This window comes from Benincasa hispida, chromosome 7 (genome assembly GCF_027475165.1).
Source record: "Benincasa hispida cultivar pf3 chromosome 7, pf3_genome.v1.1, whole genome shotgun sequence".
Taxonomy (NCBI): Eukaryota; Viridiplantae; Streptophyta; class Magnoliopsida; order Cucurbitales; family Cucurbitaceae; genus Benincasa; species Benincasa hispida.
Window position 1 is genome coordinate 32,885,779 of NC_143484.1, and position 72,089 is coordinate 32,957,867.

The following is a 72,089-nucleotide window of genomic DNA, read 5'->3' on the forward strand; positions in this document are numbered from 1 at the left end:
TATCTAGGCAAGGGTATTTAAGTTGACGAAAACGTAACACCCCTACCTAGGAACTTATCTAAAAAGGTGAATTAGATAGATTTGATGTATGCATGCAATTTAAGGACAGTCCATTAAAGTGTTTAAATGTGACTACTTGAACTTGTTTATATTTCATAGACAAACGTTGTTTATAAGCAGAGTTTAAAAAGATGACTTAGACTAAAATCAGTAGCCGGATTGTCTAGGTTAATGAATCCCTAGGTAGAACATTCAGTGGGAGGTACTTGGGGCATAAAATGCTTCACTTAAACCTTTCACTTTTCTCCTAAAGTAGTCGTGAGATCTATCCTCGGCCTCACGGCGCCTTTGGCGTGTCCCCCCAACGGATGGTGTTTGGGTAGGTCAATATCAAGGTGGATGGAGAGAATGTTCATAGTAAGTGGGAGCACGAAGTGCAACAGCATATCCCTCGGTCTCCCTCGTTAGGTTCAATAAAATTACTGCGCATCACCTCGAGGCACCTTAGGAGTGTCCCCCTAAAAGATGGCAGTTTTGCACGTTTCTTTATTTGATCTCCTGTAAGAGGATAAGGTAACTTAGTCTCTTGTCCTAATCTGTCTTTTTCCTACGGTAAGCACATTAGGGCGGGACTTTGGCACCGAAAATGAGGGGTTACAATTACACGAAATAGTTAAAAGTTAACGATTCTGGACCAAAAAAATGGTGGTTGTTAGGTTCAGTTCCAAGAGTTGGTTCTGCCTAATGGTTGAGAATGTCTCATCCCAACAAAGGGACAACTAATCACCCCACCGATGGCGTTTTTCCTGACTCACTGGGGCATCATTGCAAAATAGAAGTCTATAACTTAGGGTACTTGAAACTGTTTTGCAAAACTAATTGGTTTAAAAGTGGTTTAGAAAAATCTAATAAAGTTTTGTTCATATTTTCAGCAACTTTTTCAAATGGCAACAACCACCTTATCGTCGTTAAGCACCGAAAAACTAACTGGCGATAATTTTTCAACATGGAAACACATGATCACGACAATCTTGATCATTGAGGTTCTCATATTCGCTCTCACGAAGGCTTGTCCTTCTATTCCAGCTCCAAATGTCGCTCGAAATGTTCGAGAGGCATATGAGTGATGGACAAGGGCGAATGAGAAGGCCCGAGACTACATCTTAACAAGTTTTTTTTTTACGCTTGGCCAAGAAACATGAGTCTATGGTCTCAGCACGTAAGATCATGGAGTCCCTGTAGGGAATGTTTGGACAACCGTCTGAACAACTTATGCATGAGGCTCTTAAATACATATTCAACTCCAAAATGCAAGAAGGCACCTCTGTTCGTGAACAGATGCTAAACATGATGGTCCACTTTAATGTGGCGGAGTTGAATGGGTCTACCATCGATGAGGGCAGCTAGGTTAGCATAATTCTGCATTCTTTGCCGGAGAGCTTCTTGCACTTTGTTAGCAATGTAATTCTTAACAAAGTGAAATATAACTTTACAACTCTCCTCAATGAGTTGCAGACATACCAATCTTTACTGAAAAGTAAGGAAAGGTAAAAGGGTGAGGAAAATGTTGCTTCATCCTCCAGGACATTTCATAAAGGTTCGACCTTAGGAACGAAGTCTGCACCTTCTGCTTCTAACTCTGCAAAGGGGAAAAAGAAGAAGAGTGGTAAGGGAAAAAGGAAGGCATTTGCTAACCCACCGCCTGTCGCCCTAAGGAGGCATCCACAAGTTGCTAAAGGAAAGTGTTTCTACTGAAACCAAGATGGACATTGGAAGAGAAACTTTCCTCGGTATCTAAAAGAGAAGAAAGCAGCCAAGGTTAAGGTCAAGGCCGATAAAGGTAAATGTGATTTACTTGTGCTTGAAACTTGTTTAATGAAGAATGATGATTCTGCCTGGATAATTGATTCAGGCAACACTAATCATGTTTGTTCTTCTTTCAGAGGATTAGATCTTGGCGACAACTGAGGGCTGGTGAGATGGCAATGCGAGTAGGCACCGGGCACGTCGTCTCAACTGTGGCAGTGGGAGGACTCCAGTTAGCTTTACATAATAGGTTTCTTGTTTTAAATGATGTATATATTGTTCCTAAACTAAAAAGGAACCTTATTTTTGTAAAGTATTTATTGCAATGTAAATATATTGTCTCTTTTGATATGAAAAAAGCGTTTATTCATAAAGATGGTGTTTTTATTTGCACAAAAAATCTGAAATCGAATTTATTGTGCTAAGGTCGTTAGCCATTAATTCTCTCCATAATACTGAAATATTCAGAACTGTCGTAACTCAATCAAAACGTCGACGAATTTCTCCAAAAGAAAATTTCCAACTTTTGCATCTACTTTAGGGCACATTAATCTCAATAGGATTGAGATATTAGTGAAGAATGGACTTCTAAGTGAGTTAGAAGAAAATTTTTTACCTGTGTGCGAATCTTGCCTTGAGGGTAAGATGACTAAACGACCTTTTACTGGAAAAGGTTCTAGAGCCAAGGAGTCTCTTGAGTTAGTACATTCTGACCTTTGTGGTCCTACGAATGTGTGAGGCCGAGGTGGTTATGAGTATTTTATCAGTTTTATGATGATTACTCTAGGTACGGGTATGTTTATCTCATGCAATGGAAGTCTGAATCCTTTGAAAAGTTCAAAGAGTTCAAGGCTGAAGTTGAAACATGCATTAGATAGACGAATTAAAACACTTCGATCGGATCGAGGTGGAGAGTTTTTGGACTTGATATTCCAAGACTATTTGATAGAACATGGAATCATTTTCCAACTCTCAGCGCCAGGTACACCTCAGCAAAATGGTGTTGCAGAAAGGAGAAATAGGACCTTGTTAGATATAGTTCACTCGATGATGAGTTACGCTTCCTTACTGGAATCGTTTTGGGATTTTGCAGTGGAGACTGCGGTGTACATACTCAACTGTGTTCCCTCTAAGAGTTTTGCAAGAACACCTTTGGAGTTATGGAACGGGCGTAAAGCTAGTTTACGTCACTTCCGCATTTGGGGTTGCCCTGCACATGTGCTTGAGGCTAATCCCAAGAAGTTGGAACCGCGGTCGAGATTGTGCCTTTTTGTAGGCTACCCCAAAGGTACACGAGGGGGTTATTTTTTTTATCCAACGGAAAATAGGGTGTTTGTTTCAAAAAATGCTAATTTCCTGGAGGAGGATCATATAAGGGAGCACAGTCCACGAAGCAAAGTCATATTGCGTGAGCTTTCCAATGAAACTACTGAAACTTCAATAAAAGTTGTTGAAAAGCCTGTTACATCAACAAGAGTTGTTGATGGGAGTTCATCCAGTAGGTCGGTTCCACCTTAGAGTTGAGGGAACCTCGATGTAGTGGGAGGGTTGCAAACCCACCCGTTCCCTATCTGGGTTTCATGGAAATCCTTGCTATGGTAGCAGATGGTGACGTTGAGAATTCGTTGTCTTATAAGAAGGCAATGTATGATGTTGACCGGGATGAATGGGTCAAGGCCATGGATCTCGAGATGGAGTCGATAAATGTTCAACTCAGTATGAGATCTTGTAAATCAACCTGATGGAGTTCGCCCTATAGGTTGTAAATGGATCTACAAGCACAAACGGGGTGCTGATGGGAAGGTATACACCTTTAAGGTTCGACTTGTGGCAAAGGGTTATACCCAGGTAGAGGGATTCGACTGTGAGGAGACTTTCTCGCCTGTTGCCATGTTAAAGTCGATCTGCATCCTCTTGTCCATTGCAGCTTATTATAATTATGAGATTTAGCAAATGGACGTCAAGAAGGTCTTTCTGAATGGCAATCTTGAGGAGACCATTTATATGGTGCAGCCCAAGGGATTCATAGCCCAAAGTCAAAAGCAAAAGGTTTGCAAACTGAATCGGTCCATTTATGGACTGAAATAGGCGTCGCGATTTTGGAACATACGGTTTGATGCTGCGATCAAATCGTATGGCTTTGACCAAAACGTTGATGAACTTTGTGTCTACAAGAAGATCATTAACACTTAGTAGTCTTCTTAGTGTTGTACATAGACGTTATTCTACTCATTGGGAATGATGTAGGTCTACTAACTGCAGTTAAGAACTGGCTAGCGACCCAATTCCAAATGAAAGATTTGGGAGAGGCTCAGTTTGTTCTAGGTATACATATCTTTCAGGATCGTAAGAAAAAAATGTTACACTGTCTCAGGCATCGTACATTGACAAGATGTTGCTCAAGTACTCGATGCAGGACTCCAGGAAGGGCCTACTGCCGTTCAGGCATGGAGTCACTTTGTCTAAGAAAGTGTGTCCTAAGACGCCTCAAGAGGTTGAGGAGATGAGATGGATCAGTCTAAGCCAGGCCATTTTAATGTTGTTGATCCGTTTACGAAGGCTCTCATGGCTACAGTGTTTGAGGGTCACCTACGGAGCATGAGTCTACAGGATCGCCTGCGGCTGGACTAGGGCAAGTGGGAGATTTTTTTGTACTGGGCTTTTATGCCCTAGTTTATTGTTTTGTACTAAGTTTATTTTTGTACACTCCACTTCGCTTTAGGAAAAGTGAGAGATTGTTGGGGTTGATGCCCTAAAGTCTCGTGTCCTGTAGTTTGTAAACAGTACGTACGAACACTTGTGTTGTTAATATATGATATTTACTTCACATCTTGTATTTTGCTTGGTTACTTGTTTTAATTTACTTTATCACAAACCAATAAACATAAAATCCCTAGTTATCTGTATGTGACTCAAGCATGTATGTGGTGACATATAAGTGATTATTCTTGAGTGATAACCAAAATGTTCTGTAGTATATGGGTATAGGAGGGAAACCTTATACTAGTAAAGCTATGGATGCGGCCCGCTTTGTGGAATGGTCACAAGTGTTGTGACTTGTCACAGATGGTCTGATCCTGATCATTCATATTGAGAACATGCGAGCGGGGGCGTCCTATACAAAGAGTTTGTATAAGACCTGACCACGAAGTGTTAACTTCTCGTTATATAACACCGTTCATGACAGAGACTTCACTTCACTAGGATGACCATAGGTAACATGACCTCAATCCTGAGTGACTTGGGAACTCCTGCCATTGAGGGCGATCCTTTGATTTGTATGGGTGCGAGTGGCCAGGTCGCCGATTCAAATCTACCATTTTAAGGATTCGTCTGATTTGGGAGCTGGGAACTCAACTACACGAGATTGAATTCACTCATTTCCCGAGGCAGATGTAAGTTGATAGATGGCTCCCTTAAGGGATGATTCTGGGGCTTGAAGGATATGGCGCTACACACCTTCTTCTGGCCCGAGAGGTGTTCACACATAGTTGGACTATGTTGTATTGTTCATTAGAGGAATCAGTGGTACTTAAGGAGTGAGATGTAACTACAGGGGCAAAACGGTAAATTAGCCCAGTTGTACTTACAAGGATCTGTGAAGGGTTATCATACTCATGATTGGTTATATCCAATGGACACAGAAATATATTTGTGGTAAGAAGAGTTCAGCTGTTGGTCTTTAGTGGAATCACTGACAGTTAACGGATGGTGGATCTCGTGGTTAAAGAGTTTAGTTAGCTATTCACGTACCATTGGAGCTTCGAGCCATAGTTCATTAGGTCCCCTGGGTAGCTTGGATAAAGTAAAAAACCAGTATTTGGGTTAATTTGAAATGTTCAAATTGACAAGAGGAAGTTCAATTATATATGATATAATTGGACTGGTTAATTATATATGATATAATTAGCAAATGTATGAGATACATTATTTTGGAGAAAATTAGATATAAATATGATTTATATCAAGTAGAGGAGAAAATACTATAGTATATATGTGATATCAAACTATACAATATAAATATAATATGATTATATTAATTAATTAATTAATTGATTAATTATATGATAATTAATCCTTTTTCCACATTCAGACGTGGGTTAGTGGGCAGCGTTTGTTATGGTAACCGATGGGTTAAAATGAAAAAATGTTTTCATTTTTTGCGTAGTTGTTCAATCGCCCAAAGAAAAAAAGTGAGAGCGCGCTAGTGTTGATCAAGACGATCGTCGAGAGCCTATACGATAGTCGCTCTTCATCTAGACGATCGTCTACCACGCGCTAAACGATCACACGCTATTTCCTACACGATCGGATAACTTCTCTAAACAATCGTATAGTTTTCCGGTTTTGCTAACCGATCGTATACATTTTCCTAAACGATCGTTCAGCAAATCCTACACGATCGTGTAGCTCCTCTATAGGATAAGCACTTCTGTTATACGATAGCACTGTTTTCTCTGCCACTTGTTTATCACCTACATGATTCGTGTTCCTCCATCCTCTACCAAATTCACCAAAGCCCACCCTTTGGGTTTTCACTCCGAGAATACCCAGGGCTCATTAGTGGTGGTGTCGTCCCCATTACGACGTTCGTGTTCGCGTTGATCGTGTTGTTGCAGTCGACGTTCCCGCCGGGCATTGGTAGATCTGTTGGAGGGTTTCCACTGTGTTGGAATTCTGGAGTGTGAAGATAATCTTCAACTGGTATGGAACTCTTTCCCTATTATTTATTTGTTGTTTATAACATGCCATTAATTAAGTTTTGATTGCATAACTGTATGTGTTGAATGTATATCATTTGTATTTCGGTCACTGTGAAATCAGAGCGATCTGAACATGCTCATGGAACTCTCGGTATGAGATCCTTCAAGATGGTGTTTAGATTATGGGGTAGGGGCGCTAGGGTGGGTTTTACGGGTTCATAAAGGGAGAATTAAAGGCATGGGGTGCAAGCATGTGCGTGGGGAGTGTGATTCTTTACTTGTGGAGGTATGGGCTATTGTTGACGAGTTAAAGATTGTTGCATCTTAGGACTTTATGTCACGGCCCACAAAAATCATTCTTCAAATCATGCCACTAAGGGGCATGAGACTCCAATAGCATGGCTAAGAGGGAGTCTAGACCCATCGGAAGGCATCCCAAGGGTAAGCAAGGCTGACACAGCTGCCTTGGTCAGGGCACCCACATACCCAAGAACAAGCATACAAGGGTGTGGCAAGGTAGCACGGCGAGACAGGAGCGCCTTAGTCAGGGTGCCCACATGCCCAGGTGCAGGCATTTGAGGGCGTGGCAAGGCAACTCAGCAAGAATGGTGCCAAGGACAGTGCCCATGTACGCCTAACGTGTGTGTGGCCAAGCGCGCGCATATGCTTAGGAGAGGCAAGGTCTCGTGCAAGGCTGAGGAAGCTCATGGATGCACGACCAAGCGTGCGTCCTTATCCGAAGTGTGCAAGTCTAGACGCACATGAGCAATAATACCTGTAGGGCTCATAGGCAATGCCTGTGTGACAGGCGCGCATGTCCCTGCGCGTGCCCCACAGACGCGGACACCCAAACGTGCACACGATGCTGCACATGCACCCATGATCCAGATGCTTTGAGAAGACACGAAAAGGTGTCTGACGGTTCTAGACAGTCCTAAAAGCTTCTAGAAGGCACGAGACAGCACCAACACCTACAGAAAGCACCCAAACATGTCTGGAAGCATCTGGACAACCCCACACAGTGCTGGAAGGGCCTAGACAGCCCCACACAGTACTAGCATGGGCTAGACAGCACCACATAGCCCTGGAAATCTCTAGAAGAGTCTAAACAGTGCCAGAACGTGCCAGATGACTCTAGAAGGCTCATGGACATGCTAGAACGTCCCAACACCTCTTCATCTCATTTGAAGCTAAGCACTTTTCATCTTTTGTAGGAAAATATCCTTATCGAGTCTTGGGAAATTGAAGTGACCCATCCACATAAGCACAATTTTTTTCCTGAGCAAATGATTCTTCATTGCATAAGCCCATGACAAGTCATTTTTAGATGCTTCTTTCGAAAGAGCACGAGAAACAGTACATACTCTAGATTTCTTTGTAATGATCTAGAATTGTCTAGAAGAGTCTAGAAGGGTCATGTATGTATTTAGAAGTGTATAGAAGGGCCTAGAATGGCCTAAGGACACATCAAGACACCTTAGAAGTATCTAGAAAGGACCATGGTCGACCTTAGGGGGCTTAGGTTGGTGGGAATCACTATAAATAGTCCAAAGGGGCCTCATTTGTAACCATCCCACAAATCACTCAACATCATACATCAATAAAGCCTCTCAATATTCTTTCAAACTCACCTACTTGCCCAACACCCTTCAAAACTCTAGGTTGCATACCTAAGTGTCTTGAATAGACATAAGCTCTTCTCGAAGGGCTTACTTGGTGCTCTTTGATAGCGAGATAGTACAAGTGCCGCACGGTTGGTCATCTCAAACACTGACCCTATGACATTTAGCTTGATTAGAGTGGAGCCTGATAGCTTAACAACAATATGTCTTTTGAAGACATAGAAGGTCAATTTTACAGTTGTGAGGTCCTTTGTGGAAGAGATTATGGAGTTGAATGCATGTCGGATGGGGAGTGATTTCAGCTTATCAACCATTCACAAAACCATGTGGCAGAAAAACTAATCTCTTGGGTATTTGATAGGATTTGTTCTCAGGTGTATTGGGAAGATTTCCTGATTGGATCCGCTAGCTTGCTGAGGCAGATTGTTGCCTTTTCACTTCCTTATTTGTCTTGATTATATGTTCTTCTCAAAAAGAAAAAAGAAAAAATCATCGCTACAAGATAGGTGCAAGATAAATTACATTATATTAAAGTGCAGGAAAATTACATTTATTTGTAAATAAAGTTGCTCCAAAACCTAGATCTTGTCCATACAAATGTGTCTCTTAACACATAAAGATTGTCATTTCAAGTATAAAATCGATTTTGAATTAGACATTTCAAGTTTAGAAGTTGCGAGATAGTTACGAAATAAAAAACAGTATCTAAATCAAAGCTAAAATATGTTTATATCTACCCAAAGTCACATAAAACAAGTCAAAAATGAGTTGTAGTTAGGTATTTTAGTTCGAGTAGGGCATTATGAAATCAAAGCTAAAAGACGTTCATAATTTTCTAAGGCATTTGCAATGTATGCACAAGATAAACGAAGTATACACATTATCATAAATTCTTCAAAAAGTACTACATAAAAACGAAGTATACAGATTATCGTAAATTCTTCAAAAAGTACTACATAAAAACATAAGATTGAGTTATGTTAACTTCCTTTTGCTTCATTAAAAACTCAAATGTAGATCACAATTGAATTATAACACAAGATCAGAACAAATTTCATACAAAAGCCTTGAAATATGAGAGTTTAGCAACTTCAACGAGTTAATTAACGAAAATAACAACAAAAGAAGGCAATAATCAGAATTTCAGACATTAATGGAGCATATTCAGTTTCACCAAAAAAGAGGTCTCAAATCCAAATCATAAAGTTCGCATTGCAACAGGACAATCTGGTGGAATAGTTAAATCAGATGAGGAGGTTGTTTGTTTGGTGGAAATCCAAGATTTCCATAGAGTAGGCATCGAAATTACCATATTTGTTTTGTAGTAATGTAAGATGTCCGGACATATTGAGATTTCCAAGCATCCTAGAAAGCCCTTACGGAGGACATCTCGAGAGTTTTGGATGCTTTCCTTAAACATGGGTTTCCAGTATTCTTGTGTTGAAGGCATTTCCTTTTTACTTTTTGAACCCTTCTAATTTTTTTATATATATATGAATATCACCCTTCTTTATTTTTATTTTATAATTAAAATAAATATTGGGAGCTATGCATTTCACTCTTTTTGGCTAAATTAGAGTTGTTTTTTATTTTTTATTTTTTCAGAAAGATATTAAAATTAATATTTATTTTATGAAAAACCTTAAATTAATATATTATTTTGTTTGAGAAAATGCCAAATAAAATGATAAAACTATACTAATTCTAAAGAAATTAAAAAATAGTGAAAACAAATATGTTATATAAGTTCCTACTATATTAAATCAATTATAAATTATTGAATAGTTGTAAGGGTATTCTTGGAACATTACGTAAAGTTAAAACATACACGAGTAGAAATCCTACCAAACAAACAAGTTATCCAAGTATTCCTAGATATTTTAAAATATATTACTGCAAAACAAATATGGTTATCCAAAGATGTCGGACATTTATAATTTCGAACATCTATAATTCCGAGCATGTAAAGATTCATGTTATCTACATTCACAGAAAAAGAACAACCCCTAAGTGAAATGTGCATGGACGAAATTTTGAAATTGTACAGCAAAATTTGATTTGAACGATGGCCAAATCCAATTTAGACAACAATAAATTGAGAGAAAAACTTTATTTCATTCGTTTACTGGGATGGACAAGGATAAAGAGAATAAAGATGTACTTGCTTTCAAAGACAGGAAATTTTCAAAAATAGGATAAATTTAAGGGTGTTAAAGATTTTTTAGATGGTTTTTCAAAATAAAGAGTTTTAGTACAAATGGGCGCATATGAAATGTCTATTATGTCCTTAGTGTAAAAACAACCTTTTTATTCTCTATAACACACATTTTGTGACTTTCATCCTTCCCTTCAATCTTTTCTCCAACTTCTCTCTAACTTCTCTTCTCTAAGACTCTCTTGCCATTCTCCAAGATTGTTAGAAAGTTCAACATTCTCATAATCTCATTCTATGTGGTAAGTTTTTGTGTTTTTCTTTTTTATTGTCAATAGATTTTTTTATCTCCTCCTTCCACTCATAGTTAATAGAGTTAGGTTAAGTTCTTTTTTTCCCTTTCTTTGTGCAAGGTAATTTTTTCTAGCAAAAAGTTTTTCAACTCTAGTGGGAACTACTAAACATAACATTTTTTATGTTGCGAGATAGATTTTTTTTTTTATCTCGCAACAACCTTCCAACTTCAATCATTGAAATGTCCAATTCCAAATAAATTTTATAAATACTTTAGATGATTTAGGCTAAATTTTGTACATATTTTAGATAGTTGTTTAGGTAATTTTTTTTATCTTGCAACAACTTTCAACTTTCGTACTTGAAATATCCAACCCAAAATCAATTTTATATGTGTTTTAGGTGATTTAAGATAGATTTATATGTGTTTTAGATAGTCTTTTAGATACTTTTTTTTTTTATCTCGCAACAATTTTCCAACTTCCAACCTTAAAATGTCCGACCCCAAATCATTTTTAAGTGCTTTAAATAGTTGTTTAGGTAATGTTTTTTATCTCGGTATATCTCGCTATATCTCGGAACAACTTTCTAACTTCCAAACTTAAAATGTCCAACCCCAAATCATTTTTATATGAGTTTTTGTGTTTTAGAATCGGTTTAGACATGTTTTAGATAGTTTTTTAGGCACTTTTTTTTATGTCACAACATCTCACGTTATCTCACAACAACTTTCCAACTGACAATTTTGAAATGCCTGAACCCATATCGTTTTTATATGTATTTTAGGTTATTTAGGATAGATTTAGACCTATTTTAGATATTTTTTTTATCTCGCAATATCTCATAGCAACTTTCCAACTTCCAAACTTAAAATGTCTAACCCCCTTGTCACACCCCTCCCCAGATTACCCTTTTAATCTGTGAAGAGATGTGAAGACAGCAGTTGTCAATCCTCCCATGACAATTACTACCAACATACTCCTATGAACATGTGTCCTTCATACCAATTAAACCTGATTAGTAGTTTATTTTCTAGGACTTAACATGTAATCTCAATAATAGCTCCAAGCACACAAGTTACTACTAATCAGAATATCAACTTTAACATACTTAGCAGTTTTAGAAAAAACAAACTTATTTTATGCTCTGACACAAACTCTGCCCTGTTCCCATGACATGAACATAAAAGCTAGATTAGCAAAACATGATGAGCCACCTAAGCTTCAAACTTTTTAAGGGTCTGAGAAGTGACTAACTGGCAGAACTGCTAGGCCTCAAGATGTCTACCGATATCTGGGAGGAAAACATTAAAAAGAATGAGTTGGAAACACAGTGAGTGACTTCTTTTATGAAAACATGCTTCGTAACTTATAGTATAAATAGTTTAATAATAAAACATTTTAATTAACATACCAGGGTTTAGAAATAACAATTAGGAAATAAAGAAAACATGACATGAAAACCCTAGTTTAAACTCATCAACATATCCAGTAGAATTTCTCTACTTGCTTGAACATGCAGGAGAGCCCTTTTGCTCAATCCTACTAACCTTAGTTGAGAGAGAGAGCCCTTTTGCTTGATCTTATCAACGTCAATAACATAAGCCTTACATGCATGTAGGACTAAATAGGATCTTGCTTACCTTACCATACCTTCGTTAGCAAGAATCGTCATATAACTAGGTACCTTACCATACCTTGCATACCAAAGCTTAGGAGTAGGTTTCATATTTTTATACATGTTAACATCATTAAATAACATGCGATTAAGTGTTATTATTGTAAAGAGTTTCATTATTTATTAAATCATGCATTTGATCCATCACTTTTGCCTCTGTTTACATACTATTGTGTGATAAATGCGTTTATGATTTGTTGCATGCTTAATTTCTAAAGCTTTAATCATTTTGATCATCTGGTTGAGGTTATAACTCAACTAAAACTATTTGAGAGAATAAGATAGCTAGAAACGCATTGAGTCAGAATATACTGTAGATTTAGAAATAAAAAAATACTTGTGTTTCACTCCTTTCTGTAACCAACACATCCACCCTAGAAATAGGAACATGTGTGTCATTCACATTGAGAAATGTTGAATAATAAGATCAGAGAAATAGAAACCTAACGCATCTAGAAATAAATGAATGAGTCACTCTTGAATCAAATAATACATATGTAGGTTTATCGTGAATAAAGACCGTACCATTAACAACCACTGGTGTACCCTCAGCCTTCTATTAGGTCATAGCTTAAACTTTGCCCTACTAACATGGTCGTCCCGCTGCACTTTTATAGTTGGCACTACCAGTACCCTCATCACCTATTGTGCCTAGCTTAGGCTGCATCACTTTCTGGGATGCTGCCTTCTGCTCAGTCTACGCCTTTGAAATCAATTGAGGACATTCCCTCCTGTAATGCCCAGGTTGTCCACACTGATAGCAAATATTCTATCCTTTATAGCATTGTACGGAATGAAATTTTCCACATCTAGTACACTGAAGCTTCCTACTATACTGGGCACTGACTCCCCTGAACGTCCTGATCTAGATCCCCCAACTATCTGGTTGGATCTCTGTCTGCCTCTCCTCTGTTGACTGCATGTTGTACTACCCTGAGAGGTCATTGGCCCACTAAAACGAAACTTAAAATATCTCCCGTCAGACTCTCTTAGAGTAAATTTCCTCTTCTCCCCTCAGAAGACTTCCTTGTTCTGACTGTCTTCTGTCAGGCTCCCCTTCACTTGCATCGTAGTCTCTACTAACTGGGAAAATTTGTCCAGTTAGCTATGGTTGTAACAGGAGTTCGTATCTCCTTTCTCAAACCACTCTCAAAATGTCTGTATCTATCTTTTTCTTCAGCTATAATCGTAAAAGCATATCTAGATAACTTCGTATACTTCTGCTCATACTCAGTAACTGTCATATTATCTTGAATGAGCTTCAGAAACTCGTTCCTCTTTACCTTACAGTATGAAGTAGGATAATACTTGTCTTCAAAAATCCTCTTGAACTCGTCCCATGTCGTCTCTTCTGATCTTTTCTTCTAGAATCTATCACACGCTGCCATTTTTTTGCCCATTTCTGTAACAAAAATATTGTTAACTTGATCTTACGATCATCAAGGCATTCGGTTACTTGAAAATATTTCTCTATCTAGATTAACCATGCCTTGACATCTGTAGGGTCAGTAGTACCTACAAATATCCAATTTTCCCGTGGGGACGGGGATTCCCCAATTAGGCGAGGAATGGGGGAGGGAGTGGGGGAAGAAAATTCCCTATGAGCTCAATAGGGGCGAGGACAGGGAATGCATTCCCCGTCCCTGCCCCGATTAGCTTTTACATATTTATTTAGTATAGTTATCTAATGTTATATTATTATTATTATATAAATATTACATTTAAATTTCAAATTTGATTATTTATTGGGAAAGATAATGAATTTGTTTAAATTGAATATTTAAATTTAGATTATATATATGAACACTTTGATTTATATTTTTTCTTTCTATTAAAAAAAATTAATTAGCTTTTTAAGTCAAAATTTGAGTAATTTATCTTTAAATTCAAATTATCATGTAAAACTAACCATAATAAACAATTTAGTGATCTTAATTATTTAATTAAAATTTTCTCATATTAATGATTTAAATTAATTGGCTTTTTATAAAAGGAAAAAAGAAAAAAAGGTAATGGGGAAAAATTCCTCGCAGGGAACCCGATCCCTTTGGGGAATTTCACAGGGATGGGGAATGAAATGGGAAGCGGGGACAGGGATGGGGAATGGCACCCCCGGCCCCACCCCACCCCGTGAACATCTCCAGTAGTACCCTAAAAAATAGTGGCACTCAATGCCTTCATTCTCTCAATGCCATACTTCTTCTCAGGATCCATCAATACAGATCCTACACTAGCTGACAGTCTCTCGGTGATTATATCAAAGACTTTGTCCTCCACCTGAGGATTTTCTCTGACCTGAGGGGTATTAGACTCTTCTTATGATGTAGCTTCATCTACTACTAGTCCTTTAACTAAATATGGTTTCTTTCGAGCTACGGGATCTCCAGTATGGTCACGATCCCTTTCAACCATCCGCCATGTCAGTCCATCACTTTCTTGAAGTTTGGTTCCTATAACGTATACATTATTAGGCTCATAACATTATTCACATGCTCCTAATCTAATGCATGATTATGTTCCCAAAATCTTATGCTCTGATACCAACTTGTCACACCCTTCCCCAGATTACCCTCTTAATCCGTGAAGAGATGTGAAGACAGTAGTTGCCAATCCTCACATGACAACTACTGCCGACATACTCCTATGAACTTGTGTCCTTTATACATGGTAAACCTTATTAGAGGTTTATAATTTTCTAGAACTTAACACATTATCTCAGCAACAGCTCCAAGCACACAAGTTACTACTAATCAGAATATCTACTTTAACATATTTAGTAGTTTCAGAAAAACCAAACTTATTTAATGCTCTGACACAAACTCTACGTTGTTCCCATGACATGAACATAAAAGCATGATTAACAAAACATGATGAGTCACCTAAGCTTTAAACTTTATGAGGGTCTGAGAATTGACTGACTGGCAAAACTGCTAGACTTCGAGACTGTTGGGATTGATGTCCTAAATCTCTCTTATATTCTAGTAGTTTGTAAATTATGTATAAACAAATTTTTATTATTAAAATAATTGTTATTTTATGAGCATGCATTCAATCCAATATACAAAGATCCTAGGTTATTTTAGGTAATTTAAACATGTAAGTAAAGACATATAGGTAGATCATGTTTACGGTCTGTAGTAGATGGATATGGTTGGGTACCTTATCTTGGTGACACTACGAATACGACCAGTTTTGTATATATTACAAGTGTTGTAAAGTGCTATAAATGATCTAATCCCGATCATTCATGTGGAGACATGTGAGCGAGGGTATCCTATACGAAGAGTTTGTATAAGACCGGACCACGAAATGACTAGTCTCATTATATAACGTCGTTAATAGTAGAGAGTACTTACATTTCACTAGGATGATCATAGGTAACATGACCTGAATCCTGAGTGAGTTATGAACTTTTGCCTATAAAGGCGATCCTTTGATTTGCATGGGTGACAGTGGCCAAATCGTCGACTCAATATGCCTACCAATTTAGGGATTCATCTGTTGGGGAGCTGGAAATACAGCTATACAAGACGAAATTCAATTTTTTCCTAATGTCGAGGTAAGTAGATAAATTGCTCCCTTAAAGGTTGATTCCAAAGCTTGAATAATATGGTCACACCCTCTCTTGACCCGAAGGTCATAGTTGGACTATGACTTATTGTTCATTAGAGGAATCAGTAGTACTTAAGGATTAGATGTAACTACAGGGGCAAAACAGTAATTTTGGTCCAATTGTACTTACGAGCAATTTATGAAGAGTCATCGCACTGTTGACTAGTTATATCCAATGGACATAGAAATATATCTATAGTCTAAACAGTGCAACTATCGGTCTTTAGTGAAGTGACTGATAATTAATAGATGTTGAATAATTAATTAAACAGTTTAATTAATTATTCAAGTACTATTGGAGCTTCAATCTACAGGTCCATAAGGTCCCCTCTGTAGCTCAATAAGGATTATTGAGAATTAATTTTGGATTAATTTGAATTGTTCAAATTAGTTAAGGGAACTAATCATATATGATATAATTAATATAATGTATTTGATACATTATAATATAAAGTTGTTTTTTAGAGGAATTAAATGTTTGAATGTGATTCAAATACTAATTGTGTGGATGAGATTCATATAATTGAATTTAGTATAAATGTGATTTAGACTAATGAATGACTGAGAGAAATTAAAACTATAGGTTATATGTTATATTTGATATAACATATAGTTATGTATACATAGAATAAGTTTGTTTTATATATATATATATATATACACACACATATATGTAACTATTATTTAAATTAAATTTATTTTTATTTTTAATTTAAATTTTCAAAATTAAAAGGAGGGAGTTACAATTCCCTCCCATTAATTCTCTCTCAATTAAATGTGTGTGGGGAGTTATAGGAGGTTGGCTGAAGATCTGTATCTTCTCCTCTCTTGCTTCTAACGTAGAAGTATGTACTGAAAAAAATCATTCTGGTTTTTTCTTCCAAGAAAACACAGAAGAAAAGTTGTTTTCTTCCTCCTCTCTAAAATCCTTTCCCTCTTCCTAAAATCTTAGCTGAGCCCAACATTCCTGCTTATTCTCATCCCTTAAGAAGAATACAGGAGGTTCTCTTGTGGTGATGGCCATCTGAGTTTTTGGAGATCGAAGTTTTTGTAATCGGATCGAGGGAATATGTGAAGACCTTGTGGCTTCAAGGGTAAGGTATTTTATTTCTTCCCTTCTTCCTCGATTAGCATGTTGTGAATTACTAGTTATGCATAAATTTGAATGTTCTTTAATTTTATTCTGTAAAAAATAAATTTTGGACGATCCTGCTTCCGTAGTGGACCTCATGGTTTCTTCAGGTACGTCGACCGCTACCTGGAGAGGAAAACATTAAAAAGAGTGAGCTGGAAGCCGAGTGAGTGACTTTTTTTTAAGAAAACAAGCTTTGTAACTCATAGTATAAACAACTTAATAATAAAGCATTCTTATTAACATACCGGGTTCAAAAATAACAATTAGGAAATAAAGAAAACATAACATGAAAACCCCAGTTTAAACTCATCAACATATCCTATAGAATTCCTTTACTTCTTTGCCCGAACATAGGGGAGAGCCCTTTTGCTCAATCCTTACTAACCTTAGTTGAGAGAGAGCCCCTTTGCTTGATCTCATCAACGTTGATAACATAAGTCTTACGTGCACGTAGAACTGAATAGGATCCTACGTACCTTATCATACCTTTGATAGCAAGGATAGTCATATAACTAGGTACCTTACAATACCTTCGATACCAAAGCTTAGGAGTAGGTTTTCATATTTTCGTACATGTTAACATCATTAACTAGCATGCTTGTCAAACTTACCGAAATTAGTAAATAATTCATTTAAATGCTAAGTCATGGCATGAAAACTCAAGTGGAACATATGGAAATTTCATATAAAAAATGTCTTTAAAAACATCAATCATGCATTAAACTCGATTCTCATTACTAAGAGCATCCGTTGAACATTAAAGTAAAAGTAACTATGCATAGAACATTCATAAGTAAAACATTTAGAAAATATTTTGAAAACTAGTCACTCATTGTCTTAAGCTACTTATCCAAGGGGTCTATAAGCCTGTCCTATTTCATTTACTCTGAAATATGGAAAGGTCCCTTGATCAGAGTAACTAGCTCCCTTTTGAGCTTGGTGCATAAAGTTAACTTCATTGCATACTAGTAATTCATCGCATCACAACTAGTTCAACGCATCATAACTCATCTTCACCGTATCAGTTATCCTTAGCCGTCTTACCTTATAACTTGGCTGAAAATTTGGATAGCTTTCCTCAGGATGCTCGGATAAGTACTGAAACACCTTCTTAGCCTATGTGATGAATGTTTACTATATGATGTACTTAAAGTGCCTTAATTGTGAACTTTTTGTCTACACATGAATGCATATCATCAATTGGTCAGCTGCTCGCTTGTTCTTCATATGCAGCTACCTGCTTATTCATCCACAACATCATTTCAAATTTCAAGTTTCTAGATTTCATAACTTTAATTCCAACGTTCAACTAGCTAAGCTTCATTTAATGAATTTGCTCATAAGCATCTTAACTTTTTTACCCTAGAACTTGAGCATTTCTCCCTTTGAGTTGATTGGAAATCTCCAACTTTCCTTCAAGCTTGTCGAGAACTCTTCACACTTTCTAAGTCTTTAGATGGCAGCAACATTCTTTTCCTCAAGTGTAAGAAAATTTTGGCAAACTATTTCCCTTCTTTTTAAGGTTAATTAATACTTAGGTTTGTATGAACATTCCAGCCTAATTAAACGCCACCTGATATACTTATCTTCCAATTATTATCTCTAAGACCGCCACTTGGCCTGCTTACAAATTAATTAAGTTGAACTCCTCAGCTTAACTGTGGCCTTGCGGCCACTTAAGCATTTTCCTGTCAGTGCATACTTTTATTTATCGTCATTTCCTCTGAGCAACACCTTCAACGCATGATCTTCTGTCGCCTAGCTTGTCAGCTTAACCTCAACATTGGCATACAAGGTTGGTCGCATACTTCCTCTATACCCCTTTGCTATGCTTAGCCATAAGATTCCCTTCTTGGACATCTAGCCGCATAGTTCAACAGGACTGGTCGCATGGCGCCTCATAGCTCCAATGCATGAAGTCCTCTACTTTCTCTAAGCGTTAACTTCCTCATACTTCACCCAAGAACTCAAATTCCATACTTAGCATAATTTATTGCCCTTTTTCCTAGCTTGCCATTGTTTAACCTTCTCAACTTTCTATATGTCAACTACTTAATAACCTGAGCGCATATACTCGTGATACTTAGAAAATTTTCCTTCTCTTAACATTTCAAACGCATCATTGATTAAGCATGGTTAGCTTATTTTTTTCATAATCTTAATACACATCTTTAACACATAATTAAGAGAACTTAAACTTAATTAACTAGTAAAACAAGTTTAGGGGTTTACACCCCCAAGCCCCAAATCATTTTTATATGTGTTTTATGTGATTTATGATAGGTTTATACATGTTTAGATAGTATTTTTTAATACTTTTCTTTTATTCGCAATATCTCGCAACAACTTTTCAACTTCCAAACTTAAAATATCTAACTCTAAATCATTTTTATATGTTTTTTTTAGGTATTTTAGAATCGGTTTAGACATGTTTTAGATAGTTTTCTTAGACATTTTTTTTGTTAATCTCGCAACAACTTTCCAACTTACAAACTTGAAATTTCTTACCTCAAATTATTTTTATATGCGCTTTAGGTGATTTAGGATAGATTTAGACATGTTTTAAATACTTTTTTTAGATATCTTTTTTTATCTTGCAACATCTCGCAATATCTTGTAACAACTTTTCAACTTCCAAACTCAAAATGTCAACACCAAATTACTTTTATATGTATTTTAGGTGTTTTTGTTTTATTTTTTCCTTTTGATTTTTGTAGGAATTAAAATATTTTTCGATAATTGAGGTAGTGGCGAGAGTTCGCCATCAAAAAGATAAAAGAGAATGTCGTTAGTTGTGAAGCTCCCATATTGCATAAATATGGCAGATGTAATCAAATTGCATACACTAAGAAGTCAATTGTACAAGATTAATATAAAAAATATTGTTGAACATTTTAGTTACTTTCATTATTGGTGGATATGTATGAAACTCACATAATGCTTGTTATATTGTTTCATTGTTGTAAGAGATATATGAAACACACCAATCCTAATAAATGTCACATTATTTGTTGTTGGATATATATGAAACACTTTAATTTCAAAGGTAAGATAAAAACTTGCTAAAACATGTTCTTACCCACCCTAAATTACCGAAAATAAGTATGAAACTGATTTGAAGTTAGGAGTTTCAAGTTTGGATGTTGCGAGATAAAAAAATAGTACCTAAAATTCCTAAAACATGTTCGTACCCACCCTAAATCAAAATGATTTGGAATTAGACGTTTTAGGTTTGGACATGCTTGTACCCACCCTACATCACCTAAAAAATATATAAAAGTGATTCGAATTTAAAGGTTTAACAAGTTTGAATGTTGCAAAATAATTACAAATGTTACGAGATAGTTGTAAGATAAAAAATAGTACCTAAAACTCTCTAAAAGATGTTTCTACCCACCCTAAATCACCGAAAATAAGTACAAAGGTAATTTGGAGTTAGAAGTTTCAAGTTTAGACGGTGGAAGATAGTTGCAATATAAAAAAGCAATAACTAAAAAGCGAGCCAAAACACATCCATACCCACCCTAATTAACTTGAAATACATATATAAATGTGTCACAATGAGTTAAGAGTAGAGGTTGGAAGTTTTTGTGTGTAAAGATAGTTGCGAGATATAAAAAATAACACCTAAAATGACATGAAATCCTCAAAATCACCCCAAAAAAAAAAAAAAAATAGCTAAAACATGTTTTGGCAACATAAACCCAACCAAAAAAATTCCAAGAAACAAACCAAAATAAACCCAACCAATAACAATATCCGCAAGTGATGTTAATAGAAAATAAATCCAACTAACAATTTTCGCAAGTCACATGTATATATGCACCCTAAATCACCTAATAATCCAACCCACAACAATTCTTTTTGCAAGAAGCAAAGTAAAATAAACCAACAAAAATTTTATGCTAAGAAAAATATGAAAAAAAGAAAGCTAAAAACCTCCAATTTTTTTTATAAAAAAAAATCAGGAAATCAATACAAAATTGACAAAAACCTCAAATATCTCAACTTTCTGTCCGTTCGAGTCAATGATGGTCCACAAAGATTAAGAAGTTGTCACTTCATAAGCTGTAGACTGAGGACACGTTGTAAAAGTTCTCAAATCCTATGTTTAATAATTGACGGGTGAATTAGGGAAATTGTCAAACATACCATGTTGAAATTTTTTTTTGAAAATTCATTGAAATAATTTTTTTTCGGTCTATCTCAAACTAGATCGCACTAAATTTAATTAAAAAATTAAATTTTTTGGTTACAATTATACTCATTTGTTCACATATTATGTAATATTCCAAATTTTATATCAAATTTTATATATTTTCAAATTTTTTCTAAATTTAGTTATCTTTACCAAATATTATATCAAAATCTTAAGTAATTTTTCAAATCTTTAGTTCAATTTCTAAGTTTCAAATAAATTTACCAATTACTCAAATATATATATATATATTATGGATCTCAAGTGATTGAATTTTGATTTTAAAATTTTGGGAAAGATTAAATTGTTAAAAAAATCAGGTAGAGATGGAAATATATAAAATCTTGTTATTAATCTCGATCAAATTAACACAGAGATCGATGAATTCTCGGGTAGATTAATACTAAGATTTTATATATTTTCTCTTTTTTTTTTTGCAAAATTTAATATTTCCCAAAATTTAAAAATCAAAATGCAATCATCCATACGAAACATCTAATTGGTAAATTTATTTAGAAATTTAGGATCCGTTTGGTAAAGAATCTGAAAATATAAATTCGAAAACAAAAGATTCAATGAAAAAGGAGTTCGGATATGTATTTGGTAGCAAATTAAGAAATTGGATTCTAATTTAAACAATTGTTTAAAATGTGTTTAATACTATATTTCTAAATCATAAAACTAGTTGCAGTTACTCATTAGTATTTAGTTGACATTAAACTATAAAACTATATTAATTTATTTATGAATATGATTTATGTTTACTTAGTATATATCCTTTTGTTAAAAAAAAATGAAATTAGTTTATAACATAACATATTGTATTTCTAAATGTTTTTATCTTTATTTAATATAATTTTGCATTTTAAAATTGAAAATTCAAAATCTAGATACAATGAAAATATAAAAAATGTTGTTTTCAGAATTTGCATTATTTGGATCATAGAATCTAAAAATAGTTCAGAAACAGAATCCAAGTTGTATGTTAAAGACATATCTCTTAAATTTAGTGAATCTGAAAAACATAAAACAGAATCTGAATTCTATACAAACGAACTGAAATTCATATAGCGGAAACTGAGGTTGGCCTAAAGTTTGGAAAAATTACGCAAGAATATGATACAATATTTGGTAAAAGTAATTGAATTTGGAAAAAGTTTGAAAACATAAGATTTGGTAGATTACATGATATTTGAAAATTTTGGTAGAATCTCGGTGTAGTTTACATGTACCGAGAAGGCAAAAAACAATCGATAAATTAAAAAAGTTAATTTTTTAACTAAATCTTAGTGGTCGAGACTTATTATAATTCACTAAAAAGGTACATTGCTATATATATATATATATATATATATATATATATATATATATATATATATATATAAATATATATATATATATATATATATATATATATATATTTGCAAAGGTATCGAATTGAATACAAAGTATATTTTTTTAGGGTTGCGAACGAGCGGCGATCAATCTCCCGAGGCGTCTGTTGTTGTCGTCGTCAATCTCCCGAGGGTTGTCGGTAGCCATTTCGGTGAGGTCGTCGTCGTCTTCGTCTATTCAGTCATCATCTGTTGCTGTCGCCATCTTCGTTCCAACGGTAAGAAGGTCATCGGCTTACGAGTAGCAGGTAGTAGGTAAGAAGGTCGCCGTCTTCTGTTCCGTGGCAGGTACATTCAATCGGGTACGGTAGCAAGTAGTAGGTAAGAAGGTAGGGCACAGAGTAGCAGACTTACAGTAGTTTCTCGTTGTTACAATCGTTAGCAGATGGTGAGTTTAAGCAACAGAGGACGGTGTGAGTTTAGATCTGTAGACGGTGAGGTTAGAAGGTGATGTTAGATGGTGCGTAAATGGTCCCCTTTAAGATTGAAGGAGAATAATGGAGGTCGAGTTGCTCGACATCCCTTTCGTCTGCTTAGATCGGAGATCGATTCGGGATTGGGTGCTCGTTCTTTGGAGGTAAAGGGTTTTGGGATGTTTGACGGTCGTTCTGAGGAGGGTGAAGGGTCTGGTATGAGGAGTATGGCCAAAGTAGGGCTGAGGGGGTTGACAGTGGGTGATTTGACAGTGGTCGAAGGGTTAATCATAAAGTCAGAAGAAATGAACCAGATGGGCTGGGGTTTGGGCTAGTGGTTGGGCAGAGAAGTTTGGGCTCGAGCGGAGTTGGGGTCCAGGATGTGAGAAGTGTGTCTGAGAGCCTTGAGGGTGTTAGGAACTCGAAAGAAAACCGGGTTGTGAGGGGTGTTGGGTTGGGCCTTGAGGGAGTTGAGGTAAGCGGACCTGTCAGGAGTGTGATGAGGCTGGGTGAAGGGAGTGAACTGGTGCAAGGGGAGCTGGGGACAGGGTCTAAAGGTGTAGGGGCTTTGAAGGGTGGGTCGCGTGGTGCTGGGTTGGAGTTGGGAGCCTTGGGGGGGCAGAAGTTAGGCCGTGAGAAGGTCACACGGGCTGGCCTTATTGGAAGCGAGGGTCGTTCGGTGCACGAGCGGGGTTCTCGTGAGAGAGAGGAGACAGTCCTCAAAACCGGGCAGTAGGGGGGTTTAGTCCAAAGTCAGACCGGTTGAAGGAGTGGGTGATTCAGTTGGTTTCGATTCCGGTGTGAAAGGAGAAATTTCGTGGACGACCCTTTTTGGGTCAAATTTGAGGGGAAATTTAGAGTTTATTCCCCCTTTGGATGAAAATGACAAAGTTATTTGTTGAACCTTGTGAGGAGATTATTGATATAGGTGTGTGTTTATGGGAGAAATCTTTGATCAGTCAGTTTGTGATTGACAAACTCCTGTATTCTATTATTTGTTGCCTTATTCAGAGAATTTGGGGACGCGTAGAGATGCCAACTATTACCTTGTTGGAAAACAGGTTGATTATTTTTAAATTTCAAAAGGCCGAGTCACGGGATTGGGTACTGGAGAATGGTCCATGGCACTTGGGTAGCAAACTCATCTTATTATGACAGTGGTCTCCAGGTATTGTTCCTGAAACTTTTGTTTTTTATTCTGTTCCTATCTGGATTAAACTGGAGCGTGTTCATCTGGAGTTGTGGACAAATAGGGGTTTAGCAGTGTTAGCTAGTGCATGGGTAAACCAATCTCTTTTGATGTTGCAATAAGAGATTGGCAACATTTATCATATGTGAGGGTTTGTGTTCAGGTGGATGGTGATTTGTTATTGCCCTCTTCAGTCACTGTTAGAATGCAGAGTCAGGAGTTTATTATTCCAGTAGTGTATGAGTGGAAACCTCGTAGGTGTGCTTGTTGTGGTTTCTTTAGGCATACTGGGGCTGTGTGTGATAAACAATGTGTGACAAAGGATCAGGAATTGTGTATTGTGGCAGTTAATGATGGGTATTTGGGGGAGAATGTGAGACATGAGAGTGTGAGGAAGGGGCAGGATTTGGGTATTGGTGGGAGAGAAGTTAGCCCAGTGGTTGGGAATAGAGGTGTGGAAAGTGATGACAATTTTACTATGGTTAGTTGTCGTCGGCGTGATAGATGAAGTGTAGGGCACAAGGGTGGCAGTGGGTCACCGGGTTCGACACCCTTGAGGAGCAGAGTAGTTTATGGGTCCCCTGGAATTTTAGGTTTTGTAAAGCATGTTGACGAACGTAATTAGTTTGAAGTTTTGTGTGATGAGGGGAGAGACTCATTGCCATTGGCTTTAGTGCAGGCAGATCTTGATTCGTTGTCTATTATGGAAGGGATGTTCAAAAGTTTGGGCAAAACCCCAGTGGGAGGTGGTAGGTGTGATTTCTTGTAAGATTCATGATTTGGTGTTCCTGGAATGTTAGGGGATTGAATGACTCTGTCAAGTGTAGGGTGGTGGCAGACTTCCTGGCTTCCTCCTTTGTTACTTTTTGTTGTTTGCTTGAGACGAGGGTTCGTCGCGAGAACTTTGATATAGTGGTGGGTATGTTTGGTGATGCTTGGAGGTGTGTGTGTAATTATAGTGGGAGGGGAGTTGGGAGGATCTGGGTGATGTGGCGGAAGAGTGTATATGATTTTTTTATAGATGTCAATGGGGATAAGTTCATTTTTAGAACCTTGGTGGATATTGTATCTAGTGTTAGGGTTCATATTGGTGTTATGTATGCCTCTAAACACGTGAGCAAAAAAAAACTTGTGGTCTCAATTGATTGATGTGTGTGCCTCGTGGCAGCTTCCTGGAGTTGTTTTGGGGGATTTTAATGTTATTCGTAGTACTTCAGAGGATTTTGAAGGTTGCTCTAGCTTGAGGGAGATGGAGGAGTTTGATGGGACGTTGTTGGAGGTAGATCTGGTTGGGTTGGGTGTGACAGGTAACTAGATTACTTGGACTAGTAAAATTCAAGGGAATGGTATCTTGCGCCGGTTGGATCGCTGCTTGTCTAATGAGGCGTGGAAGGTAGGTTTTACGTATTCGGAGGTTAAGATTGGTCAGTGGGGGATTTCTGATCATAGCCCTCATCTGGTTTCTACGGGGGAGACGAGGAGTAGGCCACCTCCTACGTTTCGCTATTTTTCTCATTGGGCAAAGGTTGATGGTTTTATTGATACTATCAGGTCAGTGTGGAGAAAGTCAGAGGATGTGTCTCCCATGGTTAGCTTTGTGCAAAATTTGAAGGCAGTGAAGTGGGTTTTACGTGCATCGTTTGGTAGACGTATCTCTGTGTTATCTGAGGAGGTGCGGGTGGCTAGGCCGATTATGGAGGCTGCTCAGGCTGAAGTGGAGAGGGATTCTCACTCATAGTCGGATTGTGCGGAGGCGGCTCGGGCCACTGAGGTGTTCTAGTTAGTAGCTAGATTGGAAGAGGCGTCGCTCCAGCAGAAGGCTAGGTGAGGTGGCTGGAGTTAGGGGATATGAACATGACTTTTTTCCATCGTTGTGTCGATCTCGTCATAGTTGCAATGGTTTATTTACGATTATGGATGCTGAAGAGGACGCGCCAGACGGTGCATGATAGAGTAGTAGGGGTGGTGGTTGAGTTCTTTCGGGATAGTTTGAGATCTCAGCCTGTGGGGTATAGGGATTTTACTACCTGGATTGAGGATATTGTGCAGTTCAGCTGGTCTGAGGAGGGGATGGAGGCGCTTGGTAGTCTAATGAGTCAGGATGAGATTTAGAAGGCTTTATTCTCGATGAAGTCTGGGAAGGCTCATGGGCTTGATGGGTTTTCGATGGATTTTTACAGAGCTGCTTGGAGTGTGGTTGGGGATGATTTCTATGATGCTGTGCTGAACTTTTTTTAGTCATGTTACCTGTCTGGTGGAGTTAATTCTACTGCTATTACTCTTATCCCAAAGAGGCGGGGAGCTAAACATATGGAAGAGTTTTACCCTATTTCTTGTGGCAATGTTGTGTATAGGTATATCTCGAGGACCTTAGCTGAGAGATTAAGGTTGTGGTTGCCTTCTTTCATCAGTGGTAACCAATCTACGTTTGTTCTTGGTAGGTCAATTTTAAATTAACATTTTATTGTGTCAGGAGCTTGTAGGGGGCTACAGGGAGGGCATGGGGAATCCACGTTGTGTGTTGAAGGTAGATCTTCAAAAGGCATATAATTCGTTAAATTGAGATTTTCTATTTGGTGTGTCTGGTTATAGGTACGCCCCTTCAGTTTGTCAGTTGGGTGAGGGCTTATGTTACGTCACATACGTTCTCTGTGATGATTAATGGTTCCCTTTAGGGGTTTTTTTCCTGGTAGGAAGGGGTTAAGGCAAGGGGATCTGTTGTCTCCTTTTTTGTTTGTGATGGTGATGGAGGTCTTGTCCAGATTGTTGAATAAACCTCCTGTGTGGTTTAGGTTACATGATCAGTGTGAGCGTGTCGGCTGACTCATTTGGTTTTTGCAGACGATTTGATGATTTTCTATGCAGCTAAAAGAGATTCTTTGGAGTTTGTGAGGCAGGTCCTGGTGGATTTTGCAGGGCTGTCTAGGTTAGTTACAAATGTTGGGAAGAGTTCCATGTTTATGTGGGTGTGGAGCCTGGTGAGGCGAAGAAACTAGCTGCGTTTATGGGATTCTCTCTTGGTTCGCTGCCTGTTAGGTATTTGGGGTTACCGTTATTGGTTGGTCGGTTGAGGGCTGTAGATTATGCGTCTTTAGTATAGAGGATTATAGCTCGTATTAGAAGCTGGGCGGTGTGAACCCTCTCTTTTGTTGGAAGGTTGCAGCTTGTTAGGTCTGTTTTACAGTCCTTTCAGGTGTTTTGGTGTAGCATCTTCAAGTTGCCTACGTGTGTAACTCCTGAGGTTGATCGTCTATTATGTAGTTATTTATAGAAGGAAAGTACGGTGGGTCGAGGTGGTGTGCAGGTGGCGTGGGTTGAGGTGTGCTTGCCGCTGTAAGGGGGGGTTGGGTGTGAAACATGTGGCTTCATGGAATCAGGCTGCTATTATGAAGCTGCTCTAGCTTCTCTTAATTGAATCAGGTTCATTATGGGTGGCGTGGGTGGAGGCGTATGTTTTGCGTGGACGGTCTTCGTGGGCTGTTCGGAATGAGGTTGGGAGGTCTTGGTGCTTGAAGGCTATCTTGCGTTGTAGAGATAGATTCAAGCATCTGGTTCGTTTGATGGTCGGCGATGGTCGATCTTATTTCGTTTGGTGGGATCCTTGGTTGCTGGGGGGTGCAATTTTGGATTCATATGGGTCTACAGTGGTTTATGATTCAGGGAGTAGTTTGGAGGCACGGTTGTCGAAGTTCTTAGATAGTGAGGGAGGTTGGAGGTGGCTTACAGTGACTTGGGAGTTGCTTAGGATTTGGGGCCTTATTCAGGCAGTGGGGCCTAGGGTGAGAGGGGAGGATTATTGGGTTTGAGAGCCAGGTGCTAGTGGGCGGTTTTCTATCGGTAGTGCATGAGAGAGTTTGCGTCCTTGTCGTTCTAGGGTGTCTTGGGCTAGTATTTTGTAGGCGAGGGGTGGTATTCCACACCACTCCTTCTGTGCGTGGTTAGCTGTGAAGGACAGGTTGGGTACGCAGGATTGGTTGAGAAGCTAGGGTGTGTTGTCAGAGGGGGGTTGTCTTCTGTGTGGGGAAGGTATAGAGTCTCGGGATCATTTATTTTTTGAGTGTGGGGTTTGGGAGAAAGGTGTGGTCTAGTGTGTTGCGTCAATTGGGTTCGTCACATCGGGTGGCGGGTTGGGATGTCTAGTTGAATTGGTTGTGCCGAGTGGGGTCGGGTAATGGGGTGCGTAGTAAGTTGTTCGTGTATTCTGGTGTGCTTCCATCTACTACATCTGACAGGAGCATAATCGGCGGCTACATATTGGTCGTATGAGGTCGATGTCTGCTTTGTTTCACCTTATGATCTCTACGGTTCATGCTCGAGCTGCTTCCTCGCGGGTTGATCTTCTTGGTCTTATCTATGTGTTTACGATTGTTTTTCTTCTTTTTGAACTTATTGTTGCTCTCTGTTTTGTTGTTGACCCTTGTTGTAGGGTTTTGGTTTCTCTTCTCTAGCTTTCTCCCCGGTGTTTTGGGGTTTTTTTTTACATTTATGTTTGGTTTGCTCAGGTTTTTTCTTATTGGCTTTGTTTGCATTTTATTGCCTTGTCTTTGCTTGTGCTTTGTTGCTTTGATGCCTTGATCTCGGGCTGTGGGATCCTCCTTGTTGTTGTATAATAATATCATCTATTCTAAAAATTAAAAAAAAAAATTGTATACAACTCAAATATATTCCATAATTGTTATAAAATATTCTAAAACTTGGATTATTATATTGGAATAACCATTTTTCTCAAATACCCCACGATACGAAGGTTTCAACCTTTCCATAATTCATAAGAAATTTTCTATGTTTTCATATATGAAATTCCATATATAATATAATTAACCTTCAACCATGGGGGGAGATATTCATATAATGGATCTTATCCCAATTTTGGAATCAATCATTTTATAGATCAAAAAATTCTGACTATAAATTTCATTGCTATTACATCTTCTATCTTATATAAATTACTTTTTCTCTAATGATTCCCATAGTTTTTTGCTATATCCACCACTATACACATTATATAGTGTTATATAGTCCACTCAAAATGTGGCTCTTGCATAAATATTTTGCATGTGTTTCCATGCCTCAAGTATAAACAACTTTTATTTGTAGGCTTCTCCTTTAACATTACAACAATGTGTTCTTTCAAAAAAACTTGACAAAATCAAATATTGCCATTATTTGGAATAGACATCATTAAATTTCTCCAAGATTTCCACCAACAATATGTGGTACAGTAATTTGATTTCGTTGATGAAATTTATGTGAAATCGATCACCAAATATTTGTGAAACAAAATAATAACTTTACCAAATAAGTTTTCACAAAATAAAATCAATAAGGCATCAAATAAACTTTGGACATTATTCATTAGGCTTGAAACGTAAAATACCATGAAAACATTATGCTTTATACCCATTATGCATAATAGTAACAATGTACATAAATAAGGCAATTAAAAAAGGGTTTCTACGTAGAAGGCCTAAAGAAAACCCTATATTTCTTGTCTTAAAATTTGAAATTTTTTCAAAGATGACTTTTAGGTTAATTTTGGACAATTATACTTTTATTTATTTATTTATATCCGAATTTTATATATATTTTCCTATTTCTTAAACTACTCTAATGATAGGGAGAGAAAATACATTTATTATAGAGTGAAAATGCATTTAATATAATTTTTCTCATTTATCAATTGGAGAGAGAAAATACATTTATGGTTATTTTTTCCATTTAGTAAATATAAAAAATAGAAAAAAAATAAATTTAAAAGTTGAATTGGGTCCATTGTTTGTTTGCTCCAAGTTCGCCATCACCGTTCATAGCTTCGAATTTGCTATTGTCGTTCGTCCACTTCAAGTCCGTCATTGTTGTTCGTGTCATTCCGTGCTTGCCCCATGTCATCTGTCTCCCACCTGTAACTCACACCACTAGGAGAAAAGAGAGGGAGGGAGAAGGAGAAAAGAATATATGCATGGGGAAGAGAATATATGCATGTATATATATAATGTAAGTGAGGGTTAAATTGTAAATAGATAAGAAACAAAATATATAAATATTTTTCTATACAAGAATTATGTATATATATGAAATTATTTTCCTAAAACATAATTCTAAAACTGAATATACACATACTGGTGTATCCTTACTAAAGTGAAACCAACATAAAAAAAAAAATAAAAAGATTATACCTACAAACTTGATGCTTAAAATTGTTATATTAATAATTTCACCAAAAATATAAGAAAATATATAAACTTGTAAACGTGGGAGAATCTGACCCAACGACTTCAGTGTTTTTTTAAGATAATTTTACTTACTTTAGTGCTTGAGTTTCTTGAGTAATTATCTCCCAAGATAGAACAAATTAACTTTCTTATGAGAGGAACTACTCGTCCACAAGATCCAACCAATTATACTTTGTGAAAATAAATCAAATTTGAACCAATTTATAAAAAAAGTAAAAATGTTTTTATGAAAAAAATAATGGTAAAAAAGTTCTTTTTTGTAATTTGAATAAGATTTATGACTATTCGTAGTCATTGGAATAGTTTTAAATTGGTTAATTACGAAAAGATACGTTGATTTATTAACCAATAGTTACTACTTTACACATGTCCGGTCCTTCACGGACAAACAAAGTGAGGCACTCTTGGCTGATCACTAAGAGCCCCAACAACAATACGGAAAATTTCAGAAAATGACCCGAAATCCAAAAACTTTTCTACCAATGACCTCTTCCTAAAATCTTTTCTACCACTAATCTTTTGCCCATGCGAAATTCCAAAATTACCCCTAATTTTTAAAAAGCCTTCAGACGTTTAGTGAACACGCGTCTCTATGAATACTTTACAAAGATAGGGTCTCTCTCCATTTCGTTCATTTCCTGATCGTTGAGAGAATACTAAGCGAGCGTTTAGAGAATAAAGCGAGTGCTTAGATATTACTAAGAAATCAGATAGAGATTACTAAGCGATCGTATGGAGATTACTAAGCGATCGTTTAACTAACTGTTACGCGATCATTTAGATATCCATTATGCGATCGTTTGGCTAACTGTTACGTGATCATTTAGTTTTTGTTATACAATTGTTTAGATATTTATTATGCGATCATTTAGATATCTGTTATGCGATCGTTTAGTTTTTGTTATATGATCGTTTAGGTTTTGTTATACGATCGTTTGGCTAATTGTTACGCGATCGTTAAGATATATGTTTATGCGATCGTTTAGTTTTTGTTACGCGATCGTTTAGATATCTGTTATGCGATCGTTTAGTCTTTGTTATACGATCGTTTAGGTTTTGTTATACAATCGTTTATATTTTGTTATGCGATCATTTAGTTTTTTTTATGCGGTCGTTTAGATAAATTTGTACTAAATTTGTAGAATACAATTGGTGTTGTACATTTAAATAAGCAAATAAATAACTAAGCGATCGTTTAGATAAGTTTGTGCTAAAATTACATATTGTACAGTATAATTGGTGCTAAAATTACATATTGTACAGTATAAATTTGTATAGTATAATTGGTGTTGTACAGAAAAAACGAAGCAAAAATTACATATTGTTTAGTCTAGATGGGCCAGTGCCAGGTGTTATTAATGTTTGTTTGCACGTTTTCTTATTATGTCCTCTCTGACCACATCGTATACACCTGTGTATTTGTCGTGGCTCCTCTCCAATTGAAGGTATCCTGACGGTTTGACGTTGACCTACACTTGCTACCTTTTGCGATGGTAGAATTGGTTCAAAATCTCCAACATCTCCAACATATGGTCTTTGAACCCATTCTTGACTATGTTTGACTGGGAAATTGGTTCAGCGTAAGCAGTAAGCACACACTCAACTGTAAACCATTTTGGGGGAGTCGAGACCAATAGATTGTAGCAACATTTGATGTGTATATCAAACATATGCGGATCGATATTCAGTCGTTGGTACATTATACTCACTAATTCACTGACTGTTATATCATTTCTAACTTTCAAACTTTTCATATGACCACCAATATAATTTCTTCCGGACTCATCCTAATCTCTACCAAATTGTACAAAGATGCGAAGTAGTGTTATTGATCTACAATGGGTCAAACAAATCATTGATAAGTGAACAATCGTTTTTACATTACTATGCATCGTGTATAAATTACTATGCATTATTTATACATTACCATGCGATCGTGTATAAATTACTATGTGATTGTTTATACATTACCATGCGATCGTGTATAAATTACTATACAATCGTTTATATTTTACTATGCGATCGTGTATAAATTATTACATGATTGTTTATAATTTACTATATGATTGTGTAATAAACAATTGCATAATAATGTATAAACGATCGTATTGTAATTTAATGCTAAACGACACTTATATTGTAATGAACGATTGTGTATATATTACTACACGATCGTGTATAAATTACTACACGATTGTTTATAATTTACTATACGATCGTAATTTATGAACGATCGTGTAGTAATTTATACACGAACACATGGTAAACGATTGCATAGTAATGTATAAACGATCGCATAGTAATGTATAAACCATCGTATAGTAATGTATAAATGATCGTATTCTAATTTAATGTTAAACAATACTTATTATGAAAGCGATATGAGACAAGAAATCGTACATTGAATGAAGGGCTGAAAAAACCGTTGAAGGAAGAAAAAATGTGGACTGAATCTGACGATGAAAGCAATCAACGAAGATGTTGGGCTGAAACTCCGAGAGAAAGCTACAAGAGAACAATGAGAGAATTTCGTAAGGAGTTCGACGACAGAAAGTGGATAATGAGAGTTACGTTCCATTCTCTTCAATGCTATTGGAAAAATATTAGTTGAGAAAAATGTTTTGGTGGTGTATTGAATGCACATTGAATGAATGGCCGAAGAAATTGTTGAAGGAAGAAGAAATGTGGTATGGTTTGAAGGCTTTTTAAAAATTTGGGATAACCTTAAAATTTCGCATGAACAAAATGTAAAAAGTCATTGACAAGAAAAGTGTTTTGGTCTGGAGTCATTTTGTGAAATTTTCCCAGCAACACCGAGTTGTCCGTACGGTTCAAACAAACTTTCCTACCTGAGAGGGGAGGAGCGAAAGTGGACCCTTTCACTTAATTGATACGTTACCGCCGTCCGAAGGTACTGTCGCCCGTCCGATATCACTTGTCGCGCGAGAGAGAAGAAGACAGCGTGAGATTCCTTTTACTTCGTTTTAGGGCTTTTTTCCCATTAGGGACAACTTGGACATTTCATTTCATATGTCCATTTGTCCCAAAAATCTTTATTTTGAAAGTTCGAAGCACAGGTGAAAAACAGCCGAGAGAGAAGGGTTTTAGCTCACTACTCTTAAAACACTACTCTCAAAACTTCCATGGAGATCGGAGCGAACTGCAGGGTTTTGGATCAGCCCCGATTCTTATGCGCGGCAAAGGGTTTTCAAATCCCTAGAGAACCCTCAAGTATTTTTCCAAATGCTTCCTTTTATAAACCCCCAAGAAATTTCGATTGCAAAGCCATTCTCAAAGACTTCCAAGTACCCATGGAAAAGGTTGTTCTTCTATGCTTGTTAAGCTGAACTTCATGGTATTCATTGCTTTTAGAGTTAGTGTTTCGATTCTGTTTCTTTAGATATTTGGACGATGATGATAAATGAGTTATTTCTGTTTCTTTTATGTTGGGTTGTGATTTTGTTTTTTTTGTTTTTTTTTGTTTTTTTTTGTTTTTTTTACATTTTACTCAGAAGAAGATCAGTGTTATAAATGAGCTTTCGAGTTTGGTGGCTTTATCCCCTTTAGATGGTCGTTATTGGGGTAAGGTCAAGGACTTGGCCCCTTATCTAAGCGAATATGGGTTAATCTTCTTCAGGGTTCTGGTTGAGGTACTTGTTGAATTTGATTGATTGATTGATTTCGTAAGATAGTTCTTATATAAATTTATTTGATGTTCTCCTTGCAGCGAAGGAAAGGTGTTTTTGTTTCTCAGTTTCTAAGTTTTATTTTGATTATAGTGGGACAGGAGGAAGGTCTTTGTTTTTATAATGTTATCTATTGAAGGGATTTTGTGTTTTCTACTCTGCTTTAGATCAAGTGGCTAGTGAAGCTGTCGGAAATACCTGAAATCATAGAGGTCCCAAGATTCAGTGAAGATGCTTCTTCCTTTTTACAAGGGCTAATTGACAATTTCTGTGAGGATGATGCTTTGGAGATCAAAAACATTGAGAAAGTGACGAATCACGATGTGAAAGCTGTCGAATACTTCTTAAAACAGAGGTGTCAATCACATCCTGAGATTTCTAAGGTGGGATTTACCTTGCTGTTTCCCGTTTATATAAAAGATGTTTTTCTTGTATATGTTTGTAGAACATTGTAAGATCTTTTAAAGATTCTTTTTTGCATTCCAGGTGCTTGAGTTTTTTCATTTCTCTTGCACATCCGAGGACATTAACAATCTTGCCCATGGACTCATGCTGAAAGAGTCATTGGAAAATGTTGTGCTTCCTTTTATGGACAAGCTGACAAATGCAATAAGCACCATGGCCAAAGATAATGCTTGCATTCCAATGCTTTGCCGCACCCATGGACAGGTTTTAGGCTGACCAAAAATGTGATGTATTCATCTTTTTGACTGTTTAGACCCTAAACTATTTCATGATTTGGTGCTTGTGCCATTTTTAGTGTGTTAGATTAAGATTTTCAGTGACTTAAAAATGTGTGATATTCTTATGAGCAAAACCCTCATATGTTATTTTTTTCCTTATTTTGTATAGCCAGCATCACCTTCAACCCTGGGAAAGGAAATGGCAATTTTTGCTGTCAGACTAAGTAGAGAAAGGTTGGAAGTTTCCAAGGTCAAGATAATGGGAAAGTTTGCTGGCGCAGTTGGAAACTATAATGCACATCTTGTTGCATATCCGAATGTTAACTGGCCTAAAGTGGCCGAAGAGTTTGTGAACTCTTTGGGATTGAGCTTCAATCCCTACGTAACTCAGGTTTGTCTTTATATTGGAATTTGACTTGCCTTTTGATGAAATGTTTTGTGTAGGCTTTTTTCTTTGGTGTTTCATTCTTTGCTAGGCTTAAGTTTGACTTTATATTCTTTTCTCGGCTTGATGGTCTCATTGGTATACTAATAATACTAAAAGGGGAAGAGGCTCTAGGCTGTGGGCTGGTATTCTTAAACATAAAGAGCAATTTTTTAACTTCACAGATTTTCTAGTGGGTGATGGGAAAACTATCAGATTTTGGATGGACATATGGTGTGACACTCAACCCCTCGCTCAGAAATTTCCTGATATTTTTTCTCTGTCCTTGAAAAAAGGACGCCGTGGTTGCGGATTGTTGGTGTGCTTCCAATCAGTCTTGGGAGCTTGGCCTCAGAATAAATGTTTTGGATGGAGAGTTGGGAGATATGATAGCTGTGGTGGAAATCTTGAACTCTTGGGCGCCTCAGAGTGGACGTGACTGCCTTAAATGGAAGTTAGACCCCTCGGGGAAATTTACAACTAAAACTACCTTTTTGAAATTCAGAGAATCTCTGTCTCCACTTTTCTGTTGGTGAGTCTTGTCTGGAAGCTTAAAATCAAAAAGGTGAAGTTCTTCCTTTGGTCCCTTACTTATAGAAGCCTAAATACACACGATAAGCTTCAAAGGAAACTCAAAATTTACTCTCTTAGCCCCTCTGTCCGCTGCCTTTGCCTGAAAAAATGAAGAGACCCTTGATCATATGTTCCTACACTGATAAGGGGGGACTCTCTTATTTAGAACTTTTGGGTTAGATTGTTGCCTCCCAAACAAAGTTGTCAACTGGATGCTGGATGGGCTCATTGGTAGACCCTTTGGTGCTAAAGGGAATATCCTTTGGAGATGTGCTTCGCGGGCCCTCTTGTGGTGCATTTGGAAAGAAAGGAATAGTATAATTTTTAAAGATAAGTTTGCTTCTTTTGATTATTTTTAGACTATTGTTCAACATACAACTTCTTGGTGGTACACTTATTACACCAAATTCTTTTGTAATTATAGCCTTTCGATGATTTTCACCAATTGGAAGGCTCTTATACACTAGTGTTTTTTTTTTTTTTTTGGGGGGGGGAGGTCTTCTCAACCCCCTGCCCTTAGGCTGTTCTCGTTTGTTCTCCGATGGATATATGAGCTTGTTTCTTATCAAAAAGAAAGAAAAGATTGTTTTAGTCTACATGGTTGCAATGCTTATCTTCCGAAGTTATCTAATAGACATATATATTAGACACTAGGTGGAATAAGCTTTTAGAGTTTAAAATTAGACAATTTGATTACTTTCCCAAATTGCTAACTGTATTATTGTACTCTTTTTTTCAGATTGAAACTCATGACTACATGGCTAAACTCTTTTTTACCATTGTGAGATACAATAATATCTTGATTGATTTTGACAGAGATATTTGGGGTTATATATCTTTGGGCTATTTTAAACAGGTGAGTGTTTTAATGCATCTCATCGTTATTATCTCTGGAGGAAAAGATAGATTATTTGATTATTTACCATTTTATGCAGATAACAAAGGCAGGTGAAATTGGTTCTTCGACAATGCCTCACAAAGTAAACCCCATTGATTTTGAAAATAGTGAAGGTAATCTTGGTGTAGCTAATGGAGCATTGGCCCAATTAAGTGAGAAGTTACCCATATCTCGATGGCAGGTATACCTTTATCTTGACATTTGATTTTTTCTTCAATTCTTTGAGTTGGTAAATGGTAATTATGTGTGAGATGTGACAATGTGAGTGTAGGCTCTAGTACCATAATCGTGATTTCTGAAGTCTTGGGCTATGGATTTTATTTTTATTACAACTATGCTAAATAACACAAAAATGTATTTAATAATGTAAAAACTGTATTCGCTAGTCTATCTTTCACTGACTCATCAAAATTTTCATTTCATGTAGGTCTTCAGTTATTGTATTTAACTTGGAGAACTTCTGTCTCTTTTGCAGCGCGACTTGACTGATTCTACTGTTTTAAGGAACATGGGAGTTGGACTTGGACACTCTCTTCTTGCCTACAAAAGCACACTTCAGGGGATATCAAAGCTTCAGGTACTCAGATAATCATCATAAACGTTAATTACCATTAGTTTTGTGAAAAATTGTAGTTGTCAGATAATCGTCTTCCACTTTTTTGGTGGGTTATAATTTGTGACTACTCAAGTTTGCTGATGTATAATGGGAGAAATAAAGTTAATGAGAATAAAAACAGTGAGTGAGCGTGCAACATTAATGAGAAAAAGAGGTAGAGATTCAATAGAATTGGACGCCTGATTTGTGGTTAAGAAAACTGATAACCCCTTAATGTTCATCTATTGATTGGTAAGAATGAAACTTTAAGTCTGTTATTAACTTATCCAAATGAAAGAATTCATCTGCAGATGTGCTGAAGTAATAAAATACTGGCTACTAGGAAGCACAAATAACCTTTTCCATCATATGGGTGATTTAGAAAAACCACATGTAACAAACTGACGGAATTAACTGTTACTTTGCTTTTTAAATCTCATATTTTTCAAGGTTCTTAACACAGTTTCTTCCTCCTGGTTTGTTCTGTCCATATAGTCTATATGGGGCATTTCTTAAACTTAATTATCATTGCATTGTAGGTTAATGAAACCCGTATCAATGACGATTTGGACCAATCATGGGAGGTCCTTGCCGAACCCATACAAACGGTACGTATGTTGATAAGCATTTTTCTTTAATTGCTCCTTTGGTGCTTGTGTTATATAAACTCTACTGAGACTGCTGGTTGTTTGCTTGGAGCGGGTTACGTTGCCCCCATTTAGTAGCATTTTGCTCAGCTCATTAGCACTGTAGTAATCAGATCGGTCACACCAAAGTTAGATATATCTATTTGGTTCATGAAGTTTCATAGGGATAGTCCAATGATATTGTATTTCCATAATCATCAATTATCTATTTCTTGAAGGTCATGCGACGATATGGTGTCCCTGAGCCTTATGAGAAGCTAAAGGAATTAACCAGAGGAAAAACAGTTACTAAGGAAAGCATAAGGAGATTTATTGAAGGGTTGGAATTACCAAATGAAGGTAAGACAATTCTGTTGAATCTAACACCTCATAGCTATGTTGGAGCAGCGGTTGAATTGGCCAAGGATGTAGACATGGCCTTGAATCTTGTGAACAGAGGAGAGCTCTTCTAAATTCTAAGGGGGCATTGATTTCACTAGGTCACATTTTTGAAGTGTTGTATAACATTTAAACATTCAACTTTGGTTCTAGCCTTATATTCCTGTTCCCATTTCTGACCTGTTTACAAGATAAAAATTTATGTAACTTAATAAACGCATGAAGTTTGCAGAGGGTAAGTGTTTGTATATTGACTGTGGCTAATTGGAAAAACTATGTCAACTTGAGCATAGCTCGATTTAGGAATATAACAATCGTCCATCTTTACATGAGGTTTGAAGTTTGCACTCAAAGAAAGAAAACATATTTGTGAATATTTAGAAAAAAAAAAAAATTGTATGTAGCAGAGATATGGTAGATGAGGAGTGATGACTGATGAGCGAGTAGATTGAGAAAAAAAAATTGTGAATATTTAGAAATAATAGAGATTTGAAACAGAGGTCATCAAGTTTTTCTCTGATTAATTGATTGTCACATCATATGAATGATAAGATTTTAAGAGTTTGATAATTTAAACTAAATCATACAACAATTTTAATATTTATTTTAAGAAGGATGATGCTATTACTTTACAAGTGTAACTATTCATAAATTCTTTTATCTTTAAAAATTAATAACTTTAATTATTCTAAACATACACCATCATGATAGTTGACTAAAGTCTTAAATTTTAGACAAATCAAATAATAAACTTAATTTTATTTATAGATAGCTTCAAAATCTTTACAAACATAGTTGCGTACCAAACTAACTTTTTCTAATGCGAATTATATCTGCTAAAATTTAGAAAAAAAAAAAAAAATACTTGGAATGCAATCTAGATCACTTTTTAACTTTCAAAAATATTTTTGAAGATTTTTTTATATATAATTAGAGCAAGTTACATTTTGATATGTATTTAAATATTACTCAATTTTAAAAAAGAAAATTTGAATAGGACTACATTTTCTTGAATAGATGGACCACATCTCAAAAATAAAATATCATAATCTCACGATTTTTTTTTTAAAAATCTATAAACGTATTTGATTTTTTAAAACTAATTTAAGAATCATTATATTTCATAGGTAAGATCTTAGAACCTAATATCACTAGTCAATTAAAATATAACTCAATAAATAATGTATCGATTACCATCTAAAAGTTGATATCAAATTCTCCACCTCTGCAAGTTTTTTATCTCCAGCAAAATATAACCTATCATTACCATATGAAATTAAAATAAACAATTTATTAATTATGTGAGGAAGTAACTTGAGGAGATTCATACGAACGACCTGAAGAATTGTACGAAAATGAAATTTAGCATGATTGCATAGAATCAAGTAATTAGAATGAGTATCGAGTAGTTAGGCCACCAGCATGTTTTTCAGGGATGTTCCAGTAATTTCACGATGTGATTACGTACACAAGGTAAAAAAACATTTTAACTTTTCAAAACTCTCGTCTTTTTCATTTGGGTCCATAAAAAGAGGTGATTTTTGTAAGAATGACTTCTTTTTAGGGGCTCAAATGAGATCTAACTCTACCTTTTGAAAACATAGTTTTCCTTTATTTATTTATTTTCTTTAGCTTTTTGCTTACTTCATGATGGGTGAAATTACCAAAATGACCAAAATACACGTGATATCCGAGGATCTCACTTTCGCTTTCTTGATTCCTGCTCCTCTAATCTCCTCCTCAATTTACTTCTTCTATGATTATAAATTTCTCACCACTCCATTGTCACCCTCGCTTCTCGATTCTGGGTGAATAGATTGTGCTTCTCGATTTGTCTGAGAGAGAGAGTCCGATTCTGATTCACGCTTATGGAGAAGAGGGATGATGATGGAAGATTGCGCTCATCGAAGAGAGAGCTCTTGCATAACGAAGAAAAAAGTCTAGAAGGTTTGAATCCAAGAGGTTGTAGAACAAAGAAATAAGCTTGAAGAAAGAAAAGAACTGAACTGGAAGCGAGAATCAAGAAACAAAAACCCATCGTGCGTGCATTTTTAGTTGTTTTAGTAATTTCACCTTATGCTGCTATAAGCAAAAAGCCAAAAGCCAAAAATCGTAAATTGTTGAAAGTCGAATCTCATTTGGGTCCCTGAAAATAGGTCACTGATAAAGAAGTTTGCCCCCCATAAATAAAAAATCACTTCAAGACGACAGAGTATAAAAGAATGACCGTGGTTGATGGTTTGATTTTTTAACTTATTGAGTACTAAGGATACCATGCCAGCATATACCGTGGTTGATGGTTTGATCTCTCCTGTAATGATTGAGCAAAAAAGAAAAGAAAAGAAAAAAAAAAAAACTACAGATCTTCACTTCTTTATAGTTCTGGTTTTTCCTAATTTATCTCACCCCTGGAAGGTTGAAGAAGATCACTCTGCCCATTCTCTTTCTGATTTCTTGATCATTGCTTCGAATCTTTTACAGACCCATCGCCAAAACAGTAGATGTGTCGCTTTCGCTTACATTTGGGTATTATTTTTCTTACGTTTTCCGAGTTTTTCCCACCTCCCGGACAAAACCCATAAAATAGAAAGTCTCGTCTCTTAGCCCAGAAATCGATAGCTTATGACCCACCATAAATTTCTGTGTTCAACTTGGTAACTGTTGGCTTATCGACCAAAATTATTGGTATGATGTTCATATCCAATCCTGAATCCTTCGGTATTTGTTTACTTCTGATCTAATTCTAGATGGGTTTTGAAATTGGGTTTCGTTTCACAGATTGATTGAAGAGCTTTCTGCTTCTGAGTAAGTCAACAATATAAAGCTTACTTGCAATTTTTTATTTGTTCTGTGCTGGGATGTTCAAACTTTTATTTGAAATTGCTTTTCTAGGCTTTCGAAACTGAACTCTGATTATCGATTGCACATTTGGGATGTTTACAGATGACCCTTATGCTGAGGATTTTTCTTTTCTGAGATATTGGAAATTGTTTGAACAATGTCTGCTTATGGGAATGAAATGGAGCGCCAGTTCTCTACTCAGAGTCATTCTACTGGGGGAAGTTCTGGGAATTCAGGTGTGGAATTTAATACATCCTTCTCTTTCCCTTATGGTCTCTTTTCATGAAGTTGAATCAGTTTACTGAAAGAGAAGCATGTTTGGCTTGTTTCATAGAAGCAACAAGAGAATTCAAAAACTTCCAGATATGGAATGTTTGATTTCATGAGGATTTGTTATTGCCTGATATGATTTCCTTTATTTTTATGTCAAAGATTACTAAAAACATAGTTGAGAATTTAGATAAGTTTTTCAGGCTGTTTTATGATCAGTTTTCTCTTTGTTAGTAATAACTAATAAGAAAGATACAGGATATTCTGATGTTGAGGATTCTCTTTTAGCTAATTATTGTCAGAAAATAGATTACATTGTTAAAAAGCAGAAAACAATATACATATGAGAAACATAGAAGAGGATATGCACTGATGTAAAGATGTGCACAAAGAGGAGGATAAGTTATCTCTAAAAGAAAGAACAAAGGAGATTGCAGAAAGTATTTGAATTAGCATCAATGGAAAAGAACTGATAATCACAAAATATCTGGCGACTAATATTTACTTTTCATATAACCTTTTTTTTATTGAATTCTACAGTATCTACCATCTACTATCTAGTCAATACAATGAACAGGAAAACCATGAATGAATGAAAACATTTAATTAAAAAATCTTTGCAAACAACTTGTTGGACTAGGAAACATTTCAGATATAATTTTTGAATACTCATTGAAACAAGCCTTACCTAGTATCATTAATAGGCCGTAATTTGAAAACGAGTGAGGCTAATCTGATAGGAGATGTACTGTGCCATCGTCTTTGCCGTTCTTGTGGTAGTCAACATTGCAGTTATTAGATTATTGATGTATAACAATGTGATGGAAGAACTTTTACTGGTATTTGAGGATCATTTGAATGCATAGTTATTGTTATCCTTTTAATGAGGCAGATATGGGAAGCCGCTATATCATAGAGTCGGGATTCTACATGGCACCTTTAACAGCAACAATTTTCATTGGTGCACTAGTTACTGTTGGAGTGTTACTTATCACTTTACTGGTCTCATTGACTGTAATGTTGCAATATTGTCAAAACAGAAGTGGAGGAATTGTTGAGATTCAAAAATCAAGTGTTGATTATGACTATTGCAAGGCTCTATCTGTGCATTTGGAGCTAAATAGCCTGGAAACAGATGGGATACCTTCATTTTGCAAGGATGTTTCCATTCAATACATTAAAAGCGGGCAATATGAAAGAGATTTGTATTCTATACTGCAGGTGGTTGACAAGTATTTCTGTAGTGCTGCCAAAGTAGGCAACAGTCAAGATATCGTGCTGATGGACATAGATGACCTTCTTTTCACTAACCGTGATTACAACGACCTGCTAATCTCTAGGTACTTTCCTGATATCTGTGTAGTGTTCTTTCTTTCTGTTCTATCATTGATAATTATCATTATTGGTCATGATAACACCAAATTTTATATTATTCTTTTACTAGGTTGTTTCCCATAGCATTATATTTCATCTTCATACTTTTTGAAAACTCAAGATCCTTTTCCACCTTGAAATTAGATTTTCAATGGACTTTACCTTCAACCGTGAGAAATGCAATATGTTAGAACATTATGGGTGTGAATATCAATATTTAGGCTCCCTTTGGTAATCATTTTGTTTTTTAAAATTAAGCTTATAGACACTACTTCCACCTCAAATTTTCTTCCTTTGTTATCTGCTTTTTACCAATGGTTTAAAAAACCAAGCCAAATTTTGAAAACTAGAAAAAGTAGCTTTTAGAAACTTGTTTTGGAATTTGGAACTTGGCTAAAAATTTAACCATCGTACTTAAGAAAGATGCAAATCATGGTAAAAAAATGAGGAGGAGATGGGCTTAATTTTCAACAACGAAAAACAAAAAAACGAAATTGTTACCAAACAAGACCTTAGTATTGTTGTATTACAGTCTTCTGCTTCGGTTCCTGGTTGAGTAACATAAAAATAAATTCTCTTGATCAATTTAATTATGGGTGCAGTAGTTGTGTCGACCAGGCCAAGAGATTGAAGCAAAACTTTCTTCTAAAATTGTACAAGAAACTCAGATCTTGCAGATGGCCTATAACCTTAATATCAAGAAAGTCAGACGTTAATAGGAATGCCACTATTGAACATCTTACTTCTGCAGGGTATAAAGGTTGGCTACAGTTGATTATGAGGTATCTTCAATATTTCCATTTTATAGGCAGGCTTTACAATAAAAATTTACCTTAGTTTACGATGTTGTTGAAATCCTTCTTCCTCTTCCTCTTCCTCTTCCTCTTTTGATTTGGATCAAGGTGCTCTGTTTCATATCAGATCAAAATTATTGCTCAAACAAAACTTGTTCAACTAGTTGGCAAATCCTGGAAATATTCAACAAGACTGCAAGTTTTTGATAGAACCCAAATATATAGATAAAATCAGTATTCGAGGTACTTGGACCATCCCTCTTGAGATTGCTTTCAAACCCTAAATCACTCACTAAAATTTTCTCAATCTCCCTCCTATTTATAACCAAATTCCATAACGACCTCTCTAACTAATTACGAACATACTCTCTAACTAATAGCATTCCTATCATTTTTTTCGGGCTTTCCCATTGAAAAGTGAAAAAGATATAATGCAATTGTTTATCATGCATGCTGTTTCTCTATCTGTGATATAATTGGAGCCTAGCTTTTTTTTTTTCTGCCTATGTGGGCATAATTTTTATGTTCTATGTATAGATTTTGTCTTTCTTATGACCATTATGCATATTTAAGAACATTTTGTTTGAAAATTTCTTGCAGGATGGATGATGGAATGAAGATAGATCATCGGGAATACTTCAGTCAGCAACAAGCTGTATTGCAGAACGAGGGATTCCGTGTTGTAGGTGTGATGAGCAGCCACATGGATGCCTTGTCAGCACCATCAGTTGGAACTCGTATTTATAAGCTTCCAAACCCCATGTACTTAAATATCAATCATCAAAAATTGAGTAAACACACAAAGAAAGTGATTTACTCTGGAAATTTGTTGTCATGTGAGCCATTCCAAGATATTGCACGGTATAAGTCAATTTAGGCTTCTCTACAGCTGGTTGAGTCTCACACAAGTTCTCTTATGTAAAATGGTAAAAAAGAAGCACATACAGTCGGAGGAGTTGCTATGGATCATCATGTTCATGCCATTCAATGGAGGCAATCACGAATGTAAGGAGACAGTTGCATGTTCATTTTGTTGTATATAATTTGATTTTGTGATGAGTTTCACACAATCCTACATTCCTCGTCTTCAACGGCATCGACACCAACAGCCAGGCACCAGCAGCTGTACACATTATTTGTTATATTATGCCCTCTTCTCCATGTTCATACCAATTTGTTTGCTGACCAAGAAATTTTCAACAATTTCTTTGTTTGACACCTTTCGGTTTTTACTTCCCTAGTTCCCTCTCTCAAGACCAGTGTTTCACTTTTGTTTTCCTTCAATTATTCATTCAATCAATCACCAACTGTTTAGGATCCCCCACTCACCTACCATCTTTTTGGTGATAGGGAACACTTTGTCCTTAAAACACTGAAATCTAATAGTGCTTGAATAGTGTTTTTTTTTAAAAGGAATTTCTAAGTTTAGAATGGAAAATAATGATATGCATGTACTTCCATTCCCAATGCAAATGACATACTTAACAATGTTAAAAGATGAGTTTGGCCAACTTACTACCAATCATCATACACCATATCCAAATGATTCAACAAAAACAATAAACAAAAAGAGGCAATCTCTGTGGAAAATAAGAACCAAACTTCATTGAATATTCTATGAAAGATTCTAACTCATCTGAACACAAATTCAGAAAAGGAATTTGCAGCCATTGACATTTAAACAAACGATGAAAGCTATCTCTAATAACAAGGGAGGTTGCCATAACAAGAACCAGCAACACAAAGCTCAAGAATCACAGGATTCACAAAACGCAGGTTAAACTCATCAGGAATTAGAGCTGAACCTAATTCAGAACCTAATGAAAAAATTACGAAAATGAAATGAGTAAGATGTTACCACAACTTCGTTAGAACAAAAACCCCAAAATACCAGGCTGCAATCTTCAGAAAAGCACTTTGCTCTCCAATTCCAGCAGACTTGGAGAAGACGACATCATACTTCCTAGTCATATTGGGATACAGAAGCCCCCATTTTCGCACAGGTCGAGCTCCCTGTTCTTCTTCCCCATCAAACAGCTGATATATGTAAGTTTGCATCACTCCTTCCCTCCTCAACGGCGTTCCAAAACCCGATTTCAGGTGTGCAACCAACCCCTTCAGGTACATTTCTGCATAAGCATGATTCGCTTCGACCTCGCCGGAGTCGGTCCCCAAGCTTGGCCACCCAGTCTCCGTCACGATCAATGGAACATTCTCGTGTCCGGCCACTACCATTGCACTAATCACTGCATCTACCATGGAATCAAAAAGATTCTGGTACCGGACACCAGTGATCACATCATCCCTGAAATTGAAAGGGTGATTCTGAAACAGAGCATATGCAATTGGGATTTCGGAGTTCAATCTGTACAAATTGTAAGGGTAAATATTAATCAAGAACGACGAATTGGTGTCTCTTAGAAACTGAAGCAAAGGCCTAATCACAGTTTCGGAAACGGGATCTTGAAACCTAGCCGCCGAAGGAGGGAACGGAGTCGCCATTATACTGACGAACGAGAACGTAGTAGAAACCGAAATTTGACGAATCCCTAAATTTCGAAGCGCCGTGTAAACATTTCTGATTGCGGGCAAAAGAACCGTCGCGAATTCAGGGGAAGCTTCGAGAAAGTCGTTGCCGACGGAGATGGTGGTGATGATCGTCCGAGGGTAGAAGGGGACGACATGAACGTAAAGCCATCCGAGAGCGGCGGAGCGATTGGCGGCGATGGGGGCGACCATGAAATTAGGGATTGTGAGGAGAAGTGTGATGTTGGTGTAGGCGAAGGCTCGGACTACGTTGGGGTCGGAATCTTCAAGTCTCACGGCGGTGAGTTTGAGAGAATCTATGGCTTTGGCCACTGAGTCGGGTGGCTGGAGGCGGTGGGTGGAGTTGACGGTGGCGGCGGAGAAGGTGACGCCGATGGTGGTGAGGGAGTTGGTTGGATGGGGAAGTGAGAGAAAGAAGAGAGGAAGGGAAATGGTGAGGAAGATTGACCGGAGCGGCATGGCGGAAGACGGCCGGAGAGAGAACTGATCGGCGGCGGTTGATTTGGCAGTTTAGATTGGGGGAATGTGTGGAATGTACACTGCTTCACTGTTACGGAGAGTGAGTTGGATTTGGCGGGAATTTCCGTTGCGATTGCAATTTAGTCCTCATAATTTCTTCAAGGGCAAAATTATTTTATTATTCTCAATTTGGGGTTACTTTTAAAATTTTCGATTCTACTCCTAAATTTCAAATATACTGAGATTTTCAGTTACGTAATAATTTGAACTCTCACATCTTTTAATGGAGTAGCATATGAGTGATATATATATATATATATATATATATGTTGCCAATCAGATTTAAAATATCAATAGAAATGCCGAAGTTTTGATCTTACAGAAATATTGATGAAAATACCATGGTTGATGAAAATTTCGAAAAACTTTATGGAAATTGATTTAAATTATTATAATTAGTTAATGAAACTTTCATTGTGTTTTTAATTAGATTATAACTAATCATTTTAATTATCATTTCTATATAATAAGATAATAATAGATGTATATTGTAAACGTTTGTGTAATGTAGTTGTGTGAGTAAAAAATTTAAAAAGAAATGGAAAAATAATATAAAGTTTATGAATATTTTTAGGTGAAATTGTGTAAAAATGAATATTTTGGATGGTAAAAGAAAAATTAAAAATAATTCAATTTTTGGTGAAATGATGTGAAAATTTAACGAAGAAAGTTTGAATGAGGTTAAAAATAAATATATGTTGTTATTTTTCAAATTCAATTTCTTTAGATATGGAAGTTTTGGATAAAAAATAAAGCTAAAAATTGAGAAAAATTAGAAATTAGAAAAAGTAGCACATAGAAAATTTTAAGTTGGAAATTAGAAAAAGTAGCACATAGAAAATTTTGTTTCCTTCATCTAAATGATATTGACGATACATTAGCGTGTGAAACTATTCAATTACGTCTATTTAGAACCATAAAATTGTAAAAACTTGAACTGAATTAACATAACTAATTCTTATAAAAAAAAATTTGTGCAAATTTTCCGCCATGGTTGCCAAACATATTAAGACAATAATTTAATATTATGCAATTTTGTGTCAACAAATTCTAACAAAACTTTTAGGGAAGTATCTAATTGAGAATTATTAATGTATTGAACATTTCAAAAGAAGCATAACATAAGGGGTGTTCGTGGATTGGGTTGGGTTAGATTGAAACATTTTTTATATCCAATCCAATTATTCAGGTTGTAATTTTTTTCACCTTAAATAACTCTTATTCACTACAAGATTTTGGGTTAATCCCGACGCTGGGGGCCATCGACAGAAGCTAAAAAGGTCGTTGGGACAATCTTTCCCGACGGTTGACACGTCGTCGGCAAAATCGTGGGGGGAAGCTTCGTCAGGAAAACCTTTCCTAACGGTTTGGAAGCCCTACCATAGGGAAAAAGAATTATCTCGACGGATAAGGATGAGACTTTTCTCCCGACCCTAAAGAAAGCCATCGGAAAAAAGGCATAACCCTGATGGTATACCGTCGGGATTGGACTATTAGCCTGACGGTCTGTGAACCGTTGGGATAAGGTAATTTATCTTGACGGTGAGGGTTCTGTCGAGCATTTTACTTTTCACCCGACAGTGACGTAGACTGTCGGGATATATCTATCGCCCGACAGTTAGAGACCGTCGGGCTATGTCCTTTACCCCAACGGTCTCCAACCACTGTCGGGATATCTTTAAAGCCCGACGGTTTCTAGTCACCGTCGGGAGTTCTTTGCCCGACCCCTCTACTATCGGAATTTCTTTAAATAAATAAACAGATTTAAATAGTATTTAAATCTGTTTATTTATTTTCTTTTCTTAGATTTATTTTTTTTTTCCAAATGTCATACCTGTTTGAATCTTACAAATATCAATTAAACTTTTTATATTTATATTACAACTAAGAATACCCAACAGTTACATGGAACCGTCGGGCTTTAATATAAATCCCCGATGGTCCGACGCCTATCGTTGGGTGAACATAAAAAATTCTAGTAAATGGGTTTTGTATACTGCACACCTTGCCCGATGGTAGATTGACCACCGTTGGGCTTGAATAAGAACTCCCGACAGATTTTGCTAACCATCAGGATAAACTAAAAAGTTGGACGGTCGAATAGAACCGTCGAGCAAAAGTACAATAAGTCCGACGGTGTCTTAGGAGACCGTCGGGAGTATTTAAAATCCCGATTGATTTTTCGTATATCGTCGAGATAAATATTTCTCTCGACCCCTTATTTCCACCGTCGGGATAGGTTGAAACTGCCGACTCTTTTTTATTTGTGGGCCAAAATATTGTCAAGAATAATCAAAATTCTTGTAGTGATTAAATAATGAACCCAACCATGAAATATTGGAGTTGGGTTGAATCGGGTTGGTCAGGTCATTTATTTAAATGTTTGTTCTAAAAATAAGTAATATTTTAATATATAAAATTTGTAATTATTTTCATGTATTGAATTAAGATTAGTAATTCAATGTCAATTTATATTATAAAAATTATCTTCCAAAGTGTTAAAAAATTGTTTTTAGTAGTTGTTGAAGAATAAATTAATAAAATAATCATGAAATAAAATAAAATGAAAATAAATATGTAAAAATAATTGTTTCATAAGTAAAAACAACATAGTTTTAAAATTAATAATAAATTTGGATTGGTTCGGATTGGTTTTGGTTATTTTAGGTGAAACCATAAACCAACCCAACCCATAATTTTTTATTTATTTATTTGAATCCAACCCAATTCGAATAAATTGATAACCCAATCCAAACCGTATGATTTGGTTTGGGTTGATTTGAGTTTTTTTGAGTAATCAGACTTTTTTAACATCCCTACATAATATATCGATTAGGGCTTTTTACACTAATAGCCTACTTAAGTAGGCTCAATTACAAGAGTGTCCTAAATCTTTTTTCATGAATAACCTAATATTCTAGGATATTGCATAAAAGTCGGGCCTGAAAGTCTATTATACCCCTACATAAATATAACCTTTAAAAAAAACACGAAAAGTCACATATGGAAAAAAATAATAAAAACTTGCACCTAAATATACTTTTCAGACAATAAATAAGGGAAGTTCTAACATCTAAAGATTTCCATTTGTGAAGTCTATCGAATTAAAAGAAAGAAAAACATGTCAAATAAAACATATATATAATAAAACATCCAACATGAAGTAAAAGATACATTGTAATATATTAAATAGACGTTTCTTAATTCAGTAGTATAGTTTTGTTGTTTAACCATATAATATATTGTATTACATATGGCGAATAAATCAATAAAATTTATAAGATCAATAATCATATACATTGTAATATATACTGTACTTTTAATTCATGTTCATAATCAACTTTCGCTGAAATAATGTAATATTACAAAAATATGGTGAATAAACCACAATGATAATAAAGCATTGTATAACCAATAATAATCTACATCGTAATATATTAAAAACCCAAAAGAAGAAATCGAATTTAGCGATGCAAGGAAAAAAAAAACGTAAGTGACATATAGTATTCCTTAATTCTAGGAATATATACCATATTAGTTAATAATTAAAATAATATTTATTAAATGAAAACCTGATTTTAATGAGGATTTCTTAAATATAAAAAAATTATTTAAAAATATTTATACTTTATAGCAAAAAATTTCAAAATTACAAAAACTTATCGAATTGGGATTTTTCTAGGGGCACTTGCAGTCATGTCTAAAAATATTATTAAAATTAGACCCATAGTTTCAATTATATGGATTTCTAAAAAATGGCAAAATACATCAGCCCAATCCAATTCCACTCATGGATTAATAACCAAAAGTCCAAAATACCCCCACGATTGAAAACCTATTCGTGCCTAGCTTCTTTGTCTTCACAAAAGTTTCAGGTTTAGGAAGCTGGTTCTTTCTTCACTTTCTTCTTCGACAGATTCTCCTGCGATTTCTTCTTCATTCTCCTTCGATTTCTTCCTCTTTTGATTTTCTACTTAGGGCGGCAGTTGTCGCTTGAAGTTCCAAAGAAGAATGAGGTGTGATTTTTATATTTTTAAATTTCTATCATAAACTTCATGCTTCTTTGTTCCTGCATGGAATATGCTGTTAAAATTATTAATGATTTTTCATTCTTCTCAACTTATGTTTATGTACTTTTATGTTTAAAACCTTCATTTACTTGTTTCTGCATGCAATATGCTATGTTTTTGTTCACTAATTTTTTTTGCTTTTTTATTCTTTCAATTCGAAAGATGTTCGACGTTGTTGGTCTTTTGATTTCTTGGATTTAGGTTTTGGAGGTAATAGATAAGGATGTTTATGAGTTAGATTTGATTGCATTTGATGATGTGTTGAAATATTAGTTCGTAATATTGCCATGTGATTGACAACCAATTACTATCTTATTACCTTCTATTTTTTCTCAACTATTTCAAACATCTGATAGTCAACTGATTCTGTTGTGATTGATATATGTTTATTTTTTGTTATTGCAACCAATAGGAAGGCCAAAGAGGAAGAAAAAAGCAAACAAAAAATAAAATAAAATAAAAGAACAACGAAATTTGAGAAGTGTGAAACATCAACAACAGACAAAAGAAAATAAACAAAAATAACAATGAGGTGATTAGCATATTACAACATGGTTAGATTGCCTATTGATTTACGTCTGTTTTACTTCATGTAATAACTGAATACTGTATGTTGCACTCATTTAGTAAAATTAATAAATTTTCAACATACTTTAACAGGACATTCCCCTCATGGGTACAAGGTTCATTATTATTCAAAACTTGAAATGATAGAAAAATTGCTTAGATCACTCACACGAGAACAAAAAGAAAAGTTTAGAAGTAGACCATTTGGGTTCTTTTTAGATTATGGGATAAATAAGTTTTTAAGGTCAATTACTTGTTCATCTATTAGAAAGACTATTTGAAAAAGATAACAATGATGAACGATTGGTCTTTCATTTAGAAGGATATAAAGTTCAATTTTCCTTGAAAGACTTTTCTTTGATAACTGGTCTTAGATGTCATCCATTCCCAAAGTCCATAGAATTAAGTAATCGAGAGGATAGAATACATTTGTTGAGAGATAATGTCTTCAACAACTTAGATGTCATTGATAGGAATAACATAGCTGCTCCTTTAGCAGTACGTAAATATGACGATGACTAAATGTTTAAGCTTACCAACTTGTATACCTTGGAATTTTTTTCTTAACTGCAAGCAAAAGGATGATTAGGTGGAATGGAAGAACGTAGAGATGATTGAGGATGATGACACTTTAAACACCTTTCCTTGGGGTAGGTTAGCTTTTACATTGACAGTAGAATTCTTTAGAAGGGTTGCTCAAACGAAAAGTACAAATTGCACCTTACAAGGATTCTCTCAAGTCTTATTATGTTGGGCCTATGAAATAATCCCAAAACTTTCTGAGCAAGGTGTTGGAGTTGTAACACATGTGAATGAAGAATGCCTAAGAATGCTAAGATGGAGACCAATAAAGAAGCTTGATTGGAACTATCTCCAAGAGCGCATCTTCAAAGCGAGCGATGTAAGTTTATCAACCATTGTGATTTCATTGTTATCTACTGATGAAAATAATAAACGAAGAAGAATAAGGACACAAAAGGTTTACGTAGAAAACCCTAGAACCAGGGAGAAAAAACCACGATAGAGACTTATGTTTTATTATTGAAGTTGATACACATAATACAAGGGGACTGCTTAAATAAATAGACAAGAGGAAACCCTAGGTCAATGGCAAAATTACAAATATGCTCCTAGGGTAATACATTTATTTTCGACACTCTCCCTCAAGTTGGGGCGCAGATATTAATAAGACCCAACTTACTAATACAATAGCCAAAACTCTGTCTCAATAATCCTTTTGTGAGAACATCTGCAACCTACTGATTTGAAGGAATGTAGGAGATGCATATGCTTCCATTGTCTAGTCTCTCCTTGATGAAATGTCTATCGATCTCAACATGTTTATATCATGCTGAACTGGATTATTCGCAATACTTATTGCTGCTTTATTGTCGCAAAACAATTTCATTGGAAGTTCGCTGTCTTAATGAAGATCTATCAACTCTTTCTTCAACCAGATCTCTTCACATATCCCTAAACTCATGGCCGGTACTCAGCTTCAACACTACTTCTGGCTATAACACCTTGTTTCTTACTTCTCCAAGTGACCAGGTTGCCCTAGACAAATGTGCAGTACCCAGACGTCGACTTTCTATTAATAACAGAACCTGTCCAGTCAGAGTCAGTGTAGGCTTCAATGCAATGTTTATTGGACTTCCTAAATATTAAGCCCTTACTAGGAGTTGCCTTCAGATATCGTAGCATGCGTTCAACAACGGTCATATGTTCCTCGCTAGGGGCCTGCATGAACTAACTGAAGACACTCATTACATAGGATATATCGGGTCTAGTGTGGGATAAGTAGATTAACTTCCCAACTAATCGCTCATATCTCTCTTTGTTGACGGGAACTCTGTTGTCTGTATTGCTAAGCTTCGCATTATACTCCACAGGGGTGTCCACAGGTTTACACCCAGTCATTCCTGTCTCTTTGAGAAGGTCAAAAGTGTACTTTCGTTGAGAGATTGAAATACCTTCTTTTGACCGAGCCACTTCCATCCCAAGGAAATACCTCAACTTTCCTAGGTTTTAATTTCAAATTCCTCGCCCATTCTTACTTTAAGTCTCATAATTTCAACATTATCGTCACCAGACAGCACAATATCATCAACATAAACCATAAGAACCACGATCTTCCCTGAACCTAACTTTTTTGTGAACAATGTATGGTCTGAATGTCCTTGATTATACCCCTGAGCTTTAATAAAGGTGGTGAATCTATCAAACCACACTCTCGGGGACTATTTCAGCCCATATAACAACTTCCTTAGTCTACAAACCTAGTGCTTAAACTGGCTTTTGAAACTGGGGGGAAGGCTCATATAGACTTCCTTTTCAAGTTATCCATTAAGAAATACATTTTTACATCTAATTGATGAAGGGGCCAATCTTTATTCACTGCAACAGACAACAACACCCGGAAAATATTAAGTTTGGCCACAGGGGAGAATGTCTCAAAATAATCTATTCCAAAGTTTTGAGTAAAGCTTCTAGTGATCAGTCTAGCTTTGTATCTATCAATCGTGCCATCAGACTTGTACTTTACGGTAAAGACCTATTTGCATCCAACCATCTTGTGTCCTTTGGGAAGAGCAACCTGATCCCAAGTCCCGTTTTTCTCTAGAGCCCTTATTGCTTCGATCACTACAGCCTTCCATTCAGGAGTTTCCATTGCAACATGTATGCTACTCGAAACCATAATTGTATCTAGACTAGTAGTAAGAGCCTTGAACTTGGGAGATAAGTTACTGTACACCATGTAACTATGCATAGGGTACCTGGTACAAGATCTAGTGCCTTTTCTCAGGGCAATAGGAAGATCGAGAGAAACATCATGGCTTTCCATTTTGTCAAGTTTCCCACTGTAATCCGTCGTCTATTCCAAGGGTCCTTCTTTAGAAGGACCTTCTACAAAATCATCTTCCTTTGCATTGCTTTCATTCTCTGGAGTTATTTTCTCAGCATTCTTATTTTTAGTAGTCTCTCCATCTTCCATAGTTTCCTCGGTTTCCTCAGCACTATCACCCCTTTCTATATCCTTACCCATTCTGCACGTGTTAGTCTCAACACAATTATCAATATCACCAGTAGAAATACACATACCCAGAGCTGAAGCCGAGTCAGACTTTTGGACTGGAGTCGGAGAAACCACAGATGGCATTGTTTCCTTCCTGAGATTCTTCTTATAGTATGTTCTCCACGAGATTTGATTGGTAGGGAGGACGGAACCGACATGATCTGGTTCAGGCGGAAAATCTCAGGGAATTGAGTACGTGGACCAATTAGTCTCTTCGCTAGGACTCTCCCCCTGAAGATGGCTAATGGGAAAGAAGGCTGATCCTCGAGAAAGGTAACGTCCATGAAGACGAAGTATTTTCGAGAAGGTGGATGGTAACATTAAACCCACGTTGGTGGAGAGGATACCTAACAAAGACACACCTTTGAGCACGAAGGGTAAACTTCGTGCGATTTGGACCATGGATATGAACAAAGACGACACATCTAAACACTTGGAGAGACACATCAGGAATCAATCGGGTGGTAAGGTATGACTCTTTGAAACAATCAAGGGGATTGTGAAAGTCTAGAACACGAGAAGGCATGCGATTTATGAGGTGGGCAACAGTAAGAATGGCATCCCTCTATAAGCAGAAAGGAAAGGAAGTGGACAACATAAGGGAAATGAGCAACTTCCACCAAATGACGATTTTTCTACTCAGCCACTCCATTCTTCGGAGGAGTGTAGGCACACGAGCTTTGGTGGACAATCCCTCTAGATGCAAGGAAATCCCAAAAAGAATTTTTAAAAAACTCACGCCCATTATCACTTCGCAGAATTGCGATTTTTGTGTTAAATTGAGTTTCTACAGTAGCATAAAATTATTAGAATACAGAAGACACCTCAGACTTATCATTCAGAAGGAATACCCAAGTAAGCCGAGTGTGGTCATCAATAAAGGTGACAAACTAGCGTTTACCTGTAGAAATAGTGGTTGGTGAGGGACCCCAGACATCACTATGGACAAGGTTAAAGGGTCTAGATGGTTTGTAGGGCTGAGAATGAAAGGGAACACGACTTTGTTTGGTCCGGATACACACGTCACAATGTAAGGAAGATATATTAATATTACGAAACAAATGCGGAAACAAATATTTCATGTATGAAAAATTTGGATGCCCAAGGCAATAATGCCATAACATAAAATCATTCTCAGAAGTAGAAAAATTTACAAAAATGAAACTAATTCTATAACCATCCATAGAAGAAGCATCGTCAGTCAGGAAATAGAGCTCCCTATCGTGCTGGACAGTGCCAATCGTCATCCCCGAGCTCAGATCCTGAAAAAAACAGAGTCGAGTGAGAAAATCGCGTGACAATTCAAATCTCTTGTAAATTTACTAACAGATAATAAGTTATATGAAATCTTGGGGACATGCAGCACATCACGCAACACTAAACCCTCAAACAGAGAAAGATCCCTTTTCCAGCAATAAGTCCAAAGGACCCATCTGCGATTTTAATTCTTTCATTGCCAATGCTCGGATGGTATGAAATAAAGTGATCAGAAAAACTAGTTAGATGCTCTATGGCTCATGAATCCACAATTCGGATTTTTTTACCATTAATGCTAATAAGACCAAAGGACTGAGTCGTACCTGAGTGTGCAATAGCACTGACACCGACATCACTTAAGTTATTTTGATCGTCTGCTTGAGCTTACATTTGGGTTTTGTCACTCGTCGAATTGTTCACTAAAGCACGTCCAGGTCCGGACGTGTCATGAGATTGACGTCGTCTATTATTTTGAGGTCTCCCATGCAGCTTCCAACATTGGTCTTTTGTATGCCATGGCTTTTTGAAGTGCTCACAAATAGGTGGAGGTTTCTTATCACTATCAGGTCCAGAGGATTTCGTAGCAAAAGTAGCAGCATCAGTAGATGTAACTACTGAATTATTCATCGCACTAGATCTGTCTTCTTCCAAGTGTATTTCTGAATAAACTTCCATAAGAGAAGGTGTGGGACGTTGGCCCAATATTCGGCTACGAACACCATCAAATTTTAAATTCAGCCCAACTAGAAAGTCATACACTCGATCAACTTCCTCAATTTTTGAATACTGAGTCCCGTCATGTGCCCATTTCCAGATAATTTCATGGCATAGATCATATCTTGCCATAATAGGGATAATTTGTTGAAGTACGATCTCACGTCCATGGTCCATTGCTTGCATTCGTGGACTTGCTTGCGTATTATATATAGACGAGATGCATTATGCTTCTTTGGATATAGCTACTGCACCGCATCCCAAATAACTTTGGCAGTCGCCGCATAGAGTAACGGTCGACCAATTTGGGATTCCATGTTGTTAACCAAAACTGACCGCAACAACGAGTCTTCCCCTTTCCAAATGCTTTCTTGGGGGGGTACCAGGTTCAGGTTTTGGTATCTTTCCAGTTAAATACCCAAATTTATGTCTTCCTTTTAGAGCTATTTTGATAGATTGAGACAAGGGAAATAATTTTGGTCATTCAACTTTTCTCCAATAATGAATCTTGCAGAATTTTTCACTGATCCAGACAACAAATTTGTAATAGGTAAAGTATGGAAAGAATTTATCGGGTTTTTTAGAATACAATGGAAGATTAGTGGGTGGATTTGGTTGAACACTTTGCGAGTTTGTAACAAGAACCGTTCCAAAATTCACAATCTGTTGCTGAAGATAAGCAAATCGCCTTTGGATCTCACTAGGGAAAACATCCATAGACTGCCCATTGCCTGTAGCGCCATTCAAATCCATTGGATTGAAGTTATGAGCCTCGTCGCTGCTGTCGAACGTGACTGGACCAATCGGTAGTGGCTACTACTCAACAGAAACACCACGGCTGGTCGAGCCAATAAAATTGACGTAGCTGGTCGTCTGCAGCATTGGGTGCGAAGCCGTTTGGAGAAGCTGACGCGGCTGTCTGCACGATCCACGGATGGGCTAAAGCAACTAGATCGCCGTTTGCCTGATTGTCGAACGACTGGGCTGGATGCGGCAAATCGGGCGGCTGGGCTGTCATGTCACGGCTGAGATGTGCTATCCGACACAGGTCTGTGGCAGAATAAGACCGGCTGCACGACTGATCTGTAAAGATGAGGCAAGGCACCTCCAAGTATTGTTGGACAACCATCTGAATAGTGGCAGTCATCTCGGGTTTGGTTGTTGAAGAGGTCTCATTAATGACGGCTGGTGTTTTGTTATTTAGCTCTGATACCATGATGAAAATAATAGACGAAGAAGAAGAAGAAGAACACAAAAGGTTTATGTGGAAAACCTTATAACCAGGAAGAAAAAACCACAATAGAGATTTATTTTTTATTATTGAAGTTGATACACAGAATACAAAGAGATTGCTCAAATAAATAGACAAGAGGAAACCCTAGGTCAATGGAAAAATTACAAATATACCCCTAGGGCAATTCAACTATTTTCGACATAACCTTTAATTTACTCTTGCCTCATTCATTTGTTTTCATTTTATACAGTTTAAATTTGTCCACTTGAATCCATTTGAAGATCAATTACATTCAAACTATTTCCAATATTTTGTAAATGAGCCACTAGAAGTAATTGAAGAAAGATAGAAATATAAGAGGTCAATCTGCTTAGATGATGAAGAAGTTTGGAATGATTAAGACGTTCAAAGCTTAGGTGTAGATGGTTCTATTAGAGGGGACATCAAAAAAATAATAAGAGGAATTGGAATCTTTGAAGAAGAAAATTATTAAGATTTCGAAAAATACAGCTGCATTGTTTGAATTGTTCAACTCCATGAATGAAAAATTAGCTGCAAAAGACATGGAGAAGCAATCTCAAGACTCCTTCCATCCTAATAGACATTCGAAAGCAATCCTTCAAAAAATTAAAGATGAGATGAATATCCAACGATTGGAAGACAAAGAGGTAAAATGTTTATTATATTTGTTTACTAATACAATTTGATGTACCTTAACTTACTAATAATGATTACTTTTCATTGCTTACTAAACAGGAAGAAGAAAAAGATGGGGAAAATGAAAGACAAGAGGAAAAAGAAAATCGTGAAGAGATACAAGAAGACCAAAAAGATAAAGAAGATGAAGGAGAAGAAGCAGAACGAGAAAAAGATGAAAAGAAACAATAAGAAGTGCCAAAAAATGATGGAAAAGAACAACAAGAACGGGAAGAGTTAGAAGATCTTTTGGAATCAATTGATGAAATAATCAACATTAACCAGGTGATTGCATTAATTAGTTTATGATTTTCATCTAATTGACATCTAATTTCCATCTTATTGCATTTTGATTTCTATTCGATTACATCTCTATTTTTTGGTAGATAGCAGTTTTTGATATCTGATTTCCATCTTATTACCATTTGGAAATCCATCAGCTTGTTAATGCTAAACAATCTCAGTTTTTTTATTTTGTATATAATAGCTTGTCAAAGATATTAAAAAAGAAGAAAAAAGAGAAGAAAAAGAGAGAGAGATAAAAACAAAGAAAAAGAATGACAAAGAGAAACAACAGGTAATAAAATTCTCTTAATATTAAGTAGCCATCTGATACACTTGATTAATACACTTGGAAATGTGTGTTTTGATAACAGGTTGAAGAAGACAAATCCAAAGAAGAAAATGAAGATAAAAGGACAAAGAAGAAAAAAATTGCAAAGAAAAGATACCGATAACATTATTCTCTTCACTTCAATTATTTTCTTATTACCATGTGATTGTTATCTGATTGCCTTTTGATTTCCAAGTAATTGCTTTTCAATTAGAATTACCTTCTTATTACTATCTTATACTTGTTTCTAATTTATTCTTTATTTGTTTTAGGTTGTTTAGAATAGAATGCATACAAGAAAGTTTTCACAAGATAAGCCTGAAGTAGAATATGAATGACCAAGAAGAAAATTGAAACCCACACCCAAGACTGTTGATTTGGAAATGGGGAAAAAACACAAATCTTCAAAGAAGATAAGAAATACAAGCACAGTTATTTAACCACCTTCTTTTGATTTGCACATTTCACAACCAAAATGAAAATGAATTTCTTGGTAACTTTTGTAGGCTTTAGTGTTGATGTGGACTTCCTACACTAGTTTTGTGTTAGTTTTGTGTTGATAATTTCTTCAAGTTATAATATTTTGTTGATAATGACTTTGATATTAGCACATATGTTGATAGTGAAACAGATGGACTTGTTATTTGGGAATGAAAGGTTCTTAATTACCTAAATTGTGTGTATTACATATATAACATTGTTATTCATGATCAGATAGTGATATTGCTATTAGATTGTTTTTTTATTACTATCTGATTAACTTCTAATAGAAATATATTCAATAGCAATATAACAATGTGGATTATGAATTGAAAGCTTAGAAAACAGGTTTAGGGATGGAGATTTATGCGAAAGAAAACTTTCTATAAAGAAAAGGCAAAACATTTTGATTGCCATATGATTGCATTCTGATTGCATTCTGATAGTTATTGATTGTATTCTGATTGCATTTTATTTTTGTTAATTCTTCTCTATTCCAAATTGTAATAATTCTTTGCCATATTGTTATCTGATTACCTTTTAATATGAATGTATTCAAGATTACCTGACTTGCATATCTATAACTTTAATGTGGTGCAGAGAATTTGAGTTTCACTAAAAGGATAATAGCAACATTATTCATATACTAAAAAAAGATGCAAAGTAAATTCACTAATATACTAAAAAACCAATACAATGTTATACTTAACCTATCAAAACAACAAATTGTTCTTACTCAAATGAGAAAAAATATACTCAAATGAAAACAAATAATAAAGCTATCTTTAACGGCCACAATCTGATCATTCAAATAGGTTGACTTTTACATGTTCTTTTATTGTGACCACTACGCTTACAATGGGTACACTTCTTGCGCTTTTCCAATTCACCAATTGAAGTGATTCTTTGCTTTGGGGTCTTCTTACTGGACGTTTAACAATCAGAGGCAATATAGTGTCATTCATTTCTACAATACTCCATTCATTATGGTTACCGACAAGGCGAACAACACCATTATAAGTTGATGCCAATGTGCTAGCAAAATAATACTTTGAGACAAAAGAATAAGGATTTAAATCAAGAGTGCAAATAACAATAAGAGCATGACTGCATGGTATTTCTTCCAAATCTCAAACATGACAAGTGCAACTATTGTAATTCAACTTTACCAAAAATGTTTTACCTCCATAAGTACTTGATATTCATAATCATCAACGGGATTAACCTAACAAATTGTAAAATCAACATAAGTAATGTAATTATGGCATATACAAGATAATAACTCCTAAACTAATTTATAAAGTTTAATACAATCAATATAATATGGCGATCAGATAACAATTTGACAATAATCAGTATAAAATAACGATGCAGCAATCAAATAGCAATTACATACAGTGAACCTCCGTGATTCATTAGCTAGATTTCTCATCACACCTTCAGCCCAAGCAGTCAATATACTCTTCAAAGAGGAAGCTAATTTACTTCTATCATAAAACTAATGTTGAAGTAACTCTCAAATTGCATCAAGTAGTGAAGGGACAGGTAAATTTCTATCATTTTTCAACACTGAATTCAAACTCTCGGAACCATTAGTTGTAATCATTTGGTATCTTCTTTGCTTAGAGTAGACACAGGCCCATCTCTCAAATCTAACATTCCTAAGATATTATCTAATATATGGGTATATTTGATCTATCCATCTCATATACAACTTAAAATAATCTATTGTGTATGATTTTACACATTGGCGAAAAACTTTTTCTATTGTAGAATCTTTGAATGAAAGCCTCAAGTTGTTCAAGAGATGTTCCATACAAACACAAAATTGAGCCAATGGAAACACATTTGAAATGCTTATATGCCTATCAGATACAATAATTAATCTCTCCTGATCTCAAAAAAAACTTTTAACTTCTAAAAAAAACCATATCCAATAGAAATCATTTTCTGAATCTACTATACTAAAAGCAAGAGAAAAATTATTACTGTTACCATCTATTGTTGAGGCAGTCAATAACGTTCCAACAAATTTACGCTTTAAACATGTCTCATCAACAGAAATATTTGGTCTGCAATACGTCCAACCTTCAATTGATGACCCCATAGCTACGAAGCAATATTTAAAATGACCATTTAAATCTAATTCATATTCAGTAAATGACCCTATAAAAAAGAGGAGAAAAAAATAAAGCACTTAGTATTAGTACAAGTTTTTCACTGATATACTAATTAATAGGTATATTAGTGAACTGATTACAATAAAATCGATCAATGTCAAACCAAACTAAATGAACAAACAAACATGGATTCATTTCTTTGAACTTCAAAAAGAATTTGGGAATCAAGCCATAAGATTCACCAGCATCTCCTTTCAACATCTTCATAATGAATTCTTTGCCCTCCAAGCTTTATAATAACTAACAACAACCTCATAGTTCATTTGCATATGATGTATTATATCATTTGGTGTTGAATGATCATAGCTATGTCTAAAATTTTCAACCATACAATGACTAATAAATTATGAAGATGTCTGCCTATGAGAAGCACGAACCATCCAAGAGCAATTATGTTTACTAATATACTTTTGAATCATCCACAATTCACTACTTTTATAACGTGATGCTCTAACAAACCATTGACAATCATCTTAAGTGAAGTATAAAAATAAGCTCAAGCATACAAATCAAGAGTTCAACGGCTATTTACACTTTCTTTACAATTTGTTATGTAACTACTTGTATCAGCTCAAAGTATAAATATGCATCATTTACATTTAGTAGATAGATCTTTTTACAAACTTACAAGGAAGTTACAAGATCTGTAAAAGAAAAGTGGCATAGCTCTTGAATAATAGAAGTTCTTCTCCTTCCCGTGGATGTAGGCACTTCGTTGCCGAACCACATACATCTCTGTGTAGCTCTTCTCCTCTTCTTTCTCTTGATCACATTGCATATTTCATCTTCTTCTTCATTCACACAACAAACTCACACAAATGATCAAACAAGAAGAGGGTTAGTGAGAAAGCTTCTATAAACAGAAGTTTGAAACGAGAGAGAAAGAAAATCAGATTGTTTTGTTATTTTCCCCTTTTTTCCATCAGAGTGGTGTCACTTCCATCAGGCAGTGATAGTGGTGATTACTACATGTTGCACATCAGCTGGAAGATCGTGGGCCTTTTTAGCTGAAGAAATTTTCATCTTTTGGGCTTGTCTTGGTCAAACAATTAAATGAGCAAGCCCAACAAAGTGGTATCAGAGCAAAAAGACTGTAGCAAGATTTGAAGTAGAGAAGTTCGATGGTAAAGGAGATTTTGGTCTATAGAAGGACAAAATTAAAGCAATTCTTGGCCAACAGAAGGCTCACAGAGCTCTCCTTGACCTATCTACACTCGCAACCTCAGTGAAAACTCAAGAAAAGGAAGATTGGGAGCTGGCAGTTTATGGTACGTTAGTCTTAAACCTTAGTGATAATGTTTTAAGGCAAGTTTTAGATCAAGAAACAGCCTATAGGATATGGACTAAATTGGAAGACTTATATACTACAAAGGATCTTCCTAGTAAAATGTACCTTAGGGAAAATTTCTTTACATTTAAAATAGATTCATCGAAGTCTCTAACTTATAATCTAGATGAATTCAAGAAAATTGTTGCTAAATTCAAAACCTTAGGAGAGAAACTTGGAGATGAAAATGAATCCTATGTGCTTCTTAATTCTCTGCCTGAACCCTATAGGGAAATAAAAAATGCTCTAAAATACGGAAGGGATAACATGAGTTCTGATACAATAATATAAGCTTTAAGAACTAGAGAGCTAGAGTTACAAACTGTCAACAAAGATCATCCTAGTGGTGAAGGGTTGTTTGTTAAAGGAAATTTTAAACCAAATCACTCGAAGGATAGAAAACCACATAATTCAGAAGAAAATAAGCCTAAACAGAAACTAAAATGTAAATACTGAAAAAAAAGGACATTTAATCAAAGATTGTTTTATTCTTAAAAGGAAAAACCAAGAGAAATAAAAAGACTCTAAAGGTAAACAGCCTGAAGCTTCTGTGGTAGAAGGATCTTATATCTACTCAGATGCTCTAGCCTCAACCTTAGATAAATCCAACCATGTAAATCCCCTAGGAAAACATAATTGGGTCCTAGATTCTGGATGCATCTATCACATGACCTCTATAAGACCATGGTTCAACACCTATAAAGAAATTGAAGGAGAAATGGTTTACATGGGAAACAATCAAGGTTGTAAGATAGAAGGCATTGGCTTTGTTTCTATGAAACTTAAGGATGGAACTATAAACTTCTTAGAAATGTAAGATATGTTCCACTTCTTAAGAGAAACTTAATTTCCTTAGGAATGATTGATGCAATTGGGTGTGAATACAGAGACAAAGAAGGAACTCTTGAGGTGCTAAAAGACTTTAAGGTAATACTTGTTGGAAAAAAAGTAAATGACTTATTTGTGGTTAAAGAAGTTGAAATGATGACATGGACATATGTTGCCACCATAAATGAGATCACTAAGGCTAATGTTTGGCATAAGAGACTGTCTCACATTAATGCTAAAGGCCTAAAGTCTTATCTAAGCAAGGGATTCTACCTAAAGGTCTCTCAGATAATCTAACTTTCTGTGAACATTGTGTTTTAGGAAAGGCTACAAGACAAAGTTAAAACTAAAACACAACATACCGCAAAGGCTATCCTAGATTATATTCATTCAGACCTATAGGGTCCAGCTCCTACACCTAGCCTAAGTGGCTCAAGGTATTTACTCTCTTTCACTGATGACTTCTCAAGGAAAAATTGGGTTTACTTCCTTAAAACTAAAGACCAAGTGTTTGATAAGTTTAAGGAATGGAAACTCATGATAGAGAAGCAAACTTCTAAAGAAATTAAATACCTGAGAACTGATAATGGACTAGAATTCTGTAGTGAAGAGTTTAATAAGTTTTGTAAAGAAACGAGCATAACTAGGTATAGGACTGTTAGACTTACTCCTCAACAGAATGGAGTTGCTGAGAGACTTAATAGAACAATCATGGAAAGGGTTAGATATCTTCTTTCAGATGATATTCTTAGTGAAAAGTATTGGGCTAAGGCAGCAAGCTACACTATTTTCACCTTAAATAGGTGTCCTCATTCCTCCCCAAACTTCCTAACTCCTGAAGAAAGATGGAAAAAACATCTTCCTAACCTAGATAATCTAAGGGTATTTTGATGTGTAGGCTATATTCACCAAAGTCAAGGGAAACTAAAATCTAGGGCAATGAAGTGTATGTTTGTTGGGTTCTCAGAAGGTGTTAAAGGCTTTAAGATGTGGAATCCTATTGACAAAAGATTTGTTGTAAGCAGGGATGTTACTTTTAGAGAGAAAATGATGTTGATGCAAAAGGAAAAGACAATCTATGAAGTTCCTAAAAGCCCTACTACTACTAGGATTGAGGTGGAGGCACCTAAAGATTCATCCACTAGTTACAATCCTTCTAATGAATCTAAAGAAGAAGAAGAGGAAAACTCTGGTGAGTCTACTGAGCATACTGAAACTCAACCTGATTTGAGTCAGTACTCATTAGCTAGGGATAGACAAAGAAGAGTGATAGTTCCTCCAGCTAGGTATACTGAAACTAATTACATGAACCTAGTTCTAAATGCAACAATAGCTTCTAATGACTAAAAAATTGCTACTTTTGAAGAGGTAGTGAGCTGCCTTAATGCTAGGTCTTGGATTGAAGCTATGTGTGAAGAAATGGAATCACTTAGTGTCAACAACACTTGGACCCTAACACCTCTTCCTAAAGGATGCAAGCCTATAGCTTCCAAGTGGATATATAAACTAAAGGAGGGTTCTACTAAAGAAGAAAAACCTAAGTATAAGGCTAGGTTAGTGGCTAAGGGATTTACTCAAAGGGAAGGCATAAACTATTCTGAAATTTTTTCATCAGTAGTAAAGTAAATCTCTATCAGACTTCTACTATCTCTAGTTGCTCATTACAACCTTGAATTATATCAATTAGATGTTAAAACAACTTTCCTTCATGGAAACCTAGACCTAAAGGGTTTGAAGAAAGAGGAAAGGAAAATCTTTATTGTCTCCTAAACAAATTTATATATGGTCTTAAACAATCCCCTAAGTGTTGGTACAGAAGATTCAATGACTACATAGAGAGTATTGGGTTTTCAAAGGAGTACCTATGACATTTATTCTTATGTTAATTCAACTACCTATAAGGACAAAGTCTATTTACTCCTCTATGTGGATGATATGTTGCTAGCTGGGAAATCCAAGGAGGATATAAAACATGTCAAAGATCTCCTAAAGAAAGAGTTTGACATGAAAGACTTGGGTCAATCTAAAAAGATTCTTGGAATTAAAATAAACAGAGACAGGGTTTCCTCTATCCTCACCATCAGTCAAACAAACTATTGTGAAAAGGTTATTAAAAGGTTCAATATGTCTAATGCTAAGCCTATTACTACACCTATTGCTAGTCATTTTAAACTTTCCTCAGCTAATTCACCTAAGGAAACAGATATAGAACATTTAACTCAAATGCAATTAATCCTTTACAACCAAGCAGTAGGTAGTTTAATGTATCTAATGATATCAACTAGACCAGACCTATCTTATTGTACTAGTCTTGTCAGTAGATATATGTCTAACCCTAGAAAAAGGCACTGGGAAGCAAAAAAATGGATATTAAGATATTTAACATGGTCTAAACAATCTAAATTAACATATCAAAGTACAAAAGAAACAGAATTAGAGCTATATGGATATGTTGATTCAGATTTTGCAGGTGACTAAGACAAAAGGAGATCATTAATAGGTTATCTATTCTTATATGGTCCTAATTTACTATGTTGGAAAGCAAACCTTCAGTCATCACAACCCTTTCTACTACTGAAGCAAAATACATGGCATTATTAGAAGCCATAAAAGAAGCGTTGTGGTTAAAGGGGTTGATGAAGGACTTTGGTATCAATCAAACAGTAGTTAAGATCTACTGTGATAATCAAAAGTGCCATTCATCTTTCCAAAAACCCTCAATACCACTCAAGGGCCAAACATATAGATATAAAATATCATTTCGTAAGGGACAAAATAGAAAAAGGTAAAGTCGAAATTCAAAAAGTCCATACCACTGAGAATGCAGCTGATATGCTTACCAAACTTGTTTCAAAGCTTAAGCTCTCCAACTGTCTTGGTCAGATCGGCTTCTAGCTATCTGAAAAGGGGTGAAGACCAGTTAGATCTGGGAGGAGAAAATCTTGCATGTTGAGCTTAAGGTGGAGATTTGAAGTATAAAATTAAGCTCAAGCATACAAATCAAGACTTCAATGACTATTTACACTTTCTTTACAATTTGTTATGTAACTACTTGTATCAGCTTAAAGTATAAATATGCATCATTTACATTTAGTAGATAGATCTTTTTACACAAGGAAGCTACAAGATCTGTAAAAGAAAAGTGGCATAGCTCTTGAATAATAGAAGTTCTTCTCCTTCTCGTGGATGTAGGCACTTCGTTGCTGAACCACGTACATCTCTGTATAGCTCTTCTCCTCTTCTTTCTCTTTATCACATTGCATGTTTCATCTTCTTCTTCATTCACACAGCAAACTCATGCAAATGATCAAACAATAAGAGGATTAAAGAGAAAGCTTCTGTAAACAAAAGTATGAAACGAGAGAGAGAAAGAAAATCAAATTGTTTTGTTTTTTTTCCCTTTTTCCATTAGAATGGTGTCACTTCCATCAGGCAGTGATAGTGGTGATTACCACGTGTTGCACATCAGCTAGAAGATCGTGAGCCTTTTCAACTAAAGACATTTTCATCTTTTGGGCTTTTCTTGATCAAGCAATTAAGTGAGCAAGCCCAACATTAAGTACATTTCAACTCAACAGATTTTGAATTTGACCTCAAAGTTCTAAACTCAAAATTATTCTTTACAGTTATGAACCGAAACAGTTTCAACAAAATTTCTATATTAGCATGTTGTTCTTCAAAGACAATACAGAAGACATATTGTTGATATAAAAATCTGGCAAAAAAATTCTAATTCACCTTCAAAATCAGCCTCAATTATAGAAGAAAGGAAGCAACTAAAACCTCTAAAATCGTATTCACAACATGAGCAACTAAAGGATATTTCGTAAATTCATCCTTAATCACAGTTAGAAACTAACATACATCTTTATCTTCAAGAATCTTAACAACATGTTGAACCCCATTGCTACCTAAGTTCAATAAAACTGAAAGTTTAATAAATGAATGAAGCTGAAGTTCCTTCCGTATGAAGTTAACGAAAGATTAAAAAAGCATTGCTTCCTCTACCAAAACAGCAATGGTTTTGTAACCTACATAGCATTGTCGATCATCCCATTGACCACTATGAAAAATGACTATTGGAAGTTTAACCATAACTACAAAATGCTGCAAAAATATTTTAAAAAATAATATATAACTCAATATCGTAATCTAATTGCCATCATAAAGTAATCACATGGAAATCAAATAGAAATCAGATAACAAACACAATGATATAACTTACAAAAAATAGCCATCACATGACAATCAAATAATAATCAAATAGAAATCACTGACTACAAAGTATTAAATAGAAATCAAATGCCAATAAAAAAAACACAAACTACTTATTATCAAATAGTAATTAGATATCAATCTTAGAGTAAGATACAATGTTATTATTCTCTATTTGTGAAAAAAATCACAAACAAAGAAGGCAGAAACTGAGAAATTTGAGAATAACCCTCCACAAACTGAGAAATTCTTCTCTATTCCAAATTTACTGAGAGATCCAATACTAAGAATAAAAGAGTACAGATCGATAATGAGAAATTCAAAAATAAACCCTCCACAAATTCCAATAATATCAAGTTTGTTTTCGAAAACAAACCATCCATAAAATCGAAATCACAAGTTTGTTTTTTTAAAAAAAAAAAAAAAGAAAGAAAAACTCCACAAATCGACTAAGAAATTAGAAATCAAAACCTAACAAATTCAAAATCAGAACGTAATCGAAACCTAAGAAATTTGAAAATAAACTTGACAAATTCGAAATCAACATATAATCAGAACCAATTGAGCGCGATTTTTAAGGCTGGTTATTGTAACAACCATTCATAAATTTGAATTTCTCAACTTTGATCCACAAATCGATTGCGAAAGTAGAAATCAAAACTTAAGAAACTAAAAAACACGAGAGAAAGTTGATTGCAAAATCGAAATTGGCTAAGGAATTGACTTCAATTCTTCCTGACTGGTTGAAGAAACTTAGATGCTGAAGGAGAAGAAAAGCGGGAGACAATTTCACGATGAATATTTGGGAAATATACCTTGTGAGGGTAATTTTGGAATAAAGAAAAATTCTCCAGCAAATAAAATCTAAATATTTTTGTTATATTTTTTTTATATATGTTTACCATATTTGCATTTTTTAAAAAAAAGATGATATGGATGCCAATATATTTGTTAAAAAAGTTACTTGATGCAATTCCCTATTTTTCTATTTATAAGAATTTTCCTTATAATGTAATTAATGTCTATTCAAAAAATAAAATCTATAGATAATTAATACTATATTTTCGAATTGAATATTTTTCTTTTTATAATTTTAATCATAAAATAATACGAATATTAAATATGGAAGGGATTGTACTAAAATGTTAAATGGTTTTATTGAATATTTTGTTAAACCTAACAAAAAGTTGGGAAAGAGATGAATTTTGTTAGTATCCCAAAATTAAAATATTTATGTATATCGATATACTTGTAAATCAGAGTGTTCGACATCAATATTAATATTAAGAATCAATTAATATCTCCAATACCTTTTATAAATACCTATAGACCATTAAAAAAATAAAAACTAATCATATATCAATCTCAAAATAAATATATATACTAATAACAAGATTTGTAATTTCATTTAAAATTAAAAACAACTTAATTATTAAAATTAAATAATTTTTATAATATTTTATTAACAAAAATATAGGTCAATAGTCATTTATCAATATATCCATAAAATTAACCTTCCAACATAGTATCAACATTGATTTCTTTAGTGGACGAACTCAATGTTCTATGTGCTGTTCAAATTTCATTACCACTTTGTACTTAACTCTTTTTTATGGAAGGAGAAGGACCCAATTGAGACAAGGTAATAAATTAAAAAATGCACTAATTTTATACATGTAGCTAATATATTCTGTACTGAGTTTTTTTATAAAAAAAAATAGAAAAAACTAACTTACATAAGAATAAAAAGGCAATCAATGGCAAGAAAAAGGGAATAAAAAAAAAAGTCAAGAAACTCTGTACTCCAGAAACTTCTCCAACCAAAAATACTTTGGCACTGCCAACCAGCTCTGGATTCATGGGAAGAATTTGCACTGATTCTTCAGATTATTGAGTCCCCACTAACTATAATATGCTAAGGCTTAACAGTCAACACAATCTGTGATGTTCAATCCTGTTAAAGATGTAGTAAGCGAAACCAAGTTTTGATGATCCTTGTGCTTGTTCCAAGCTGCTTGAAACTGCACGCCTTTGCTCCTGAAAACAACCAAAATCAGAACCTGAAGATTCAATCAGGACAGGCAAACATGATATGAGAACGCCCTATTCTTACTGTTGGAGCAGGATAAGTGCATCAACGACATGCTTTCTGATTGCATCACCAAAAGTTCTTGATTCGGCCTTTTCGTATAACAGTGCAAGCTCATCCACCAATCTGCCACCAGTATACAACCATATGAGTGGAACTTCTAAAGCAATTGATAGATGCAGCAGCATGTGGCACAAATATGAAGATGGCCATTAAAATGGTGTGAGAAATAAGTGCTGTCCTGTTATTATAGTTGATGGCTATATTTTATTGTTTCTAAAGATCTTCATGGACACCAGAAATTAATCCATTTAAAGGTCATGCAACAGTAGTAATGCAAAGAGAATAACTGTATTATGATCTTGAAAGAACTATGGTTGAACTTCATGGAACACTAAAAAAGAACAGAATTAGGGAGGTCTCCAGTCCTCTCCAATACTCAATTGATGTATTTCCTAGTTCCAAAATTCAGATAGGGGGACACTGTAAAATCTGACTTTCTTTATTACCTACCACTTTCTAATCTCTTTCCTTTGCTAACTAGTTTAACAACTGAATGTTGGTCCCATATGATGGATAGGATAGCTTGACAAATGCCCTATGTTCCCACACAGATTCTCTCCCATATTTTCTTCTTAAATAACCATGGGTATGTGACTATTCCTACAGAACACTGCTTGATCAAGCACAGGACAGGTGAAAGTACGCAAAGAAAGCACGATTGCTTGATTTGAACTGGAGATAGTTTCATTAAGCACTTGAAAACAGGTGAAAGTAACGAAAGCACAGCAGAATCTGAACGGGATGAAATTGTGAACGTAACCAAAAAAGATTACATCAAAAACTATAAATTATAAAAGAAAAGAAAAATAAAGATATCATCAAATTCAAGAAACGTAAAACATAAAAATCCATAACCTTTCAACATATGGCGTATTCCTTATCCATGTTAACCTCACAACTGTTTGTATTCTCTGTAGAACCTGCCCAATGATAACAAAATAAGTTTAACTAATGAAATCCAGGAACTGCACACAAAATGAACTAAACTTATGCAATAGTGTCCGTCAGAAAAAGGCAACATGTTCGCATGAGAAAGAAGTCTCCAGGAGTGAGCACTGCGAAACTCTAGCAAGGTGTGAAACCCTGCTCATCAGCGCAACTCCAGGGACTAAAATCACAAATATAAATAATCACATAAAAGTTCTCTCACTTTCAAGAAATGACACTGATACAAGTTACAAGTGGACTAGTTACAAAAAGATTTATTGTAGGACTCAAATGCAGAGCAGCGTCAAGAATCGAAAACCTATTTGATCAGAAAATTAGTTTTCGAAATAAGAGTTACGTTATTTAGAGGTCCATGAAGTGACTTCTTCTCAACTGAGAAAAAGTGAGTTCATGAAATTCATTATAGACATGTATGGTTCTTTAAATATTTACCGTTTAAAGGTATGGTTGATACAAATCCCAACTAAATACCTATAAAAATACAGAAAATAAAAGGTAGAAGGAAAAATTGGACTGCTCTTTCCTACGCATAGCAAAACATTTGTAAGAAATTTAAGGTCCCCCTTGCCCTTGCATTCCAAAATGAAGACGGTTATCCAAAAGTTATTCGTTTGATGCTTGAACTGAAAGGCTGCAAATCAGGAAATCGACACAAGAAAATTTCCGGTAGGAACTGGCAGAAGAAAGTTCACTTTAAAATCCTCTGATATATTCTCAAACAAAAATGTTTTCTTCCTAACAGAAGTAGAAGAGTCATAACATCTAAAGAATTCAGAGAATAGAAATAATATGAATAATATTTAATCTACCTACTAACACCATTAAAAAATTAACAGTTATTTATTGCTTTGAAAAAAAAAAAGAGAAAATCTCCCTTCTCTCATTCCTATTTTCCATTCTTCTCTTCTACTAGTAAAAAAAATAATGGCCCCCAGTAGATGCAATCAGGAAGTATTATTCACCATATAATATTATCCTGTATAATTAAATGACAAAAATCATATATCTCTTACTAGTAAAGTGGTTTCATCATCTTCAGCATTCATCCACTGGAAGAAAAGTGGAAATATGCGCC

At 35.6% G+C, this 72,089-nt stretch overlaps 4 protein-coding genes across 13 annotated transcripts in view; 2 read left to right on the forward strand and 2 right to left on the reverse strand.

The window, feature by feature from the left end:
• The first annotated feature begins 33,162 nt into the window (after positions 1-33,162).
• Positions 33,163-38,620, forward strand: LOC120081791 (uncharacterized). Of its 4 annotated transcripts, XM_039036957.2 has the most exons (11): positions 33,165-33,390; positions 33,506-33,748; positions 33,941-34,078; positions 34,282-34,497; positions 34,601-34,783; positions 34,967-35,188; positions 36,534-36,650; positions 36,730-36,873; positions 37,168-37,269; positions 37,827-37,895; positions 38,153-38,620. In XM_039036957.2, exons 2-11 carry the CDS (start codon positions 33,572-33,574, stop codon positions 38,384-38,386), a joined length of 1,602 nt encoding a protein of 533 aa, XP_038892885.1. In that variant the 5' UTR covers positions 33,165-33,390; positions 33,506-33,571; the 3' UTR covers positions 38,387-38,620. The 4 variants fall into 4 exon arrangements, with proteins under 4 accessions (XP_038892884.1, XP_038892885.1, XP_038892886.1 ...); XM_039036956.2 differs by having other exon boundaries at positions 33,163-33,748; XM_039036958.2 differs by having other exon boundaries at positions 33,198-33,748; positions 33,944-34,078.
• A 1,450-nt stretch (positions 38,621-40,070) lies between these two features.
• On the forward strand, positions 40,071-44,919 carry LOC120080736 (HAD superfamily, subfamily IIIB acid phosphatase). Of its 7 annotated transcripts, none has more exons than XM_090315144.1 (6): positions 40,757-40,997; positions 41,091-41,117; positions 41,256-41,389; positions 42,316-42,763; positions 43,403-43,579; positions 44,192-44,919. In XM_090315144.1, the coding sequence occupies exons 3-6, from the start codon at positions 41,311-41,313 to the stop codon at positions 44,466-44,468; spliced, it is 981 nt and encodes a 326-aa protein (XP_090171270.1). In that variant the 5' UTR covers positions 40,757-40,997; positions 41,091-41,117; positions 41,256-41,310; the 3' UTR covers positions 44,469-44,919. The 7 variants fall into 7 exon arrangements, with proteins under 7 accessions (XP_038891290.1, XP_038891286.1, XP_038891289.1 ...); XM_039035360.2 differs by having other exon boundaries at positions 40,872-40,997; positions 43,400-43,579; XM_039035358.2 differs by having other exon boundaries at positions 40,563-41,117; positions 43,400-43,579.
• A 255-nt stretch (positions 44,920-45,174) lies between these two features.
• On the reverse strand, positions 45,175-46,734 carry LOC120082035 (Glycosyl hydrolase superfamily protein). The gene has a single exon (XM_039037249.2). It carries the CDS (start codon positions 46,595-46,597, stop codon positions 45,446-45,448), a length of 1,152 nt encoding a protein of 383 aa, XP_038893177.1. The 5' UTR covers positions 46,598-46,734; the 3' UTR covers positions 45,175-45,445.
• A 22,826-nt stretch (positions 46,735-69,560) lies between these two features.
• LOC120080894 (ARM repeat superfamily protein) overlaps positions 69,561-72,089 on the reverse strand; it is a 4,386-nt gene continuing 1,857 nt past the window's right edge. Inside the window, exons 5-8 of the mRNA XM_039035564.2 lie at positions 72,028-72,089; positions 70,922-70,986; positions 70,028-70,129; positions 69,561-69,951 (exon numbers count right to left, since the gene is read on the reverse strand). The exon at positions 72,028-72,089 is cut by the window's right edge and continues 134 nt beyond it. Of these exons, the coding sequence (XP_038891492.1) occupies positions 69,837-69,951; positions 70,028-70,129; positions 70,922-70,986; positions 72,028-72,089 (344 nt within the window). The 3' untranslated portion in view covers positions 69,561-69,836. The remainder of the gene's footprint in view (positions 69,952-70,027; positions 70,130-70,921; positions 70,987-72,027) is intronic.

Coding starts and splice junctions, on each gene's coding strand:
- LOC120082035 (XM_039037249.2), bottom strand. CDS start 46,597: ATGCCGCTCCGGTCAATCTTCCTCACCATTTCCCTTCCTCTCTTCTTT.
- LOC120080736 (XM_039035358.2), top strand. CDS start 41,311: ATGTCTGCTTATGGGAATGAAATGGAGCGCCAGTTCTCTACTCAGAGT. Junction 42,764..43,399: donor AACGACCTGCTAATCTCTAG/GTACTTTCCTGA, acceptor TTATGGGTGCAG/TAGTTGTGTCGACCAGGCCA. Junction 43,580..44,191: donor TGGCTACAGTTGATTATGAG/GTATCTTCAATA, acceptor AATTTCTTGCAG/GATGGATGATGGAATGAAGA.
- LOC120081791 (XM_039036956.2), top strand. CDS start 33,572: ATGGAGATCGGAGCGAACTGCAGGGTTTTGGATCAGCCCCGATTCTTA. Junction 36,651..36,729: donor CTTTGGGCTATTTTAAACAG/GTGAGTGTTTTA, acceptor CATTTTATGCAG/ATAACAAAGGCAGGTGAAAT. Junction 37,270..37,826: donor AGGGGATATCAAAGCTTCAG/GTACTCAGATAA, acceptor ATTGCATTGTAG/GTTAATGAAACCCGTATCAA.